This window comes from Cibotium barometz, chromosome 2 (genome assembly GCF_041138505.1).
Source record: "Cibotium barometz isolate CiBa-2024 chromosome 2, ASM4113850v1, whole genome shotgun sequence".
NCBI lineage: Eukaryota > Viridiplantae > Streptophyta > Polypodiopsida > Cyatheales > Cibotiaceae > Cibotium > Cibotium barometz.
The window spans coordinates 43,850,748-43,922,836 of NC_141047.1; the positions used below are offsets into that span (position 1 = coordinate 43,850,748).

General features: G+C 40.8%; 1 protein-coding gene across 1 annotated transcript; it reads right to left on the reverse strand.

The window, feature by feature from the left end:
- Nucleotides 1-43,259: 43,259 nt before the first annotated feature.
- On the reverse strand, nucleotides 43,260-45,349 carry LOC147641118 (7-deoxyloganetin glucosyltransferase-like). Its single transcript, XM_086809855.1, has 2 exons — nucleotides 44,714-45,349; nucleotides 43,260-44,484 (listed from the first exon to the last, which is right to left on the reverse strand). Exons 1-2 carry the CDS (start codon nucleotides 45,270-45,272, stop codon nucleotides 43,469-43,471), a joined length of 1,575 nt encoding a protein of 524 aa, XP_086665981.1. The 5' UTR covers nucleotides 45,273-45,349; the 3' UTR covers nucleotides 43,260-43,468.
- Nucleotides 45,350-72,089: the final 26,740 nt, after the last annotated feature.

The following is a 72,089-nucleotide window of genomic DNA, read 5'->3' on the forward strand; positions in this document are numbered from 1 at the left end:
TTACTGTCATTCAAATGGAGACTAGCAAAGCTAACAAAAAATTGATGTTATGCTATGCATTTGATTGCAAATGTTGAAGCATCTATGTCCACTGACACTGACCAAGGCTTTCTTAAGAGTATTATATATGTGTTGACACTACTCATCGATCCACTTAAAAAAGATAAATAGACAACACAAGGGTCTACATGCAAAAAAAAAGAGAACAAAAATGAAAGGCAATGCTTTTGTCCTTGTGACAACCCGATAGGAGTAGATTGAAAACCGGAAGCTGAATAGAGAGGAATACACAACATGCAATCTACATCAAGGGAGGAATACATAACATGCAGAAAATACATGTTGCAGAAAATACACAAGATATGGAGAGAGAGAGGAGCAAGACAAAAAAATACAGCATATTGCATAACATATGGAGACTAGCAAAGCTAACAAAAAATTGATGTTATGCTAATGATGTCCTAATTGGGTGCTTTGAGAATTGGTGCACTCAGACTTTCTTAAAAGTATCATACATGTGCTCACACTGACCAAGGCTTTCTTAAGAGTATTATACATGTGTTAATACTCATTGATCCACTTAAAGAAGATGAATAGACGACACAAGGGTCTATATGCAAAAAAAAAAAAAAGAGAACAGAAATGAAAGGCAATGCTTCTGTCCTTGTGACAACCCAATAGGAATAGATTGAAAACCGGAAGCTCAATAGAGAGGAATATAAAACATGCAATCTACATCAAGGGAGGAATACAGAACATGCAGAAAATACAGCATATTGCAAAAAATACACAAGATACGGAGAGAGAGGAGCAAGACAAAAAAATATAGAACATGCAGAAAATACATGTTGCAAACACTACAGAAGATACGGAGAGAGAGGAATATAGAACATGCAGAAAATACAGCATGTTGAAGAAAATACAGAAGATACAGAGAGAGAGGAGCAAGACAAAAGAAAAATGCAGGCTTACCTGGATGGAGATCGCTCTGCAAATCAGTCTACAGCAGCGATTTATCATTGCATTCTGGAGGAAAGCCTTGTAGCATGGTCCACCAACAACGCGCCAAGTTCTTGGATTGGTTGGAGATAGGTGCGCCCAAGTTTGGGCAGCCAAGCTCGGTTGCCCACACACAGGCAAAACAAGGGCCCTGCGTGGAGGCCAGCGTGGCCCAAAACCTTGCAAGGCTGTAGGCGGTGTGTAAAGCCTTGGTGCATGGCAGTGTAGATGATTGGCCCAACGCACCACGTTTAGGTGGGCGTGACTTGGTGTGTAAAGCACCTTACTCGTTTTATCTCTGCACAGCATTCATGGAGACCTTGAGCACTCCCACCATTCCTTACACGTAAATCGCCTTCCCTAGGAGCCTGTGGTAGTAGCCCTCCTGCTTCTGCTTCCAACAACTCCTCCCCGGGCAGTCTCACTTTGCAAACCATTCAGGCCTCTATGCCCTGCTCGAAGAATACCCTAAGAATATCCTTCGCCCCTTCAAAATGTTTGAGCCTCTAGCTTCTGCTTGAGGGAACTGTCACGTAGGCTGTAATGCCTGTGACCGACGGCAGACCGGATGGCTATATCCGGGGTTCAGTGGGAGAGGACGCCCATGCGGAGTCATGGGCGGCCAGGCTAGTGTGGACGGCAGGCCACACACTATATAGCCTGGGGGATGAGGGGCAATCCTCATTCTTCCTCTATGGCTGGGTGGTGAGCCAGAGGCCGTCCCCTCTTGTGGTAATGCCCGTAGCGGCGTTACGGGAATGTAACACTGGTATCAGAGCGTGGTTCGATGGGATTGTCAGAGCCTGCGCGTGACCGGGGGACCGGAGCCCACTCGATGGTTCTCGACCATTCGTCTCCTTATCCTTATCTCGAATGGAGGGTGTGGAGGGAGGCAGCCATGGAAGAATGGAGGGGAAGAACTCTCTCTCTCTCTCTCTCTCTCTCTCTCTCTCTCTCTCTCTCTCTCTCTCTCTCTCTCTCTCTCTCTCCCCATCACACACAGCAAGCGAATTGGAGCAAGCGAATTGGAGAGGTGGGGAGGGCGCAGACCACACCGTGTGTGGGTGTGGGGGGCGAAACCAGCCCCATTGTCAGCGAAGAGCAGCCCACCAGTGACAACGTTGAGTGGGTGGGGGCGTAGAACCCAGGTAGCGACTGGTGGGGGGGTAGAACCCACGGAGCCTGCTGTGTGTGAAGCAAATACACCCACGGCGAGCCTATGGCAACTTGCTGCCTCGTTTCAAGGGGGGGCGAAGAGAAGCCTGGGCCGGCTAGCCCAGTGGGCGGCCAGGCCAACCAGGCGCAGCAGACTCCTTCTGCACCGTTAAGACTGTGGCTCGTCGAGCAAAGAAGGGAACCTTGAATTGGAGGTCTGGAAAGCTCTGCAGGTAGATGCGAAAGCCTGTGCCTAGCCTCCGCCTTCGCCACCAGTCGTCAACCAGCCCAGCCTTACCCGGCGCTGCAGCCAGGCCAGCCCAGCGGCCAGCTAGGCGGCCAACTGAGGCGGCCGGCCAGCCGGCCAGGCCACCCTTAGGCGCCCAGCGGGCAGCCAGTCTTAGGCGCCCAGCGAGCGGCCAGCCAAAGGCCAGGCGGGCGGCCAGCAGAGCGGGCGGCCAGGCGGCCATCAACGACAGCAGCAGAAAAAAAAAAAGAAAAAAAAAGAAAAAAAGGGTTAAAAAATCTATATATTTTTTATAATATATTTTTATTGCTCATTTTTATGAAATTAAAAATGAGAAAATTTCAAACGAATCCTCTCTTGAATGGGGAGGAAAGATCTGGCAGGGCACAGCCTCTCAACCATTTTTATTCTTTTATGAAGACTCTGGGAGCGTAGCCGCGCCAAATTTCAATTTACACTTTTGCGAGCGTCGTCTTGCTAGAGTTAAAGTTTTGTTCGGACAAATTTGTGTTTGTTCTGTAGTGACAAACAAATGTGTTCTTCTGTAGACACACCCCACGAAACAAGCCCAACACGGCCGTCGTGCCGTGTGGCCGTAGTGCCCGTTTTCCACGAAAGAGACCCACCGCACACGGCCGTAGCACCGCGTGCTAAGAGAGAGACAAATCCCACGGCCGTAGTAGTGCCGAGTCCTTCGAGAGAAAGACGTTCTATGGCCGTTGTGCCTAGTGAACACATCTATGGCCGTAGCGCCTCGAGAATAACACATGTGGTGATCACACATTTGGTTCGGAGAGACTAAATGAAAGCGGAGCATACACTTAGTATTGACCATCAAAGTCATGTAGTTTAGCTATAGTGTAAATCTGAAACCGCGGTGTGTTTTACTTGGGCTAAGACCGGCATGGCGTCAGTTGTGCCCAAATTAGACGAAGTGCTTATCACGAAAAATCAAGGTAAGCCTAATTGAGCCGTAGTGCTCATAACCCTTCACAATCTTTTAACAGTTGCTAGAAGATTGTGATAAACCTTGGCAAATGAGAACCATGTACAAGCGTAGTCTTGATGTGGTTATGCCTTGTGTCCAAACAAGTTGCTTACTGTTTGTAGCAATAAAAGTTTCTTGGCCCATAGAGGCAAGCTGGCCCTTGTTAAAAGTAACAAAATAGTGTCACTACTTGGGCCTAGAGAGTAGTGACTAATTTAATTTAGTCACGTGATTGCCTGGTAAAAGTAATCCCTAAGGTGTGTATTACTTGGGATAAAGGGGCTAGTAGTGCTGCTAGCAGTGCTCAACTGAATGGTTTATCTAGAAGTACTAATCTGAAGGATTAGCGTACGCCTAGATAATAATAGCAGATTTAGGATTGATTTGTACAAAACAAAGGTAAATCTGAAGGGGTATAGTCTTGAGATGTAATGCTCAATGCCCTTATAGAAGTTGATCGAAGAGAACTATTCTTAAACTCACTAGCATGGTTTTCTCTTCTTTTTATTGCCATGCGTTGACATCCCACTGCTCGAAAGTTTGTGGTGATCTTTCGAGGGGGGAAAGAGCCTTTTTATATGTCACATCAATTGGTTTGGCGGTAATTTGATGGTATGGGACATCAAATTCTCACGGAATCGATTGTAGTCTTGGTGGAATGGGACGCCAAGGCTTGTGCATGTAAATTGACTCTTTGGCAGGTTGTATGTACACTTGTCTGTAGTGATAAAGTGTGTAAGATAAAATTTGAACTTTGACAATTACAAATATAGCCATGAGTTGGGATAAAACCCAGTTACAGAGTTCAGAGAAGCTCTAGGTAGCAAGACCATGATGGTGTACTAGTGCTAACAGAGTGATTTAGTTCCGGAGTGATCTAAATCTAGAGGTTAGCAGTAAGACTAGTTTGGTTGGACAGTTTCATGCATGGGGGACGCCCTATAGCATTTTGCAAGTGTAGTCTTGCCTATGTTCAACGTAAGTGTGCGATTGTGAGCACATTTTAGTTGCTACCATATGAATTTGGGAAATATATTACTTTCCTACATAAGCAATTGTAATATTGCATGACCGGCTATTTTGCTTACAAAGTTCATGTGCGTATAAACCTATAAGTCGTATGACCCCTGGGAAATGAGTGGAGCATTTCTAGGATTTAATAAGGTTTTACATGGCAATAGTGAGTAGTATCTCACTCCAGATGAGCCTGGTTGTTGTTAGTATCGGATCCGACATATGTAGTGTACATAAACTCGGGCTGAGTTAGGATAGAAGGCTAAGCCGGAGAGCTTAGTGGTAAATCCTACTGTATCTGGTGAGTTTTGACTTAACCGGAGTGTTAAGAAGTAAACTCAAAGTCTGGGGCTGAACTGAATGTTTGGAGGCAGACATATCTTTTGTTAAATCGGAGAATTTAGCAAAAGATGAGCTTGGGGTGAACCATGGTACCCAGGAAAAAAGCTCTTCACACTAAAATAGTGCACAATGATTTTAGGGTGATAAAAATCCATCTCGCAGGAATGTTTTACAACTTTCCATAAATGATAGATGAAGACCATGTACTTTACGGAGTTAAAGTACATAGGTGGTGACTTCGGCGCTACATTTTTTGTAGGAAGTCACCAGTGGTGTGGTTAGGTCAGCCGAGACTCCACAAGACCTATGCACTAGTTTTTAAGTTGACCTCTATGATAAGGACATCTAAAAATTCGTGTTGTAATACCAGAGATTGTACTGCAATGTGCAATGGAGGGGTCAATTTGTGTAGTCACTTCTTAGCAGCAAGTGACTTAAACATCTTGTTATAGATGGTTGTATATGGTACTCCCACTCGGGGGAGGTACGCCATTGGGTACGGAGTTACTCACAGACTAGTATGTCAATTTGTGTAGTCACTTCTTAGCAGCAAGTGACTTAACCATCTTGTTATAGATGGTTGTATATGGTACTCCCACTCGGGGGAGGTACGCCATTGGGTACGGAGATACTCACAGACTAGTATGGAGCTACTAGTGTGATGATAGTGGGTACGTAGTTACTCACTACTAATACATAGCTGCTAATAAAATTAAGATCCTCTAGTGAAAGATACTCTAGATCAACATTTTAAATTACCGAACCACAATCCATGAGTATCGAGGTACTCATAATTATGTTGACGTTGCTCAAATCGAGGGACCGATTTGTTAGATGGTATGGAATAAGCAAGAGAGTGGAGTAACTTAAAAGTTACACATCACTAGTCCTAGTGAGTTGTCGAGGTCATCTGTAGTTTGATGATCCCCTCTACCTATCAGATAACATTCAATGTTGCAAGCCCTGGCATTTAATCCGTAGTGATTATGAGTTGGGTGTGAGATATGGTTATGAAGTTCTTACAAGAGTACTCGTTTATTTGCTAGTCATTGGTTATAGCTTGGTAGAGATTGCCACCTGTGATGGGTGGGTAGGTAGCTTTGCCGCTATGATGAGGAGGCAGCAAATAATGTTCTTATAATTATACTTCATACCAACACCAAACAGGGATAGGATGAAATTCCTAAGTTCATCATCACGAAGTACTGTGATGTTTGCATTTATATTGAATGTATGATGTAATGAGACATTGGGCTTGTGTAATTACCATCAATTATCTAGCAACCTATGGCTTCGCAGCAAGCTTAGTCATTATCTGTGGAGTGATAATGTGGTTATTAGTAGTTTGGAATTTTCTTGATAGATGGTACAACCCACCCAAATGATTCATAAGTGTGTAACCGCTTATGAAGGGTAATAATATGCAACAATGAAACACTTTGTTACAAGTGTGAAACCACTGATCTGTTGCAAAGCATTTTATCAATAGTACCACCATATGTGCGTAGACACTATACCACATCTTCGTTGCAAGATGTTTAAAAGTTTCTTGGAAGGACTCAAGAATATAACATATGATATTAAACACGGTCTAGATTTGTTCTTGGACCTATGACACTAGCGCGTAGTCTGCTTGAGAGGAGAGTTTTTGAGGACAAAAACCTTTCTTGAGGGATATCCTCAAATATCACATAAACTGGAATAGTTGTGTGAGTCCAAAAAATACTTGAAAGGATGTGTCTGGTAATAGCAACAAAGAGTTGTAAGTGATTGGATGTAACTTCAGACACCCGTAGTGGTGCAAAATCTTTATCAAACATCTCCACATACTATATGGTCCCCGCATATATAGTATGGCATAAGAGATAGGAAGTTTGATTGTTATATTTGAAGGGAAATTTTCAAAACTTACATTTACTCTGAGTTAGAGTGGAGTTTAACCATCCGTAGATTGATGGTAGTTAGAAACTCAACAAAGTTCTAGAGCATATGCTTGTGCAAAGATGTTACTCTGAGAGAGAAGTATCTCTCAACTTTGGAACTAATCCTTGTGATGCATGATTAGATTGGCTCTAGTTTATTTCTCCTATGGCCGTAGAGCTTTCCAAGGAGAAGTTTTAACAAGTTGGTGATGCAACATGGTAGCGTAGTCTACAAATATCTAGTAGCATGGTCTGAGAAATTGCGCTACTAGAGTGCTCTCCAGTACATTAGCTTCTGTGCTAATGACATGATGCAAAATCAAGGCATGAAATTTGCCTTAAGGTTTTGGTTGAAATACCAAATCATGGCTTGTGTGAGCATGATCCTGTCTTTACAGAGGTCTAGCGTGCTGTACGCATACGCACTTTGTCACAGCCGCGCCCACCTTCCTCGCTGGCACGTAATGCTAGTCCGGAGAGACTGGCCGTAGGTGCGGCGGGTAGCGAGGCGAGAGTTAGTCCGGAGAGGCTAGCCGAGCCTTCGTGGTATAGTTTTGATAGTCCAAGTGCGGGTCATACTGGGATTCAGAAGACCTATGCACTAGTAAAAAGACAGTTTTATTGGCCTAGTTTGTTTAAGAACGTCCACACTTATGTGCTGAAATGCAGTAAGTGCCAAGTCAATAAACAGAATGTCTTAAAGTTGGAGGACTACTCCATCCGCTGGAGATTCCTCAAGGGAAATGGGAAAGCATTTCCATGGATTTCATTACCGGTTTACCCAAGACGAGTCGAGGGAATGACTCGGTGTGGGTAGTAGTGGACAACTAAACTGGCAAAGTTTATTACCACGAAGAAAACTGTAAAAACGCCAGAGTTGGCAAAACTCTTTATTGAACATCTCTACAAGATATATGGCCTGCCCGCAGATATAGTGTCAGATAGAGATAAAAAGTTCAACAGTCATTTTTGGAGGAAAATCTTCAAAAAGTTGGATACTACTCTGAATATGAGTATGGCAGATCATCCGGAGTCTGATGGTCAAACTGACAGAGTTAACCAAATTCTAAAGGATATGTTGCGTTCTTATGTTAGTAAGAAGCAATCTAATTGGGAAGAGTACTTGCCCTCATTGGAGTTTGCCTATAACAGCTCCAAACACTCAGCGAGACTGGATTTACACCATTCATGTTAATGTATGGATTCCAGCCGAGATCTCCGATGGTTGTAGGCCTAGAAAAGGAGAAGATTCAATCTGTCAAGGATTTCCTTGAAGATATGAATGATATGCTCAGAGCCACACGAGAGAGCATTCGTAGCGCTCAGGATCGTGCTAAAACTTATGCGGATAAAGGACGAAGAAAGGTGACCTTTGCAGAAGGTGACTTTGTATTCCTCAAGGTTCCTGCGCTTTCTCCGAGATATTGTGGTCCTTTTAAAATCCTTAAGAAGATTGGGGACGTAGCATATAAACTTGAGTTACCGGAGAGTTCTCAAGTCCATCCTGTCTTCCATGTCAGTAAACTAAAGAAATCAGTTCACGGGTTAGAGAACGCAGTTTCTCCAGAGATTTGGCGGACTTGATAGAGTCACCAAAGATACCACATGAATCTGAAAAGATTCTATAGTATCGAGACAGACAAACCCGACATAAAGTGTACCAAGAGGTACTTGTTAAATGGATAGATAGGGATGAGGAGGTAGCTACCTGGGAATGCCGTAGTGCAATTTCCAAAAGGTTTCCCCAGTTTGTTTTCGAGGACGAAAACTCTTCTTAAGGGGGGGGTAATGTCACGTAGGCTGTAATGCATGTGACCGACGGCAGACTGGATGGCTATATTTGGGGTTCAGTGGGAGAGGACGCCCATGCGGAGTCATGGGCGGCCAGGCTAGTGTGGACGGCAGGCCACACACTATATAGCCTGGGGGATGAGGGGCAATCCTCATTCTTCCTCTATGGCTGGGTGGTGAGCCAGAGGCCGTCCCCTCTTGTGGTAATGCCCGTAGCGGCGTTACGGGAATGTAACATGAACGATGGGGGGTCTTTGCCAATTCTTGCAGCCTACAGCCCTCCCGAACGATTGGAGCACTCTCTCCATCCCAGCCCACTACCCTGGGGCTTATCTCATGCCCAAAACTGATGGCCCTTATGCCTCACACTATTCATGTAGAAATCTCCACTTGTAAATCCTCCTTGCTCCTCTCCCAACACTAGATTCCCGATTCGTTGTGTGTTATATGGAGAGGTTATGGCTACTGGCTCTTGTTGTGTTAACGAAGGGGTAGATCTTGCTTGATTTGTCTCCCACTCACTCTCATACACACACACTGTCACACATAAGCTCTCTTTCTCTCTTGACTTGCAAGCTCTCTTCACTCTTGACCTTTAACCAGCTCTCTTGACTTGCAAGCTCTCAAGTCAAACTCTTTCGCCCTCATCCCTTTCTCAGAACCCTCTTCCCTTTGTTGAAATATACAAGTGAATAGGGTATGTGCGGGAACAAGCCCTTAGCAAGAGGCTGTAAAAGAGAATCTGTAAATGTGAGAGAAGCTGTGAAAAGGTGAGAAGTATCTACTGGGAGAGAATAAAGGGTAGCATGAGGAGATTTAGGAGGTGTGGAGATATTCTGGGAGAGGTGGAGAGAATCAAGCAAAAGAGGTGGAGTGAATCAAGAAGAAATCAGTTGGATTGGATGCTTGGATGTAAACTCTATAAATTGAGGCATTGACCTAATGAGAATTTGCTAGTTTTTTTATTATCCATGCCTACATTAAGCTACCACTTAATTGCTCACTAATCATGTGTTAATTATCATCTAATCTCTTTGTTGATGATGTTGATTCTAGCATTTGATCCACCATAGCTCATCACATTGCTGTAATTTTAACATGGTATCAGAGCCTAGTCTAGAATCCATCAAATTTATGACCCCATTATCTAACTAATTAGGATTAGTAGATGATTAAGAAATAATCACTTTTTTAGCCAGTGGAGGGGCTTGATCTCCCTCCAAGAGCAACATTAGGGCAAGTCCTTCTAGGCATGCATAGCCAACCTCCAGCCAAGCAAATTGGTGCAACTGCCCTCTACAGCTCACGAAATTCGTGATTCTGCAGACGCTTTTTTTTGAAGAAAATTTGATATTTCTGTTGCTCCAGATCAAATTGCTCTAATTCCTCTTGTCCCTATGGGTTTTCAAGGGTGCTCTACAAGCTGGTGAAGACAGAATTTGATTTGATCAAGTCTATAGTGAGATCCAAGCTCTTCATCAAATCTGCAAGTGACTTTTGTAAAACAGAGATTAAGCATTCAATGTTTGGTCAAATCTTGTGTTTCTTGGCTTAATCCTCTACTAGACTAATTTCTATTGATAGCCTTGAAAGTATTTGAGCTCATTTGAACTCTAAGGCCTCAGATCTGGACTCCCCGCATACTCTGTTTTTGCACACAAAACATAAGATTAATTTGCTAATCAGTGATTAATCAATGCTAATCACTATATTTTGGTACAATTGAGGGTTCAAATCAACCATTAAGTATCTGATACAGATCCCTATAACTTTAGATTGCAATTCAGAGGTGGTTTGATACTCCAACCATTCCGTACAAATTGGTTATCCTTGATTTAATGTAATTTCTAGTGATTTTATGTAATTTCTAGTGATTTAATGTAATTTCTATAGTGATTTTATGCTGATAAATCTGTTGTAATCATCTCCTAAACACTAGATTGAGTTGTAAAAGGATAGAAACTACCCTTGAATCTTGAAATTGGATCAAGAGGTAAGACCCCCTTCACATTATCATGAGTACGGTACAAGAGATAGCCAAATTTAATGGGGAGCAGTTTTACACATGGCAGACAAAAACCATGTATCTGCTCATGAGAAAAAATCTGTCAAGTAATGTTTGGAGCATGAAGAGCAGTGTGCACTGGAGCACCCTCGATTGGAGTAGTGTTTGGAGCATGAAAAGCAATGTGATGTAATTTGATTTGACATAGCTACTTGAGCGTGAGAAACATAAAGGTCAAGCATGAGGAGCACACAGGGGGTGCCATGTGGCAGGTAGACCAAGTTGCTTACTAAATTAAGGGGGAGCTAACACGTTGGGTAATGAGGACTTGCCACACGGCACTCTTTATCCTTCATTGCTAGATAGACTAGTATTGGACCCGCGCGTTGCTGCGGTAGGTAGGGTTCTAAAAAAAACCAGTTCGCTTCTTCAACATAAAACCATCTTCAAGAACCAGAGAAAAAATAGGCTCGGTTTCTCCAAGATTTAGGCCATGTTTTAAGTAAACACAATACATTATTTCAAGTGACCTCATATATACATATCTCAAAATAACATCCATGTCTAATAGATTTATAGCGAAAACAAAAATATCATAGTAATGTAGTCTACGAAGACGCAAAAAAGGACCAATATTACATATTCTCAAAATGCATCACAAAATTATCTAAGTCAACTATATAAATATCCATATAAGTCACTAATCTCAGTCAGTAATGTTAGAATCAACAAATTGAATTCTTCGCCTGTAAGAAGGATCATTCATATGTCTTGTCACAATACGCTCTCTATTGTAAAGCGGTGATCCATCCCGCACATGCTCTACTATAGAGGAATGCAAAGGACCTGCACAAATGACACAACGATAAATAAAATCTCAAAAGGACGTGCACATAATGACACATCAATAAATAAAATCTCCAAAAAATCATATAATAGAAAAACATAATCAAAATTACCTCGTACAATAAAACATCGAGTGGATGGTACATGAGAAGCTCTGGTATAAAACACATAAAACGAATACCAATGGTCATGATGGATGTAAACAACAACCAATCATCGGGTACTGAATACCCCTCAAATGATGCAAAGCATCTCTCCATCTCTCTCCAAAACAAATAGACACCCCACTCTTCATCTAGAACACTAATCCAGTACATCTCGACACCTTTCTTGACAACTCTTACCATAAACGTATCAATATCATGCAATATCCTAAAATCAAAGCATAACAAATAGGTTATACAATTATTTATATATAGTTTCACATAATATTTATACAATGCCTAACATTTACACTTATACTTACCCATCCCTATAGGCATCAATCATAATCCGTACTACGTGACCCACAGTAATAAGAGCTGACCATCACGGTGGCTCTGTACAGATAGACATCAGTATAGAATGTTATGTTCCATACTTTGTAATCAAGAAAAGTTATGCAAATATAGAGAATAACTCACCTACTATCCTCGAAAAAGGCATGTCCAATGTAAAGGTAATCTCAGATATGTCTGTCAAAACATAAACAACAAAAATAAGTACTTTTACCATGGACAAATATATATAAAAAAGAAATCACAACAAAATTAATCAAATCACAGAACTTAAATAAGAAACCTTACTTGTCACTCTGAAGTCATCAAGATCTCCTTATAAACAATGTTGTTTGTCGTAGGTGTATAACTTTGAAGATCATCAAATGAAGACTCTACATTAGCATTATCCTCAAGTAACAACTTCACAGCATGAGGAGACCGTGCTCGACAACGCAACAAACAATTGCCCATGAGTAAACACCGGAGTCACCAAATACAACCCCAAGGCATTTAGGCTTTGGCCTTGTGATTTTTTTATTGACATGCTAAATGAAAGCCGCACGGTAAACTATCTCCGTCGTCTCATGGTGAATGGTAGTTGGGTCTTGGTGCATATAAAGGTAATCCATGTGGAAGAAATACTCTTTCACCAACTTTAGTACCAGTGATGATTTCAGTCTCCAAGACTTTAGAGTGAAAGGCCTTACATATCATCCATGTACCATTGCAGAGTCCACGTCTTGGATCCAAGTTACAAAGCAAAATAACAAGAGCTTCTAACGTTAAAACCAAGAAATGAGGTGGATATCCACCCCGATTTTCCTCTGAAAAACATCTGTAATATTAAAATCATCTCTGAAGATAACATTATGACCCACATCTAAGTGTACCTACAACCGTTGCACATCAGGCTTCTCGTTGTGTAAATCATACTCAAAGAGTCTCCAACATGCCTTTGATGCATAGACATAATGTGCATCCAAATACCTCTGAATCTCATCGACTACACAAGCAGCATTAACATCACCACCTTGTACCGTGCTAAATCTTATATATATGACTGAAAGATAAGGGCTATATGGCACAACCCATCTATTATCAACATTACACGTTTTCAATGCCACAGTTCTTCCATCATTTCGACGCATATACACAGGGTAACCACTCTCATCCACAATAGTCTCTTGTGCAAAAGCTCATGGATAGTTCCTTGTGCATTTCCCTTTATCCATACAAACTGCACTTGGATTGAATGGCCCACAGGGCCCATGGATATTGCAATGCAACACGACATCATGCAGAGTAGGAAACATTTTCTTGTCAAGCAATTCAACACATACTAATCTATCATAATCTTGGACAGTCTTAGGTTTATGGGCACTATCCAAGATCAATAACGTGTGTGAATGAGGCAATCCTCTTTTTTGGAACTCAATCGCACTCACGTATCCAATCACCTTACCAAAGAGCTCCTTCTCACGATATTTTTCATCATATCTGAATGTTTTTGGTGAAATACTCTGGTAGTCAAATCAGGCTGGTCACATGCACTTTGCCCCGGGAGTAAAGCATCTAATACCTCTGGCCACTTTGGGTTATAGGTGAAAGTAATGAATAAATCGGGCTTTCCCTTTAAACGAACAATTGCCATGGCATCCTGATAAAGCTGATACATTTGTCGTGGCCCACTAGTAAAACTGGAAGGTAACACTATTCTACTTCCCACTGTCCTTCCTATAGTACCACTTCCACTTCCTTCTACATGAAGCATGTCTGCTAAACCACTATAAACCTCTGAACGCAAAATTTTTGATTATGGCGTAGCCAAGATAATCGTGACTCTTCAACACTGCAATAGGCATCAACCATAAACTGTTGCAAAACAACCTTCCACCACGTAACAAGCATGCATTTGTATCTGGACAAATTTACAATCGATAAGCATAGTATTGTCGTTGAGTCACACAATGACCATTTCTCAATGCACTCACTTGTGCATCAGCATAAGGGATTTTCAAGTGCCATCGGGTCCTCCCCTCGTGGAAATAACATAACATACAAAAGAGGCATATAGCACCTATGCACATTAGAGATGTGTTTGCATGTTCCTTCTCGAGTATGCAATAAAATATCATGACGACCAAGATTATGATCGTCACCTTGACCAATCATGATTCCAGCAATCTCGAAAGCCATTGGCATCGAGTACTGACTAGATGTGGATTTCGTCACATATAGTCATTTTCAATTCCAAACCCGGATTGTCACTTAATATTCCTCCCACATACTTAAAAGCTTGTGCAAATGGATTAGAAGTGTGCATCATGGATTGAAGTGCTTCCAAGGTCGTGGATTCCAATCCATTCATGACACCTACTCGATTTTGTAATTCGTGCTCAGTATCAAACACATACAACTGTGCAAACTGAGGCTTAGGATTGTACATATCATTGGGGACCAAGGACCCAATCCGATGATAAACACTCCAATGCACCTTGTAAGTATAGACACTACTATTGCGAAAGAGAGAGTCATCTATTTGTGCACCCAATGATGCAAAAGCCAACACACTATTATAAGCCCTGATGTTCACTCAGAAATTTTTACTTATAGTGTCACTACCAATCAAAAGAGACCTTAATGGCTGGTACATCAAGTGAAGGAAGAGACACACGCCCATGTTTACAACAATATTTGCCAAGAACTTGTCCACAACTCATCTTCGTTTCACTTGCCCATAACTGTGCTTCACAAAACCCACACTCATGTGTCATCCCTCCTAAAATGAGTGTAGTTGCATTATAAGAAGCCTTATTTCTAGCAATGAAGCACCAATACCTTCGTAAGTCTCAAACTTTCAACCAATGATATCCCGCAATAAAGTCCATTTGTCATTTCCCTGATTATTTCTTTCAGAAGAGTCCTATTTCTCTCATGGCAAACACTTCTAGCACTCTTGTTAGATATCCTTTTATCTCCACCCAGGGCAATTTGAGACCTCTAGATTGGGGTAAATACGTCAAAGTTTCTTTTGCTACTTGTTTTTGTGTAGAAAAGGTATCGTTTTCTACAAGAATCCTATGAGTCTCTTGCATCAATACATCATTGGTATTACAGGTAACATTATGCACCCTTACATCATAACAATGAGGTTCACTATCCCTTAACTCATGTGCACATTTTATTTTTTTGTTTCTTCTTCTTTTCCTTGGAGCATTTAAGGAAATGGTCTGAAGAGGACACCTCAAACTACCTGTCTCTACCATTCTTGCCAGAAACCAAATTCCATCAAGTATTCAATTAGAAGGAGTGGCACATTATGTATAAAGTCATTTTCTTCATTATAAAATAGTAAACACTCAATAAAAATAAATTTTTTTAATAATATTTGTGTATACACATAATATACAATCCCTCATGAGATTTTCTCCAACTTCACATAAATACTAAAAGATTATAAAGCTCTCCCTGTTTCTCTCCTCTCTCTCTCTCTCTATACACACACACACACACACACACATAGATACACACAACATATACACACACACACACGCACACACACGCACACACACACACACACACATACACACACACTAGAGCATTTAAGATCTAGAGAGAGTGCTGCTGCTAACTAGATCTCTATCTTGATAGTGACTAAAATCAGACTAGTTGGGTTAGCTTACTTACATTGTACTGAGATTTATTGGCACAATGACTAACCTCAGAATAGTTAGGGTAGCTCATTTTCATTATGCCTTGATCTATTGAGTTAGTGGCTAAACCTAGAGTAGATGGGCTAGCTCACATTCTGATGTACTTAGTTGATATTTATATCATTATGAGTTTTTTCATTATTGAGGATCATTGCATTTTAGTTGATGTTCATGGTTTTTGGATTAACATTTTGGCTATCATATTGTTTGTTGAAAATCCCCATGCCATCGTACTCAAACATGCTCAGATATGATGACTAAACTTTACGAGCATGTGGGGGGGAGACTTGCCCCCACATGCTCAAAAAGTTTGGTCACCATCGAAGCATGTTCGGATTAGCAATTAGCGCCCAATGCAGATTTTTCAAGTCTCTTAGTGCTTGAGAGGCCATGGAAAATCCCCCTCTTCCCCATGCCATCGTACCTAAACATGCTCCGATGGTGACCAAACTTTGCAAGCCTATGGGGGGGACCCACTTCCACATGCTCGCAAAGTTTGGTCACCATCAAAGAATTTTTAGATTAGCAATTAGCACCAAGTGTGAAGTTTTCAAGTCTCTTAGTGCTTGAGAGGCCATGAAAAATCCTGCTCTTTCCCATGCCATCACACCCAAACATGCTCCAATGGTGACCAAACTTTGGGAGCATATGGGGGGGACCCACCCCCACATGCTTGCAAATCTTGGTCAGCATCGGAGCATGTTTAGATTAGCAACTAGCACCCAGTGCAGATTTTTCAAGTCTCTTAGTGCTTGAGAGGCCATGGAAAATCCCGCTCTTCTCCATGCCATCATACCCAAACATGCTCTGATGGTGACCAAACTTTGCAAGCATGTGGGGGAAACCCGCCCCCACATGCTCACAAAGTTTAGTCACCATTGGAGCATGTTTGGATTACCAATTAGTGCCCAGAGAAGATTTTTTAAGTCTCTTAATGCTTGAGAGGCCATGGAAAATCCTGCTATTCCCCATGCCATTGTACCCAAACATGCTCCAATGGTGACCAAACTTTGCGAGTATTTGGGGGGGACCCACCTCCACATGCTCGCAAACTTTGGTTACCATCATGATTGGATTAGCAATTAGTGCCTAGTGCGAATTTTTCAAGTATCTTAGTGCTTCAGAGGCCATGGAAAATCTCACTCTTCCCCATGCCATCATACCCAAATATGCTCAGATGGTGACAAAACTTTGCAAGCATGTGGGAGGGACCCACCCCCACATGTTCACAAAGTTTGGTCAACATCAAAGCATGTTTGAATTAGTAATTAGCACCCAATGTGGATTTTTCAAGTCTCTTAGCGCTTGAGAGGCCATGAAAAATTCTGCTCTTCCCCATGCCATTGCACCCAACCATACTCCAATGGTGACCAAACTTTGCGAGCGTGTCGGGATGTAGCCTCCCCCACATGATTGCAAAGTTTGGTCACCATCAAAGCCTGTTTGGATTAGCAATTAGCGCCTAGTGGTGCAGATTTTTCAAGTCTCTTAGTGCTTTAGAGGCCATGGAAAATCCTGCTCTTCCCCATGCCATTGCAGATTTTTCAAGTCTCTTAGTGCTTTAGAGGCCATGGAAAGTTTGGTCACCATCGGAATGTTTGGGTGCGATAGCATGGGAAAGAGCAGGATTTTCCATGGCCTCTTAAGCACTAAGAGACTTGAAAAATCTGCACGGGGTGCTAATTGCTAATCTAAACATCCTCTGATGATAGCCAAACTTTAGGAGGATCATGTGGGGGTGGGTCCTCCCCCCATGCTTGCAACGTTTGGTCACCATTGAAGTATGTTTAGGTGTGATGGCATGGAGAAGAGTGGGATTTTCCATGGCCTCTCAAGCACTAAGAGACTTGAAAAATCCAAAGTGGGCGCTAATTGCTAATCCAAACATGATTCGATGCTAACCAAACTTTACAAACATGTGGGGGTGGGTCCCCCCCACATGTTCGCACAGTTTCATCGAAGCATGTTTGGGTGAGATGACATGGGGAAGAGCGAGATTTTCCATGGCCTCTGAAGTACTAAGAGACTTGAAAAATCCGCATGGGGTGCTAATTTCTAATCCAAATATGCTCCAATGGTGACCAATTTTTACGAGCATATGGAGGTGAGTTTGGGTGAGATGACATGGAAAAAAGCCAGATTTTCCATGGCCTCTCAAGCACTAAGAGACTTGAAAAATCCGCATGGGGTGCTAATTGCTAATACAAACATGCTCCGATGGTGACTAATTTTTGCGAGCATGTGGGAGTGAGTCCCCCCTACACGCTCACAAAGTTTGGTCACCATCAAAGCATGTTTGGGTGTGATTGCATGGGGAAGAGCGGGGTTTTCAATGGCCTCTCAAGCACTAAGAGACTTGAAAAATCCGCGCGGGGTACTAATTACTAATCCAAACATGCCCAATGGTGACCAAAATTTGCTAACATGTTGGGGTAAGTCCCCCCCATCTGCTCGCAAAGTTTGGTCACCATCGGAGCATTTTTGGGTGAGATGGCATGGGGAAGAGCGAAATTTTCCATGGTCTCTCAAGCACTAAGAGACTTGAAAAATCTGCACGGGGTGCTGATGAATAATCCAAATATGCTCCAATGGTGACCAAACTTTGCAAGCATGTGGGGGTGGGTACCCCCCGCATGCTCCCAAAGTTTGATCACCATCGGAGCGTGTTTGGGTGCGATGGCATGGGAAAGAGCAGGATTTTTCATGGCCTCTCAAGCACTAAGAGACTTGAAAAATCCACAGTGGGCGCTAATCCAAACATGCTCCGATGGTGGTGACCAAACTAGCATGTGGAGGTAGGTCCCGCCAACTAGCTCGCAAAGTTTGGTCACCATCGGAGCATGTTTAGGTACGATGCCATGGGGAAGAGCGGGATTTTCCATGGCCTCTCGAGCACTAGGAGACTTGAAAAATCCACACACGGCACTAATTACTAATCCAAATGTGCTCCGATTCTAATGAAACTTTGTGAGCATATGGGGGTGGGTCCCCCTCACATGCTCGCAAATTTTGGTTAGCATCGGAGCATGTTTGGGTATGATGGCATGGGGATTTTCAACAAACAATATGTTAGCCAAAGTGTTAAAATTCCAAAATTCATGAACATCAACTAAAATGCAATGATCCTCAATAATGAAAAAACTCATAATGATATAAACATCAACTAAGTACATCAAAATGTGAGCTAACCTAGCTCAATAGATCAAGGCATAATGAAAATTAGCTACCCCAGCTAGGTTAGTCACTGCCAAAAACTCTAAGTACAATGTAAGTGAGCTAACCCAACTAGTCTGAGTTTAGTCACTATCAACAAAAACCCAATCAAAATCATCATCTCTGACTACTGGTCGACGTGCACGTCAAGGCCGTTGTGCACACATCGAGGAGGCTATGCCGACGGGGGCCGTTGAATATCTGCGGGGAGATCTGCCTCAAAGGCAGGATCATAAGCTAGTGCTAATGTACTCGGGAGTTCACGAGTCTCATAAGCTGCTACAACCCTCTCCCTCTCTCTACGTCATGCTACTGCAAGACGGAGGCAAATGGAGAGACCACTAATTATGATGATTGCCCGCATGATTCGGAGCAAATCATCAGTACCACATGAGATTGTTCGAGCTGAACTGGGTGCCCCCAGTACTAACCGAGGCCCTATTCCAAGCAGTTACGTTTTTACAACGGCTATGGGAGCTCCCTCAGCAGAGGTACTCCCGATTCGCATTGACCTCATCCATACAGTTGGTAGAGGAGAGGATGGAGATACTCATTGTTGGTACGCTCATGATACTCTCATCTTAGTGTAACAAGTGGTGAGTGTATGTTGTGTTTGTGCCTATCAATGTTTCATATTGTGATTAATTTTTGTGGAGGTAGCAATTAATTGGAACAACTAATTTCTTTACGTTTATGAGATAGGTGATGAGCAATGCGCATGTCACATATAGAAGATCTTATCTATATCATCTCGTAATATTATTATTTTATTTGAGTTATTTTGTTGGCCATGTGCCAAATGATTGTATATATTATTTATGCACGCTTGTGCGTGGCGTTGCTACGTTAATAGTACATATATTAAAAGAGTTTTAGTTATTTTACACTTAGTGTGTGAACAAGCTCTAGTGCTTGAGTTATTTTTATAAAAGTGAAAAGGCTTGCCCTATTTTGTACGCACAGCTATCATTAGCTCCTTGGGATATATTTTGAATACAATTCTCAAAATACTCACATCGTGAAAGGAGGAGGTGCACGAATGAGGGGGAAGATTGCACCCAATAATGTGTTGATGGTAATGTTTACTCTATTTTTCTTGTTCTATGCTATGCTTTGATCTTATCAATTTGATTCAAATCTATAGTTTAATCCTTGATGTATATGTGAGTTTGCTTAATTCTTCAAGAAGTACATGAGGTCCCGTTGACAAGTGCACACTAAGCAAACCTTAAAAGCTTAATCATGGTGGATCAAAGGTTAGAGGAGACATGCTTAAGACATGGATTAGTGGTAATGATAATTGTTAGGATAGAACCAAGCTTAATCACGCACGACTTTAATTAGAGTGAAAGCATTGTATTAATCATGACAATGGGTGCCTCTTATATAGGCAAAGTACAATGCATAAGGAGCCAAAAGCATCTCTTCAAATTTCTCGCAGATTCTCTGCCTTGAATATCTCCTAGCCCCACTATTCTATCCCCGTGATTCTAGCATCCCTAAATGCAAGGTGGGCTGATTGACATCTACCTAGCCACTTGCAAAAGTATAGATTCCTCAATAATAAGTAAGTTTCTTTTACAATGATAAGGTGAAAATTGGGTTTTTGGAGACACTTACCACCTGCAAAACACATGTAGACCACCTGTTAGTCCCAAACAGGTGTGCACATACGTGTCCATAGGGTGCCCAAGCATCCCCGGCCCATGGACAACACAGGCAGTAATCTCAGGCATTGTCCAAGCAAACAAAACAGGTCATCCAAATATAAAATCAAAGTCATGCACACACACGAGTGCAACTAGACCGAAAGAAACACCCATATGCTTAGTTGTATCAGATAAAATGTCCAGGATTCATGATCCTTCCGAAACCTTTCCAGAACATAAATACAGAAACTCACCAAGATAGCCAGTCCCAAGAAATCACATCATGTTAGGCTCCATAAGCCATACATGAACTTTCATGTCAGGCTCCATATGCCATACAAACACACCATGTCAGGTTCCACCAGCCATACATGTATGTCATGTCAGGCTCCATATGCCACACATGAATAGTAGAAAACATAAGCTGTGAGGAATTTTGTGACACGCATTGTGTATGCAAAAAGGGGGCATCCACAGTCTCCTCCCGATCAACAGGATCACGCTGAGTCCACTCTCCCGGGTCCCACTAAAGGCACGTGAGTGATCAACTCTCCCATATCCATAACTGCTAGGATCTCTCCCTAGCCACCTTGGCCGGTGGGGGGTCTATGTGCCACTCACGTGCCTGAAATCCAATCACCCTCACCCTCTGTAAGGTGCAGCCACCAAAATCCTCCAAGGGGGGCTCGAATCTCTCTAATCTGCCATGGGGATCAATAGAAAAAGTGAGCAAACCACAAACCTCATCCGCTCCATGGATTGCCAATAGAATATCATGCCTAGTAAGCACACCTACCACAATGGGGGTTGCGGCTCAGGTTTGGGATAGGTGTCAGCCACTCCTAAGGAATAGAAGAGTCGATGTCGATGCTTAGCCTATCTCTATCCCAGATCCCTGCTAGGCCTAACCTGAACCTCCGCCGGGGGTAGCTATCTATGTGCAAGCCAATCTCCAAGGGACCTTGCAGGTCCTACGCTCCAACACGCTTCATGATACATGAGGTCCTATGCTCCAACACGCTTCATGATACATGAGGTCGGATCCCCAACATATGGCCACTGGGTAAACAGATCAGGGGATTCCAGATCAGTGGTGGCTACCGAAGACCCTCCTCTGAGGCTACCGAAGCTAGCGGCCTAAGGACCGACCTAAGGTGATCTCAAGCTCGGAGTAAGTTGGCTACAAATCTATCCTCCAAAGCTAGGCTAAATCCACGGGCCCACATCTCTGTGAAGATCCATCTGGTACTCTACCGTACCAGGGGCACCCTAGACTCAAGGTGCGGGCTGAAATCCGGGCCAAGAGGAAGCCTTTCCAAGGTCACCACCAGGAAGGAGTCCTCTAACAATCAGCTTGCCCAGTAAGATGCGGCTCTGAATAGTAGGGTCAATGATGCCTAGGCTCTCTGTGTCGTGGCTTAATGATCACCCTACCCTCCATGCCACCTTGGCCCGGGCAGGCCTCCCGTCACTACCAGCCCACAAGAAGTTCCGAATCAACCGATGTACATGACCAATACATGCTCGGGAGAAGGCCCAACAAGAAGTAATGTACCACATGGTGGCAAGGACCTGGTTTGCCACCACCACTTGACCAGCTAGGGAGAGCCTCACAAAACTCCAGTACAAAGCCGAATGCTCAGAAGAAGAGGGGTGAGCTGTTGCTCCGGAGAGAGATTGATGCCCACCTGACATCCAAGATAGCTAACTGGAGTGCCCCTTGGGATCCACTGGGGAAAGCCTCAACTGGACGCTAAGTTGGGCGGGTGAAGAGCCTACCCAAAAACCACACGACTTGTGCTAGTTAATTTGCGCTCCAAATACACGACAAAAGATCTCAATCGCCTCAGCGAATCTCTGGAGATTCCCCACATCTCCTGAAAGGTAAGCTGCTGTGTCATCTGCAAACTCTGAGTCCACCAGCTCCTCTTGAGCACCTCTTGAGCACAGAGAAGGAGACGCAATCCTTGGAGTCTCATCTCCTAAGCTCTAAGAAAACTACTCATGGCCTCATCAACAAATAGGAAAAGGTAAAGTGCCAGAGGACAGCCCTACTGGACCAAGCGAAAAAGGAGGAATCTGCTGCCCGCGGGCTCCCTGAATGAGAACCTGACTGTGAGAGGCTAAGTAAAGTCCTGAAACACCACGTATCCACTCCCCAGGGAACCCCATCCTGTCCTCCAAAAAGCTCCAATCAACCCTATCATAGGATTTCTCAAAGTCGAGGAGTAGCACTATAAGGTTCTGTTGCCGCATCCTGGCCAAAGCTATCGCCTCCCAAAAGGTGAAAATGTTGTCCACAATGCTCCGATTCTGAACAAAACCTATCTGAGTATCATGGATCAAGTCAGGGAGGAAAGGTTGAAGTCTCGGCTAATGGCCTGCCAAGATCTTGTAGGTTGTCCCAAGAAGGGTGATGGGTCTCCCCAAGAAGGGTGATGGGTCTCCACTCCCGGATTACCGATCTGTTACCACCCTCCTTAGGAATCAAGTATATCAGACCCTCTGAGGGCCTCTCTGGCATAGTACCTATGGTCATTATCTCATTGAAGGCAGCTCGAAGGCCGCCTTACATGAGGTCCCAGTGGCGATGAAAGAAAGAAACTAGAAGCCCGTCCGCCCCCCCCCCCCCCCCCCCCCCGGGCATTTGCCCCTCATAAAACCTATCAAGTCAAGAGAGGTTGGTGCTAGTGCTCCTCCTATCAGACCGCAAGAAGCACAGGCTGTCAAGCTCCCAAAGGCTGGACCCAAACTCCGGAAGATGCCAAGGATCATGTCCCCTGAGTGCCAGGATCAACTCCTCCCATGCAAAGTACTCTGCCCTAAGACTGTGGCCGTGCCTCCTCCGCGTCTGTCCTCTGCTGCCTCAATCATGTTAAAGTCTCCACCCATGTACCAAAAGTCAACCTGAGTAAGGGCCTGACGGATTGTGCTCCAGAAGATGGCTCTACCTGCTGCAACATTCGGAGCATAAACATTCAGGAAGCCCACGCACTCCTCTCCAACCATAATGGTAACCCGCTGTGCTCACCCAAAGATTGATATACCTGAGCCTGTCTCACTGCCGACAAGAGCTACTCACTAACAGAAATACAAACTCCTCCCTACGTCCCCAAGGGGCCAAAAGAGGGAGACCATAAAGTGTGGCTCCTACCTAGTAAAATCTTCCCGCAACGATAGGTACGCCCCTCATAAAGGTGGTGCTCCTGGAGGAAAAGAATGTTGATGGGTCTCCCAAATGTAGCTCTGTGAAGCTCTCCTCTGAGAACGTCTCGCCTCTAAAAACACTGAGGGCTCTCTAAACCCTAAATGTTCCATGAGACCAAGACAATGCACACCTGACCTTAGACAAATGGAGTGGAACCTTGACTGACTTGTCCCGGACTGGGCTCACATGGAACCAATTTACCACCCCAGGTCCTGCACCTTCTTGTTTAGATATGTCTATGTGGCATCCAAGTGCGGGATGCATGTGACACCTTCGTACTGAGTTTCTATCAAACCTCCAGAGATGAAAGGCAGACTCAGCCATAATGAAACCTAGCACTAAGGGAAGTAGCAAATAGAAATAATTAGTATAGCAAATAAGTAGTTGATACGGCAAATGCACCACTAAAGATAGAAAGAATAAGCACAATATCAACTAGCCGCAACTCAGACGAAAACTTCACAATGTGAAATCTGCATGTTCGCTAATACGGCTGAATTATATACCTAGATGAATCCAGGAACATGCCCAAATTCACCTTTGAGGAACGTGCATGTTATATACTCATGGTAGTCAACCCACAATACTATATAACTATCCACTTCATTATGCATAGTATGGACTAGATACTACGACATTCCCACTAACATCATCAATGCCCAATAGTGGGTGTAGAACTCTCTATCAAGATATGCTCTCACACACACATAAGAGCATATATTCACACAAAGCCCTTCGTACTGAGTTTCTATCAAACCTCCACAGATGCAAGGCAGACTCAGCCATAATGAAGCCTAGCACTAAGGGAAGTAGCAAATAGAAAGAATTAGTATAGCAAATAAGTAGTTGATAGGACAAATGCACTGCTAAAGATAGAAAGAATAAGCACAATATCAACTGGCCGCAACTCGGACGAAAACTTCACAATGTGAAATCTGCATGTCCGCTAATACTAGTTGATTATATACCTCGATGAATCCAGGAATATGCCCAAATTCACCTTTTAGGAACGTGCATGTTATATACTCATGGTAGTCAACCCACAAGACTACATAACTATCAACTCCATTATGCATAGTATGGACTAGATACTACGACATCCCCACTAACGTCATCAAACCTCCGGAGATGCAGGGCAGACTCAACCATAATGAAGCCTAGCACTAAGGGAAGTAGCTAATAGAAAGAATTAGGACAACAAATAAGTAGTTGATAGGACAAATGCACCACTAAAGATGGAAAGAATAAGCACAATATCAACTAGCCGCAACTCGGATGAGAACTTCACAATGTGAAATCAACATGTCCGCTAATACGGCTGAATTATATACCTAAATGAATCCAGGAACATGCCCAAATTCACCTTTTAGGAACGTGCATGTTATATACGCATGGTAGTCAACCCACAAGACTATATAACTACCAACTCCATTATGCATAGTATGGACTAGATACTACGACATCCCCACTAACGTCATCAATGCCCAATAGTGGGTGTAGAACTGTGTATCAAGATATGCTCTCACACATGAACTCCATACACACATAAGAGCATATATTCACACAAAGCCTTTCGTCCTGAGTTTCTATCAAACCTCCGAAGATGCAGGGCACTGCCAGACTTAGCCATAATGAAGCCTAGCACTAAGGGAAGTAGCAAATAGAAAGAATTAGTACAGCAAATAAGTAGCAAATGCACCGCTAAAGATAGAAAGAATAAGCACAATATCAACTAGCCGCAACTCGGACGAAAACTTCACAATGTGAAATCTGCATGTTCACTAATACGGCTGAATTATATACCTAGATGAATCCAGGAACATGCCCAAATTCACCTTTTAGGAACGTGCATGTTATATACTCATGGTAGTCAACCCACAAGACTATATAAGTATCCACTCCATTATGCATAGTATGGACTAGATACTATGACATCCCCACTAATGTCATCAGTGCCTAATAGTGGGTGTAGAACTCTGTATCAAGATATGCTCTCACACACGAACTCCACACACATTGGTCAAGATTCCTCTAGGCACGTCCTTTTGGTCCACATAAGCATGCCCAAAAGTGATAAATCCGGCCACACTTTAATGATGCGGAAACATGTTACCTTAAAAATCAAACCAATAAATAAAATCCCTTGTTGCTCATGTTCTGTTGCCATCTTTCAAGCCAAAATATGCCAATATATGCTTTAGCTTTCTTCTGTGGAAAATCCCCGTTCACACCTTGACTCTGCTCAGTGTGTGAAACATTGATCAAGACTAGTGGGTGCCGCTGTCGGTGAGAAGGGTTCCCAGAAAGGGAAGAACTATGGGAAGAGGAAGTCAACGAGCTGCTGCTCTACTGGAAGAACTGTCAAGAGGGCTGGGAGCCAGGCTAAACAGCCGCTTCCCCAGAGAGCACGAACGACGCTGCCCTGCCAAAAAAGGAGTCGTCGGGTCCCAATGCCAACGCCAATCGGGCACGCGAGTCGCCCTAGACGAGGGCAAGGACACAATAGCAGATGGGGTACCAGAAGTCCGATCCATCGTCGGAATGTTGGGAACCGGGGACCGCTATCCGGACTCCAATGGCGCCATACGCGTTGTAAGGTCCGCCATAGCCGTCTACATGGCACACAAGCCTACCAAAACTCCGCCATTTCCTCTAGAGAAGCCATGGTACCAATCAAAGTCAAAGAAGACATTGAAGATTCCTCCGCCAGGATTGCTAACTGCACCCAAGAGAAGCGAAATCCAAGGCACTGATTGTCCTCAACAAGCTCGGGTGTCGCCACATCCAAATGCTTGGCTTGCCGGGTCAAAGTGGGTGCCAATGCGCGAAGCGATGAAGACGGGAGCGCGCTCAATACGCGATGAAGTAAGGGTTTTGGGTGTGGCTCTTGGTTGATGAATCAACCACGAGTCTGGGGATGAAACGACCCAACAATGCACCACCCGAAAACGCTGTAGAAAAGATAAGTTCTGAAGTGAATTCCACCTACCCAAACCTATAGGCGCCTTGGAAAAAAAAAAGGCCGGTTCTCTAAGCTTTGATACCAACTGTAAAGCTTTGTGCCCTCAAGTATCTGTAAATGAGAGAAATGCATAGCGGAGAACAAAGATACAAACACAAGCTTTATTACAACACACCTTACAAGAGGTGGCCCCGAAAGCCCAGGCTCACCAGTGACCACCAAAGGATGACCAAGTTACACACGTACACGGACACACGCATAAAGGTGAACACACTCGCTCGCACTCTGGAAACGCAGAAGAGAGAGTGATTCGCAATGATTAAAACCCTCCCCCAAGGGTGGGGTCCCTACTACCTAGGCAGGTCGTCGGGTGGCACTTCCACGTCTACGTCGCCATCGCCGTTGCCACTGCTGGAATGGTGGTTGCCCGGCGGACCACCTGCAGTGTACCACAGTTATGCACTGTAAACTGCTGCCTAATCATGAATTAGCTATGGGATTAACCATGACCACGTCTGTGCACGTGACAGGAAGAATGTAAACTTGTAGTAACAAGAGTGGCGGGCTGTACACTGACCACTACACCGGGGTAGATTCGGGCTTTGTTGTAAATTAATGAAGGAACTCCTGAGGGCAGAATCAGCCAATCCTAGTTGTGTGATACATGCACACTATCTTTACTATTTGCATGTGTTAAGAATGAATTGTTGGTTGTGCTTCTGTGTTGAGCAAATTAGGCAGATTGACTAGATATCTTAAGGTGCTGCCTTTCACACAAGCAGCTTCCATGGGTCCAGGGTGTTTGAATGTGTCCAACATGGTTTCTCAAGCAAACAAAGGACCTCCACTCACTGACACATGATCTCAAAATAAGAATCGCATGAGGCAAAAGATCGTGGATGGTGTACTATAGCCGAGAATGACCAGTTGGAAGCCGGCCTTCAAGCCTGATCTGGGTTCAGCTGCCACCATAAAAGCTGAAGCTCAAAAATGCACTCAAGCAGCTACATTAAAGCGGGCAATTTTCTTTGACTATTGCTCAAAGTTCCATTAATGCACAAATGCATACAATGCCATATCATTTTTCAACTAGTTGCCAGGAGAATTACGACATGAGCCTGCCAGGGTGAGATGAACAAGCCCAATTTGTGAGCTCTGAGAACAAGGAGAAAAGATGGCCATTGAGTTGGCAGCAAGCCCATAAGCACTTTAGACTGTTGCCAAGGATGGAGATGTACCATCCTGGGGAGACCAATAAGCAACATTTCTAGCTCTTCTATCTTTGTTGTCGTGAGAGTTCCCTACTATTACTACACTCCCGTGCGCAGGCCCTCCCCCTGCTCCCTTACGCAAATTTGGTATATGCTAACATATTACCTCACAAAAAATCTCTACTTTTAGGGTCCAAACAAATCAAAGTGCATGCATAGAGCTGCTTACATTGGGATCATGGCTGCTTTTTCCCTCATTCTCTGAATGAAACGACCATTGTGAAAGCTACGGCCAGCCACATCATCACCATGACCCTCTAAAGGATAGCCAACTTTTGTATCCTTGCCTTCTCTGAATAGCGCATAACCAAACAGTCGTTGCGCATCAATGTCTTCTACGCAATCTGAAGACATGTTGTTAGAAATTAAGATACAGTTCTTTTTAATACTACGAATTTAAGGAAAAGTTAGAATGAGCATACCATCAAGCCCCAACTCCACAAGCTTTAGATATCCTCCCGGTTGCAAGAGCTCCCCTACGATGCGGTCTGGCTCACTTAGATCTCTTTCAATCACAAGGACTTTCCTTCCATCCTATTCCATCATCGTGTAGCAGATGAATTCAAAAACTGCATATATACTTTATCATCTAATTTTTTGTATTTGAAAAAGACGTAAATTGTGTATCGTAGCTCCATGCACCAAAGCGACCAGGTGGGCTGAGCATGGGTGATAGATGGGCTTCCTCGCCCATCCGATGGGGGGCAAGATTTCTGTAAATAGCGTCATCAATCCCGGCCGCTGCGAGGGGAGAGAGAGAGAGAGAGAGGAGCGCAACTAGAATCTGGATCTTCTCCGTCTCTCTTCTTGAGGACTGCAACATGCTAGCATGTATTGGCATCCAGGTTGCTGAAGAATCCACCTCTACATACTAGTAGATGCTTCGAGGGTGCCACACGTATGCAATTTCTATATAAAGCGATATAATATATTGTTAGGATTTATGGTGTTTAGCGTTGAACACCTTTTAATACATTAATAATGGTGTTTTTAAATGCATTTTAAAAACTAATGTTGTCTTGATTTTCTTTTTAAATATATAAAGTTCAAATGTTTTAATGTTTTATTGATTTTATTTGTTAAGCCAATATTTATAGTTGGTTGTTAACATGTTTTATTATATTAATTTTAATTTAAAATTTCTTTGCATGTTACTAACATTTGAATATTGGTTTTGTTTTTAAAAGAATTTGTAAAGTTGACATTTAAAGTGTGCATACACGTTTATTATGCACGTGTGCTAAGAGTTGAAGAAAGGAATGATATAAAGAAACAAAAAGTTATTTTCGTCATGTTAGTTGTCAAGTATTTTTTTCTTCTTCCTTGCTAAACAGGTGCTCTTGCTCTCTTTTCTGTTCATGCTATCTTACATAATTGCTAGCACCCAAGTCTGCATTTCCTAGTGGATTGTAGTCATTGTCTTAGTTCTTCAGGTCTTAGGCTAAACCTTCTAGCTATTCTTATCTATGGAACCTCTAAAGCCTCAAAATGTTAAGTTCCATGTTGATGAAGGAGTCCAGCCTATGGACCTTGTTTATGGTAATTTGAATTAGTGAAGGAAACTTATTTTGTTGAATCTTTTATGATAAACACTTATATGAAGGCTAGAATCTTATACCTTAGCTTTATGTCTTAGATTTCCATAAATTGGACTCTAAGTCACCTTCTTCTCCTCTTGCCCCTCGAAAGAGCTCTTTGAAACGTACTAGTCCAAAGAAAGCTTCTAGATTCTTTGGATTTAAAAGGGCTATGAATTTGGCTGTTGCATACAAGGAAAGAGTGGCCAGAGTGAATGAAGGTTAAATAAATGTGTTCTTTCCTTCATTACATTAGATGTCCATAAATGTAGTAAATCTTTAAAGAATTTAGGGCTTTGCAGGGTTTGAAAAATGTGTGTTCACAAAGACAACAATCCCCATGAATAGAGATCTTGAGGAGTCAACACATTTATTAAGCAAAACAACAGATAATCGATGCAACTATGATATTAAGCTAGACATAGAACAACACAAAAGCTAGCCAAACAACGATCATTCGATGCATGGAACTTACAAATTCATGCCAAACTTAGAATACCACAGTGGAATTAAAACATTGAACGATGAATAATGACTAGTCCACGATGACATAATGCTTCGAAAAAGATTGAAACTTGACAAAGCCATTCACCTCTTTTTAACTGGCGGTACAGGCACAGGGAAAACATTCACACTTTGCCTCATAGTCCAAGGACTCCTCGGATACTATGCACAAACAATCGACAATGATATTGACTTGCCACCAATAGTGCTTCTCATGGCCTACATAGGCAAAGCTGCATTCAACATATGAGGCACAATAATTCACTCAGCATTGCATCTTCCATTGATAACACACACCAACCACTCTAATAGATGAGAAACTTGACAGCCTTAGTGCATTGTATAAGAACCTAAGACTAGTTGTTTTTGATGAAGCATCGCTAATTGGACAAAACATGCTAAATATCATTGATACTCGTCTACGTTCAATCAAACAAAACCATGCAAAAGCATTTGGTGGATTGGATATCATATTTTGTGGTGACCTTTGCCAAGCTAGTCTAGTGAAAGATTGGATCTTTAAAAAATCAACATCTTCAACAAGTCTCATCAAACAATTGTATTGGCAAAACATGATTCAATGTTACGAGTTGAAGACAACAATGCGGTCAAGAGACATGAAATTCATAGACATCCTAAATAAAATAAGAATTGGGGAACAAACCGACGAAGAGCTAGCCTATCTAAACAACACATTCCATAGGAAACCAAACCCAAACACTGACATTGCACACCTTTTCTTCATCAATGCCCAAAAAGAGAACCATAATCAATACATCTTCAACAAGCTCCTAGGAACACCTTACATTCTACAAGCAATTAACACAAAGCATAAGACATGCAATAGACAAATCAAGATTCCAAGAAACATACAAGCAACATCTAGACTACATACAACATTAGCATTGAATAAAGGCATGATAGTTGAGATATGTGCAGGTAATATAGATATTCTTAATGGATTAGTCAATGGTGCCGATGGTATATTTCAACATGCAAACACATCAGAACCACGCCCAATACTTTAGATTGATTTTCACACTAGCAACATAGGTTCAAAATGTCGGTATGAGAATCAGCATTTGTATGACCAAACAATATCACCGACATGGACACCATTGCACCAAATCACAAAGGAATTTCAAATAGGGAAGAATTCTCTAAACATAGTCACACGAAAATAATTTCCAATACAGCCAACCAATGCAAGAATAATGCACCGACGTCAAGGGCTAACAATGGCAAGTGTAGCATTCGATCCACAAGATTCGAACTCATGGTCTCATCTACACAGCTCTTTCTTGAATCGCATGCACACACAATCTATTCTTGCTCGATAGAGTGCAAAAAGGACACATCAAAGTTGATAGCATTGTGCTCAGAGAAACAACACGTTTGCAAACCATAGCAAAATGGGAATGCAAGCAGAGCACAATGCCAACATACATGCAATCCCGTATAATCATTGAGTCTTTGAACACTCTCACTCAATGCACACAAAGAAGACATATTAGGAGACAATAATCTCATTGGCTGTTGATATCTTGTGTCTCCAAGAGACAAGGAATAAAAGATCAAGAGAAGCTATACTTCTCGGTTACGACAACCTTTCTTGTTTTGATGGCTATGGCCTATCACTTCTATACAAAGAAACACAATATATGATATCAAGTAGAAGAATAGCAAAACAAGGAATAGAATTGATACATGCCACCTTCAAGAATGAAAGATTTGACACAATGAATATAATTGGAACATACAAATCCCCTAGAACTAACATCAACACCTTTACAACCCTTCTACAAGACCTTCTGGTAGAATTACAAAGCAACAACCCAATCATCATCGTCGGTGACTTCAACATCAACTGGAAAGGCACAACACAATCTTCTTGCATTCTTGGCAAGACTCTTCACTCAATGTCATACATTTAAGTGATCAATCAACCAAAAACAATCCACAGATCAACATTAGACCACATTTGGACAAACACCAACATAGAAACAACCATCTTAGGAACAAACTATTGCTATTGGTCTGACCACTCATCAACATACATTCTCATTCCAAAGGACTAGAATCACTATCCTTAATAATCAAACTCCTCTTCAAAATCACCAAAGAGAAATAAACGGAGAGATGTAAATAGGCAAAGAGCCAGAAATAGAGAAATCTGAAAAGACCAACAAACTACTTTTCAAAGTCCTTCAAGGTTTTTAAATTTTTGATAATACTTTTTTACTTTTGTGACGTATGCTATGGATATGGACTTAGACATCATGTAGGTATTCTCTAGGTTTACACATGCATGAATGGACTTGGATATCAAAAGCTTGAGCTAAATTTTTTTGCCTTTCCTCATTATGGTTTTCATTATCGATGTGCATATGGGTAGGCATTATGGGCTTGAGGGGATTTTTTTTGGTGAGCATTTTCAAGCGAGCGCTTTTTGGGAATTGGATGAGCGGATTCCAAAAAGATGCCCCCTCCCCAAAGACAAAGAGGGCCGAAGTAATTTGGAGAGAGTAACATGACATAATTATTTGACACATCCTACAACTGAGGTTGTTGGTTTGAGCTTAGAATAAAACCAAGTTTTTTCACATACATCTTCCAATTACAGAAATTCAAAGCCCCCCTCCATGAGGAGAGAGGGGCAAAGCAAGTTGGAGAGAGCAACATGATATAATTACTTTGGCGGGAGTGAACACATAAACACATGTCAACATCACATCCTCTACATTAGGGTTATTGGTTCAAATTGAAAATAAAACCAAGTTCATTCACGTACACCTTCCAAATATAGAAATGCGAAAACCATAATCTTTACTACCATGGGCCTCGCTTGTTCTCCAGGGTGTAGGCACAAAGTAAGCAAATAGTGTTCGTACCCTTCCGTACTTCCTCTAGCAAGACACACTCATACAATTCATTAATAAAACCATGGACTCGCCAAATTTCAATTAAGCCCACCACTTTGTCCTTAACTTGAGAAATAGCATCATCATTTCCAAGAAGTGGAAAGGATGTGAGACCTTTCCATGCTTGTGCACCATCTATGGTCTTCTGCTTGATCTCCACATTGGTGGCCTCCCTCTAGATACGCGTAGTAACAACTTCAATGCTAACATTTGATGAGGCCATCATCACAAACAAGAAGAAGGAGGGTTTAGGTTATTTTACTCTACTAACAAGGCTTAGTGGCAATGGTGTATAACAAACTGCTTTGGAGCTTGCCTCTATATTTATAGTAGTGGGAGAGGTTCAACACTCAAAATAAAAAACTATATTTGTCTTTTTTAATATTATTAATAAATGTATCTTTTCTCAAATTTCGGCACCACAATAAAAAATGCATCTTTTGAACTTGTTTGGGAAAGAGAGAGTATGTATTTGAAGGAGATAGGCATTGCACAATAGAACCCTCTACAATGAGGTGACATCCACAAAGGTTATCCTAAAATATGGAAGGTCAACTGATTATCCTTGCATTCAAATGTCTGAATTAGGGTATGTTCTCCTATGAGATAAGGCATTGTAAAGCTCAAGGTCAGATAGGATAGGTTGGTGGATGAACATATTCTCGCTCTGGCTTAAGCCTAGCACACGTAAATAACAAAGTACAAGTGCTTGCATGCAAGGTACGGCTTCTTCTTCGCGTCTTTATATGCAAAATCTGGACATGTACAAGATAGTTTGTCTTTTACATGCACACATCATATTTTCCCACGTGTGCATCATCCTCGTGCAATTCAATCTTGAAAACTTCATACTTGTGCTCCACTCTTTGCACTTCTTCTACCAGCATAGCTTTGAGTTTCAAAGCGGCCTTTATTTTCTTGCCTGCTTCCGTTTATATTGACGTGCGGTACTTGACTCTTATGCCATTTTGCATGCTTGACCCACCAGCCTCTCTGTTAGTAGTGGACCGATATGGCAGATCTTTTGAAGTTACAGTTGTAAAGAACCTTGAAGCCCCACTGCTACGCGATGGGGTGGGCACAACACCTTTTACATTCTTGCTCTCCACCTCGTATCCACCTTCCCACAATGAATATACGTCCTTGTTTGTAAGGTTCGTTCCTATAGCAACTGGTCATATCTTGGGTGGTGGACTGGGCTTTGGATCTATGTTGTTGTCCACAATATAGCAATGAAGCACGTGGTTAGGGCAGAACCACATCCATTGTCTAATGAGACCATTAGGGTGCTTGCGATAGCCTTCAAAGGAAGGTGCAAGCACACCCTTAGCAGATCCGACTATGTGTTGCCCACACCTCTTATCCCCACGAGATGTTCCGCTGCATGTGACCTTGCTACCAATGCATGTCCTTCGGATTCCCACATTGCTTCATTCACCTTCCGCTCAATGGCGTTGCCCTCTGTGACTTCTGCAGTTCTTTCCAGAGTTTTACTTGTATCATGTTCTTTGAAATTGATCTTTCGTGGTCTCCTAGAATACTTGCGGTCTCTTACATGTGTGTTGTACTTTGGTTGATGCGTGGCTACGAAGGGACGAAAGCATCGCCTCCAAGTCTGCCACGATATGTAATGTAGACGGTGTGTCTCTAGCACTCCTACGGATAGCCGCTAACTCGCGGTCTATCTCCGCGAAGATGAGGTCCACAATAGACGAGCGGCCCTCCTCACATGTGACTCCATGCTAAAACCTAATCCTAACACAAAGGTCCAATGTGAAGGGTCCAATGCTTAGTGCTAAGTAGCACTAATGAAGCTATAAAACAATGCTAATCCAAATCAAGAGAGCAAGGAGAGTGAAAACGACTTCTGACAATGAGGCAAAAAAAAAAGTTTTCCGGTTTTATAACCTCGATCGAGGTTCGGTGGCATCATGCAATTTAGGGTTTGCAAGATGTACGAGCCCGGCGCTCTGGATTTTAGGGTTAGTGAAACATACGGCCAAGATACACAATTTTAGGGTTGGTGAAGGATAGACGGCTAAGATTTGATATTAGTATCTCGTTCAAGGTACATGGATGGCTTTGATTTTAAGTCATTACCACGACCAAGGTATGTCGACAGTCGAGATTCATTATATACCTCGATGGAGATATTTAAACGGCTGAGATCGCATCTTCCAACGTGCCTAAATGGACGGTGGAGATTGCGTCTCTGTATCTCGAACGAGATATTTGGACGGTGGAGATTGCGTCTCTGTATCTCGAACGAGATATTTAGACGGTGGAGATTGCATCTCTGTATCTCGAACGAGATATTTGGACGGTGGAGATTGTATCTCTGTATCTCGAACGAGCTATTTGGACGGTGGAGATTTGATCTGGTTGGTTGAGGTGGTACAGATGGAGAAATCTTGGGAACCTATTTCAAGATAGATTTGGATTGCCACTTTTTAGCCCATCATATCTGTTGGTCCTTTTGACATGGAGGTGCTTGCCATGTGGAGGAAAAAGAATCAAGTGTCCTTTAAATAGTGGACGATGAAGTGGAGGGGATTTCTTTAGATTTGGTTGATGTTGAAGCTTCCTCCTCATTTGCGACTTCCGGCAAGAGTGAGAGGTGGTAGGGGATTATGAGTAGAATGTTCAGCCGTGGCTTCACCCATAGAGACATGCCTTGTTGAACAATCAAAATCATACATCCTGCAGCCTTCATCCATGTGTGACCAAGTATTATTGGTTTAGGTAATGTTCTTGGCATAACCAAGATGTCTCCCACCAGGTGCTTGCTATCGCAATAAATTTCAATTTGTAGTAGTCCAAGAACCTTGGTGTTCCTACCATTGATACCTTTCACCTTCAAAGAGGTGTGTACGATTTGAGGTTTTCCCAACTGGTTTCATGCATTGAAGGAAACTAAAGTGTGACTAGCCTTCATGTCCAGCAATATATTATAGAGCACTTTACCATAAGGACTAGGCAAGTGAGATCATAAAATCCAACAATTTAGGGATGATGGCAAACTCATGACCTATTTTCTATAAAAAGGTGTTAGTGAGACTTGAAAATCCATCTTCAAGATGGGATCAGGGTTTCCATATAGTAATTTTCCCTTGACCCAATCACGGATCAAACTATAAGTGATGGAGGCCTCAGTCTCCTCCATGATGACACCGGGCACATCTAGGGATTTGCCCGAGTAGTAGTCATTAAAGCACTAGGGTGTAGAGTATCTGAGACTCTCACTTGATTGGGCTTTGATTCCAACTCCTCTTGTGTTTTCGTAAGTAAATCACTAAATTCTTGGACTCGCTCAATCTCCTTATGAGGGTCAGGATGATAAGATCCAATTTTCATCACGTGTGATTTAATGTAAGGAATTACAGGTTTTCTCGTGGTTCTACTCTTTCTCATGTTCTTAGTTTAGGCTCATATCTCCCTATTAAGTTCAGAATCGGCCCTTGTGTCCAAAGAGTCTGTGTCCTCATCTAGTCCCTAATGAAGGCTTGACCTTGAGGCATTCCAAATTCATCTTTTTGGTCTCTTTTGTTTTCCCATTCTTAATTGACTTTTTTCTCCTATGCCTTTCTTCTTCTTAGACTCTTCTACTGAGGCCGCAGATCGTTTCTCAAGAACATGTTGGTTTTGGGATTGCAATCGGGTGATCATAGCATTCAAAGATGTGGGATTTAGATTCTTCAAGATTTGTAATTGGGTTTGATTACTTACCCCAGTCATGCTAAGGGGTGTGATGATGGGTCCCGTCTGTGGACTTGTCACCACATACTTGTTGGGGCAGTCTTTAATCTAATGATCAAAACTTGATGGGGACCTTGACAATGGTAACATTGAAGAGGCATTCTCCTTCCCGTTGCATTGATGTATTGGCCCCTTTCAATAGTGGCAAGTTGGTAAACTGGCTTGACTCCCTCTCTCCCATCCACTACATAATAGTTGGGATGAAGCTTTGTGGGCTTAAAGAAGTGTGGAACGGGTTCGACATCCACCTCATAATCTTAATAATTAGTAGGCTCCTCAAAGCTTACTTGATTAAGAGGTGTCACCCTTGGTGGAGGTGGTTTGCGGCCCTAAGATTGGTGGAGGTAATGGCACATTGGATGAATTATGCATGCCCTTTGATATACGAGTTTTTATGCGGGATACTCAACCATTGCTTGATTTGTTACTACAGGAGCGAGGGATAGTGTTTGTGGTGGTGCCGACAAGGCTAGCTATGTTGGCAATAGCCTATCAGGTGTGTTCACCAATCTCGGGCTTCATGACCATAGTACCCCCACAAAAGCCATAGTTACCATTGTAACAAACTCTCAAGCTTGGACATTTGGTGGTATATCCTTGATGAAAAATGGAACATCAATGAAGCTCTGTTCTTGGGTATATGTGCAAATTGTTCAGAGCTTTGCTATGTTCAAAAATGTGGTGCCATTGAGCACATCAATTGGTAGAAGTGAGTATGAGTAGTCCAAATGAATTAAAAGCCTAGAAAGAAGCCACATGAGCAAAGGTGGAATTATCCCACATGAGCTAGCAAAGCCAATGTTGTACCCACCCATATAAAAAGGGGTCATTTCAAGCAATGAAAAATGAAGCAAGCTCTCAAAGGCCTCTTTATGAGTACAAGTCTCAATTTTGTACCTAATTGTGCTTGATTCTAAGCTTAATTAGTTTAGCAGATAATCATCATATGCTTAGGTGTCACCTACCTTAGATTAGCTTAATCACTAGAGTAATGTAGAATTAGTACTAATCACCATAGCCATTCACATGCACATGGTATCCATGTTTGTCAACATGGAATTAGAGCCTCCCTCTCTCCTTTGAGATTCTCCTAATCACTTCATTTAGTTAATCTCATCTCATTAATGCGTTTAAGTAACTAATCACCCACTAATCACAAGCTTATCTACTTCTCCTTCTTGTGGCCCTAACTTACTAAGCTCCATTCTCTCAATCCTTTCCACCATTAGCCAAACCATTTTAGGAGAGCATTTCTCAACCTTAGGCACCTCCACTACTCGAAGGAATCAATGAATCTCCCAGTGACAACTGTCGATTTTTTGCCAATTTGTACTGACTGGTTTTTTTCTCCATTCTCCTTGACCACATTGAATTGAGAGAAACCCTCTTTGGAGCTTGTTAATAACCATTGAAGGAACCCATAGTTCAAATCTTAGCTCAAACCATCCACTGGTTACTCCATACTTAATAAAAAATGAGTCACCTCATCTGAATCTTATCTGAGCTTTTAGGGCTAGTTTGAGCTGGGGATCTTTAGTGTGCCACTTGTTCTCATCAAGGGAAAGAAAATTATGCAAAAAGCCTATCATAATTGTAGCTTTCCACAAGCTCAATTAAAGTCTCCAATCACCAATTTTTTACTTAACCCTAGTGTGGTAATAGGACAAAAAAAGTGTCCATGGACATATTTATGTCCTATTTATTAACCAAATTTATGGAGTTATTTAGGACACATGGATAGTGAAAATCAAAGGTTTCCTTTTTTCATATCATCAAGTATATAGTGATGGAAAATTGGGTTTTTTGGAATCACATTGGTTACCTCTACGCTTTTCAATTTCATAAGAGTTCATAGGCTAAATTACAATCGTAATGTACAGCTATTTGGACTATATTTGGATCAAAGGCTTTACTTAGCCAATTTGTCATTGCTTTCCAAAGATTTTGGACATGCATTTCTTCACAAACATATATATGGTGTAATGCAATCCATCATAGGCTTAAAAATCAATTAGAACTCCAAAATTTAGGTCTTAATGAAAATTCTAAGGTAATTAGTTTTCAACAAAAAAACTTTGATGATTTTTATAGCTAATAAAAAAATCATAGACTAGGACAAAATATTGCAGACATGATCTGTATAATATTATGCTTTACTAATGCATTTTGTGAGAGCAAATCACATATACACCTATCCTTTTAGACACTTTGTTTTAGATGAAAGTGTATAGATTTTGAACCATATTTATTACTATAGAATAAGAGACTGCTTCACATATTTTTAAACATCTCATAAGGCTTTAAGTGGAATATCTAGTCATTTTATATATTAATAAACACTACTTTTATAAGTTTCTCACTAGATAATCCAAATATAAGCAAGGGTTCAAATATGATGTTTTATTATCAATGCAGTTTTGAAAGTTGAGACCATCGCCTTGTCTAATTCTAACTAAATTGAAATATTTAAATATGTGTTTTTGACTGATTACTTTAGTGGAGACATTGATTTATTAGTATAACTAAAGTACATCACCATATAAACTCACACTATTGTTGTATTTTGGGTGTCAAAGACTTAACGACTAAAAGGAGATTCTAAGAAGTAAATTTACTTGAATTAATTATTAATGCAATACTTTTTTAAATCATGAAAAATCTATCTCTCATCTCTTAAATACTATGTAAGATTTAGCATAAATTTATAATGAGTTGAGATCAATTTTTTCTTGCATGTAGGAACCTACTTTGTAAATTCATAGCCTGTTTGGATTATAGTGCTGGATATACCTCTACTTATGGTGATTTATCAATTAATTGAAGGTTATTTTTATGATTGTAACAATTTTCTAATGTTTGCCACATTCATGGAAGACATGCCTTATTATAAGAGAAATCCTAAAATATCTCTCCCATTCACAAGATATAAATTTTTTAGCACATCCCTGAAAAGACATATTTATGTCTTGCTAAGCTACCAAACTAGTCTTAATCACTATAATTAAGATGTGATTAGTTAAAATTAAGCCCAAAGAGAGTTATAATTAAGATGTGATTAGTTAAAATTGAGCCCAAAGAGAGTTAAAATCATAAAATTAGGGTTTATTACCTTTGGAAAATCATCATTTACATTTGAAATCACACTCACCCTCTTGCATTTGAAATCACACTCACCCTCTTGCATTGCATAATTTTCATCACTCTCAGTTTTTTTGCACTATATTTTTCACTATTTTGACATTTTATGAATCAAAATAAAAAACTCTTTGCATTATTCATCATCCACATTGCATCCTAATTCTTCCTTTGCATCATATCACCAAGATTTGTAAGAGAGTATGGACACTGCCATAGAGACATATCATAAGCTCATGGTAAGACCCTCCCACATGGCATGGTAAGACCCTCTCACAAGAGAGTATAGACAGTGCCATAGAGACTTGTCACAAGATCATGGTAAGAACGTCTCAGAAGAGAGTAAAGAAATTGCCATAGCGACTTGTCACAAGCTCATGGTAAGACCCTCTCACACGGCATGGTAAGACCCTCTCATAAGAGAGTGCAGACAGTGCCATAGAGACTTGTACAAACTCATGGTAAGACCCTCTCACAAGAGAGTACAGACATTGCCATAGAGACTTGTCAGAAGCTCATGCTAAGACCCTCTCACATGGAATGATAAGACCCTCTCACAAGCTCATGGTAAGTCCCTCTCACATGGCATTCAGCATCATCGGGGAAGGTACACACACCTAGGCACCTCATAAATCATAGCATGGTTACACAAAACATTATCATAAGCATGTCTAAAGCACAAGTGCATTAGATGATCGCATTCCAAAGCATGGCATCCACACATAATGCATCAAAGGCACATAAGGAGATCAAGTACAAAACATTATGCAACAAGAAGCATCAGGTCCACACTAAAGGAGCTGTCAAAGAGCCAAGAGTCAAGTCAAAGAGCAAACTAACCCAAGAGACAAGAAGCATCTAATCAATACTTGGAAATCATAAAGAGTTTTTGTGATCTTTCTATCATGCACTTCATGCACCTCACTCAGGTATTACCATTTGCAAATGGATTATTACATATTTCAATTAATACATGCTCTTTAATTCATGATATGTCTGCAAATTAAGTAATTAGTATAAGAACTTCATCTTATTTAGGGAGAAGAACATACCGCCACTTTGGCAGTATAAGAACTCCATCTTTTTTAGGGAGAGCATATGTATCACTTTGGTCTATTCATATCCTTATGGAGTCAATTTGCAAAGAAACTACTTGCATCCTTCTTAATAGTGGTCGGAAACACTTCACACCATGTGTCCTTTACATTGTATCTCAAGAACCACCACTTAACACTATATTTCCGTTGCATTGTATCTCAAGAACCACCACTTAACACTGTATTTCCTTTGCATTATATCTTGAACCCTTGGGGGGTTCACTTAAAAATATGTAAGTCTATTACATGCGATCGTTAGGAGGGGTTTTTTAAACCAAGACTTTCAGAAAAATTTACAGGAATCTACTTACATAAAGGATTTTTTATGACAATTTGGAAAAAATAAGGGTATTTTTTAATACCCTTTGAACACACGTTGTATGTATGTCTTCCTAAAAGTACACCCCCGAAGCTTGCACCACTTGAGTGCATCAAATAAAAATACCATAAATTCCATGAAAATCAGCTCAATGATATCTTGTACTATTCCATAATACTCTTGAGGAGGTCGCTCCAGAAAACCCAGATAGCACATGTGTGTAGAAATGTATTTAAAATACCCCTATTTTTAAAATTTTACATTTTAACACAATTGTTCACCACCATTTTGTAACTATTGGTAGCAAATAATATACATGGTTTTGATGTTGTGACTCCCCAAGTGCATGCATGTGCATGTGTGTGCTATGTGTGTGTATACATTCATACATATATACATAAATACAAGAAAAACTACATCTACATTCACACACACGTGCATGTGTACACACATATACAATAGAAAAAGTACATAGCTTCTAGTCCTATGTATGTGTGCATGTGCATGCACCCACATAAATGTACATAGCTTCTAGTCCTATGTACATGTGCACATGCACGCGCATACATACACACACAAAAAAAGTCCATAGCTTCTAGTCCTATGTACGTGTGCATGTACACACATAGAGAAAAAGTACATAGCTTCTAGTCCTATGTGCATGTGCATGTGCACGTGCACACATACACACATGGAAAAAGTACATAGTTTCTAGTCCTATGGGCTTTACATAGGTTTACCAAGTTAAACATTCCAAATATCAAGGCTCTACACTTAAGAAAACGTACATAGTTTCGAGTCCTATGGGTTATTACACCAGGTTTACCAAGTTAAACATTCTATATAACAAGGATATACACTTAAGAAAAAGTACATAGTTTCCAATCCTATGGGCTACTACACAGGTTAACAAGTTAAGCATTCTAAATAACAAGGCTCTACACTCAAGGAAAAGTACATAGTTTCGAGTCCTATGGGTTATTACACAGGTTACCAAGTCAAACTTGCCAACCAGGCTCTATACTTAACACAATTATGGATCAAATGAATAATAGTACTCAAGAATGCTTGAAGGGCCTTAAATGGACTAACTAAGCAAAATTAGTATAAAAGGTCTAGAAATAGCTTCTTAAGGATATTTGGGTGGGAATGGTACTCTCATGAATGCTTGGAATGACTTGTTCTAATTCCTCAATTAAAGCAACTAGTCACCTTAGTATTGGGACATGGGAAATAGCTTCTTGAAGATGTCTTGAGGTGTACGTTGGGGTGGAGAATGTGTCTACCCACTACGCGGCCAATATGTGTCTTAGGTAGACTTGTGCTCACTCATAGATTGTCAAATGTGTATCCTCAACAATGTAAGATAAGTTCAAAACTTTTTTGGGATCTAGATAGTCCTTGAGGTTAGAAAAGTATTCATAATCATTTTGCATTAATAAAACTTAGGTGGACCTTTGAGCAAGAATAAAACTTAGATGGACCAATCCTTGCTCAAAGTGAGTCAAACAGGCATTGTGGCCTAGGAAATAGCTTCTTTAGGGTACATGGGGTGTAGGTAGATCTAATTGAGATGAGAAAAGTACTCATGAGCATTTAAAGGCCCAAGCTTACCTTAGAGTGAAATTGACTTGAATAACTTTATTGTTTACTAGATTTTGTTTTGAATGCCTGTTTATAGAATCATAGCTATGCTAACAATCTGCCCCTTCTTTATAACCTTGGGAACATTCTTCTTTTGTTTGGAAGGAGGAGAGATGGGACCAAATCTATAACTTGCTAACTAGTGATTGGAAATAGGTTGGGTGTGACATATGTAAAAGGAGGTTTTTTGTAAATGGCTATTTTTATGCTGTAAATATGATTTATCTTATGTTCCAAAAAAAGGAATCCTAGTTATGCCAAAAAAAAGTGATGCAAATGGGCCTAATTGTCATAGTGACCCAACTAAATTCAAAGGCCTAGACTTTGGGATAAGTACTAGACATTTACAAGCCAACGCCAACGCGGAGTAACTTAAAAACACGCAATAACACTTATGACACATGTTATTTTGTGCACATTAAGCTGTGTTCTTTTTGAGAAGCCCTAGTTTGATATTTATTTTTAAATAAAAGATATTTATATTTATAAGATAAAAGCTACCAGTTACAAAGGATCTCTTTTAGCACCTGCCACAACCATCTTACTCCCTAATCACATCACACTGCATTGATAATTGGGAGCCCTAGGTCGGTATTCTAGCATTAAAATCTTATTTTGAGGCACCGAGTATTGATCGAAAGACTTTCAAAGCATTCAAACTAGAAAGGAACCAAAGAGGCTATGATATTCTCAAAGGCTGAAGGCTATGAGCTACAAAATATTAGGATGTTGAGAGAAGTGGATATGCTTTGAAGCCGTGCAAATGTCATCCACAAAAGACTGCAGGTTCCAACTGGCACTCTTGACCACAGCATTTCTGGCTGAATCTCTGAGCTTGATTGCCCGTCCTCTCATCTCTTTGGCGTTGGGTCCTTCCATCAGCTCCCTCACGCCACTCTCAATATCTCCTCGCTTCGCTTTGTTATCTGCATCCCGTTGAAGTTGAAGCCCCACCTTCCATTCGTTACACACCAGCCAGCAGTTGGTGACTTGGTCCATCAGCCATGGCCACCCCAAAATGGGCACCCCAGCGCATATGCTTTCGAGCGTGGAGTTCCACCCACAGTGCGAGAAGAAACCCCCAACAGCACCATGCGATAATACGAGCGCTTGCGGTGCCCAACGGATGACTTTGCCTCTCTCCTTGGTTTCCTCTAAGAACCCTTCGGGCAGTATTGCCTCCAGCTCTGCGTTTTCAACTTGATCTGCAACTGCACCTTTTCGGATAACCCAAAGAAAGCGTTGATGGCTTGCAGCGAGGCCCAATGCAAGCTCATGCACTTGCTCAAGAGAGGATTTGGTCACGCTACCAAATGCAACGTAGATAACAGATGTTGGTGGCTGCATGTCTAGCCATTGCATGCTCTCCTCTTCTTCTTCTTCCCATAAGCTTGCTCCTCCGGATGCAATTAAACTCTTGTTGCCTTGAGTTAATTCAGCCGATTTATCTCCAAGGAAAGCTAGGGGTAACAGAGGGCCGACCACTCTTAGCTGGTGAGCCAAGGCCTTGCAAACCTCTGGCTCCAAGTCTTCGAAGGAGTTGCCGATCACACCAGCAGCCTCTCGAATGTGGCTGAAGCGGTAGTTCATCACTTCTGTGATCCAGTCGAGGGCTGGTTTGCCAAACGGACACTCGAAAGGCAAGTCTGCAGGGTGGAGGTGTATGTGGGACAAACCTGGTATACCTGTCACAAAGTCCATGGAAGGCCTTGGCCCCGATGCTTTTACTGCACAGTGCACACACACACACGCAAGAGAAGCTTAGCTACTTACAAGTTACTACAGTACAGCCACATGAAACACTACTATGTATGAATTATTTACACACTGCTCTGCCTATATATATATGTACTGTAACTGTACTCTTATAGACTGTCTAGCACACATTGATCCAAGAGCTTCAAGTATGAGTACAGAGCGGCATTAAAGCAAGCGTACCATAACCAAAATACATACCGTTGGCCTCGAAAGGGTTGTAGCCAGATGAAATGATGGCGTCTATATGGGAGTATATGGAGAAGACGGAAGCGCACTGCGGAAAAAAGACAAACTCCGGGAGATGGGCTTTGAGCGACAGGTTACGCGGCCAGCGCAGGAAGAAATCGCCCACTATGCAGGTCACTGGGTGCCCTTCCAGAGCCAGCGTGCCAAGGAGTTTTAACGCGGGTTCTACTAGGTTGTTGTCAATAGCATGCGAGAGCTCCTTGGTCCAGACCCGCCGGTTGAAGTCCAGTGGCAAGCCGTCTGGGATGTCCACCAGGCGCAGGTTGACGTCGCTCGCAAAGCGACCCTGCTGGGCTCTCAGTATCCGCGAGTGAATATGGTCGATGTTGAGGAGGGTCACGCGCACGCCGAGGACGGCTAGCCTCTTGCCAAGCTGCATGAGAGGGTTGATGTGCCCTTGAGCTGGGTAAGGCAGAAGCAATGCATGTGGATGCAGGGTTACACTACTTGGAGAAGTCTTAGAATCGGTTTTCCTCTGGTTTGTTGAGTACGCAGAGAAAGTGGGTGCCATTGGGCGGGGGAGGACAAGAGAGAGAGAGGGAGAGATGGCTTGCAGCTTCTTCACAGAGAGAGAGAGAGAGGGGGGCCGTGTTCATCAGAACCCATGAAATGATTCCTATGCAGCGACGTAATATATATATCGCTCTCGGTCGTTTACTTGGCAGGCACGCCTTCTTCTTACCAATCGTGTACTCAAGCAAAAGAGAATATATATATATATATATATATGTATGTATATATATATATATATAGATAGAGAGAGAGAGAGAGAGAAATGTTGATATATATATATATCGTCATTCGCTACCGCACGATTCCTTGCATAGTAATCATTTCATGGGTTCTGATTGACTATACTGTAGTTTGAGATGGTGCATGCTCATCTGAATGAAACACAAATTAGACTCTTGATTGGCGACAAACAATATAATAATATGCAGGACCTAAAGTGTGATCGTGAAACATAATTGGCGTCGAGACATTACAGAACCTTGGCTAAAACTTTTCAATGTAAATAAGAGTTAGAGAGCGTTTAATACTCAAAAGGCCCAAAATAATTAGCTGCTTAATTGGTGGACGCCCTGTTTAAGTTGGAAGGGTCTTCTTTTTGAATAAGATCACGTGGTTCAAACTATGAACTTGTTGGACCCAATCCTTTTCACCACATGACTTTAGAAAAACACATCACCAATTAAATATGTGCCACTGTTTGTTTGACCATGGGATATTAAAATGATTCTTAACGTGAAGGTTATATCACTCAGAGAAAAATCACATGCATTATTTTGTATGGTGATTATGATCAATGAAATATCTAAATTTAAAAACCTTATTTTATGTGATAGTTCCACATGTTACAATGACAGTTGTCACCAGAGCAGAATTCCACGTTGATTAATTCAACATTGTTCATTATGGCTTTGATCTTGTCTAGTTTGTATATTGGCATATCTTTTATGGGCTTAAGTGTTGAAAAAAAACTTTAACGAGCAAATTCTAATGTATTTAATCCCAAAGTGCTAGTTTTACACATAGATTTAACCAAGTCACATGGTGGTTTAGTATTTTTGCATCTAGTGACCTTTTACATTTTTTAATTTATTTAGAAAATAGTCCACCAAACCCCTAGCAACCCTACACTAGAGAAGCTAATTCTTTAACTTTCTCTTTGGCAATGATGCTTACTATTTTCTTAGCAAGGTTACTTTTGGAGTGATGGATCACTTGAATTTCTTATGGAGTGATGGATCACTTGAATTTCTTATTTAAAATTGCTAAAGATCTTTTTTGCTTTCTTGTATATACATATATTAGTATTTGATGGCTCACATTATCAATTTATTGTTGTGATTTAGAGAAGTCCTATGCAAAGGTTTTGCCGGGTCCGTAAGGTCCTATGCATAACACTTTACGCATTATGCATAAGGCATTCAAACATGCACTACCATGGTTATAAGTGAATTTCAAGGTTGTCTTAATTTATTTTCCTTGAATTTGGATGTGGCTTTGGACGACGTATTTAGTGGCCAAAAAAACTTAATGATCTAGTGAAGTCTCCCTCTATTGCAAATTTTAAAATAATTACAAAAAATGCAAGATAATATTAAGTTCAAAATGTGTTTCAAATAAGTATAATTTTGACCCATATTCATGTTTGCACATAAGGGCCCTAGAAGTCATTGCAAGCTATTGTTGTTTTCCCCTTTTGAGTATTGCTTTTCCATCTACCATAAAATTAAAATCACCTCATAAATAAAATTACAAAACTAGACAATATCTTTGGTTTGAGAGGTTATACTTTTTATACACAGTAATATGATAAAGCTTGCCTTCATGTATCACCATTCACTTACTATGATTAGAAGTTTCACTTCTTGTTTAGGAGTTTCCACTTCCACATCCAGAAGAACCATAGTGAGATTTCGTCGATTTGGTAATGATTTTCTCCTTAACCACAAAATATTTAAGCAAATCATAGTATTTGAGCAAGTCGTCCTCTTAATGTTCATCTTGCTTGCTATCCCAATCCTATAGAAGAAACATATTAAGAGCTTTGCTCAAACTTTGTTTAAGGCCATTTTCTCTTGAAATTTATAGATTTTAAAAAAAATGCGAACCATACAAAATTGGCTTGCAAAAATAAACTTCTTAAAAAAAGAAGAAGTTGTATGTATATCATCCAAGTAATCATTACAACTAGAACCTCCCCACATGTTAACCCATTTCAGACTTAATAGGAATTGCCATTATAATTCTACATCAAATAGCAAAGACAAAGACACCAAAAGCATATATGATCCATCTATGAAGCAACGGTGTCCAAATCTACAACTTGGATGGGTTCCCAATGGAATACTTATGGTGATATCGCTCCAATAGCATGCAAAAGCAAGATAGAATGAATTCCTTATGAATGTACTTCATGAATGTATTATAAGATTAAGAATTGCGTAAGTAATATGTCACTTATGAGCCTTGGATGCCCGACCAGCCATAGTTTAAGTGTGTAAACACTTATGGCCTTGTGTAATATGCCACTTTCTCTCATAATGCAATATACTCTCCCAGAGCCCTCCAATTGTGTAATATAGTATTGCTCTTGCTAATTATCTTCTCTAATGCATGCTAGTGAGTGTGTGTGAGTGATTTGAGGTGAGAGAAGAGACAAGGATCCACAGTTCAATGTGATGGTGTGACAATGCTCAAGGGAGATATGATGATGAACATTGCTACCCACAGAGGTGTGGCGCTTTTAAAGTGGTGTGCTTGAGCTTGATCATTGGAAAGATTCCCATAATGGTTGTAGCTCGCGAAGGTAAGCTCTTGTGAATGTATTTCTAGAAGTGATTGAAACATGCCATACCATTTTTAGCATCATTGTGTGTATGCATGCTTGCTTACTTAATTGTATACGACACTACAATAGAATGAGGGTGTAGCAGCAAAAATAGCAGTATTTTTATAACTAGAAGGGTAGGCAAATGTCGGGCTATTTTTGCTGCTAGAAATGCTACTATTTTGGTTGCAATGATTTCGCTGCTGAGCAGGGAAAGCACTGCGTAGTAAAAAAAGAGCTGGGGTAGACTAGGGGGTCTGCATAGAACTCCCCAGTTTGCTCCAGCTCTTTTTTTTAAATTAAAACACAATCACAGTTTTAGTTTTATGACACAAACATAAATATAAGAAACACATAGATTGTGAAGAATGCAATTGAGCCCAAAATTTATTTTATTTCATGAAGTGTCGGGCCTTTGGTCATATATACGAAAAAATGTCTACAATGAAGAGGTGGCTAACTGGAATCCTCATCGGATTTCGAGTGATCAACATCATCATCTTCATCGTCCTTTTCACTTCCTTCCATTGTTTCATGCTCATAATCAGGATTCTCCTCTTGCTCTTCCACTTCATCCTACATACATGCCATCAAGCGCAAGGTAAGAAAGGGAGAAGGGTTTAGGCCCACTTACCTCATCTACTTGAGTCCCCAAAACGGACTCATCCAAGTGTACACCTTGTGTATGCATCCATGCCCACAATTGTGGACGGGGGGCTTTGTATCCATAGTCGTACTCCTCCTTTGTTGGGTCACACCCAACAACCTCACTCTACAAAAAAAGAAAAAGAAAATATACAATTAGTTAAAGAAAACAATATAGTACAAAACAAAATGAAAGAGGAGAAGAAATGATTACCAAAATAGGTACTTACGAAAATGAGTAATGAAGGAGGACTTTCCTCCTGAGCCGAAGTGTGAAGCCCCTCTCTTCCGTAGTAGTCGAGAAGCACTCACCACCACTTGTTGAAAAGCACGGGGGCGCTTTCTCACGAAGCTACATGTGTGCCTCCACACTTCGGGCGTACAAACGCTTGGCTTCTCCAAATTATTCTTTGCTGCTCTCTTGATATTTGTTCTCCTATTAGAGAGAAAAATCTTGATTTATCTCTTCATCCACTCCTCGGAGAGGCAAAGATCCGCATGTGGAATAGGGAACTACGACTTAAGCACATTAATGACGTATTGCTTTGTGAAAGTTCATCTTGTGCTTTCCACTTTTTGAAGGAGTTCCTGAACTCCAAGTTTGCAAGTACATGAGATAAAATTCATTGTGTGTGCATTGAGCTTTTTTGTATAGTGAACAATGTGATCTCTCATGTTATAGTACTCTCATCATGGACAACATGGTGAATGACTTCTTTGGACCATGGAAGGTCATAGATGATAGCGAGCAAGCTCTAATGTCACAATACGAGGAAACCTTGCATAGAGAGGCAAGCATCCCTTTGTATGAGGGATGTTCGTACTCCACATAGCGAGCAAACTTGGAGCTATTAAACTTGTAAAAAACTTATGGTGATGCAAGTGTTACCAGTCTTATTCAGTAAGACCTCCTCATTTCTATTCTTTTAAATAGAAAATTGGTCATGTTCTATATACTCTTCTTGCTAATATTTTGACATATGATTTCTTATGTTATGTTGTAGGCTCTTAAGAAGATTCTTCCCCCTCAAAATCTATTACCAAACTCACGAGATGGGTGTCGTAAAATGCTCTCTATGCTAGGTATAGATTACACAAAAATACACGCATGTCCCAATGATTGCATGCTATTTAGAGGGGTTAATAAAGATGCAACAGGGATGATTTGAAAGGAGATAAAGTTCCCTAAAAGGTTGTAAGGGGACTTCAGAACTCATGACATGGCATGCTACTCATCGCTCAACCGATGGCATCATGAGGATCGTACCGGCATAGCAACATGTGGAGCATCAATGGCCATAGTTTAAAGATGAGCCCCATCATGGTCTACTTGGCCTATTGTATTGGTGAACTACAACCTCCCTCCGTGGTGGGTGGCAATCAAGAAAGGTCATATCATGCTTGCTCTCCTTGTACCAGGCAAGTATAAGGTGGAAAACATGGATGTGTACCTCGAGCCTTTGATTGAGGATCTTGAGACATTATGGTGAGGTATCAAAGTACATGACGTTTCAAGGCCAATAAATAGGCATGAGGCGGAGGTGAAAGGAGTTTCGATTTGGACGATGCATGACTATCTCGAGTTTTTAGTGTGCTCAGGTACCTACTTGAACCGGATAACTTTAAGCTTTAACCTTTAAACTTTAAGTTTATATCTCTATCTCAATCATCTCAATTTTAAAATAGGTTTGGCAACCTCTGGACATCATGCATGTCTGATTTGTGGACCTTCACTTGTTTCGGAAAGACCCTCTACACTTAAGAAGGTGGGGTATGACAAACATCACCGATTTCTCTCTCCTTCACATCCCAAGTATGTGTCACATGAGGTCTCACCACTTGTGATGAGAGGTAGAGATTGGTTTGAGGCAGGGAGAAGAACTCTCAATCCAACACCAAATGGAATGTCTAGACACTCAATCTTCTTTTGACTTCCATATTGGTGTGACATGAAGATCAATCATCTTTTATAATGAGAGGTAGAGATTGGTTTAAGGCATGGAGAAGCACTCCCAATCCATCACCAAATGGAATCTCTAGACACTCAATCTTCTTTTGACTTCCATATTGGTGTGACATGAAGATCAATCATCTCTTAGATCTCATGCATATCTTCAAGAATGTGGCAACAAATATTTGGGACCATTTAATTGGTAGAAGAGATACAAAGGGTGCAAGGGATGACTTACAAAACATTGGACGGCTTGAAAGTGCATGGCCAATTGAAAGTGAGAGTGGCAACATGGTCCTACCAAAGGCACCATGGGCATTAACCAAGAAGGAGCACAATAAGGTGAAAAGTGTGATTGCCTCTTTTTGTACACCAATGGGAGTAATGCATTCATTGAAGGGTTCCTTCACAAATACCAAAAAGAAACGAGAGGTACAATTACATGGCCTCAAGATATTATAGGTATATAAATATTCACTTATTCATTTTCTCTTTGTGGTACATAATTTGTAGGCTCATATACTAGCTTCCATTTTTTTCTATGCAAGTTTATTCTTCCAATTGCTATAGTTGGTTGTGGAGACAAGAAGATGAGAGAGGCTATTTACAAAATGGGAAGCTTGGCGAGGTATGAATCTTCTCTTCAATTCACTAGCTAAGTTATATTGTGTATTTGGTATTCTCATGCGCTCACAAGTTATGTATCGGTAAATAGTACACATGATTGTTATGTATGTAAGTACATATCCTTAAAGGAGATAGATCCTACATCCATTGAGATGCCTCATCTCAATGCTATTGAGGCAATGTGTATGATCAAGCAAAACTTTCCTAGAACAATTCTCACTAGCCAATTGCATCTTGTGGTGCATTTGGTTGATGAAGTGGTGTTGTGTGGTGTTGTTCATGTTTAATGGATGTTTTTCCTTGAAAGGTTCATGAAAAACTTAAAGGACTTTGTGAGAAAAAGAGCAAGGCTAGAAGTAAGCATGGTAGAGGGATGGTTGATGCAAGAGTCTCTCGTGTATATCTCAAAACATCTATCATAGATCCTTACATGCCACGATTGTGGAGGAATGAGGAGGATGACTGACTAATCACTAATGTGCCTCAAGGAAAAAGAAGGCAAGAAAGACTCGATGAATCATTACACCACAAGGTGAATAAATTCTACATTCTAAATAGTCCCATCATGGAGAAGTGGATTGGGAGATACAAGGATGGAATCAATACACACAAGGATGAGAGAAGAGCTTTCAAAAGAGCAAATAGATGCTTGCCATTCTTGTCCAGATTGGAACCTCTACCAAATGTGATCAATATATGATGGCTTCATATGGCAATATTGATGGCATCAAAAAACGGAGAGATGATCACAAGAGAAGGGCATGAGTATGCAAGAGAATGTGACCCTCAAGTAAGTACATTCTTCATCTCTGTCTCATGTATATACCTTGTTTAATGCACTATACTAAATGTCATGCTTTTGTTTAATGTTAGTACAAACTATATAATGCAATATATTATATGATCCGAGGGAAGGAAATTTTACACAGAGCATGTGGATTTTAAAAGAAAAAAATTTGATTGTGGTGTGATGGTGGTTGAGATATCAAGCTCGTCTAGTGAGGCGGTAGACACTGATGACCCGCCTGAGGGATAGGCCCCACACTTACACTACTGGCATGGTTGGTGAGATCTTGGGTGATATGCGGCCAGTGGGATGACAGGCTGTGTGACAGCCATTCTAGAGACTGGCATAGTTATAGCGCCAGCTCATTTAGTCGGGTTCACACTATAGATAACCCTTGTATGTATTTGGTTGAGTACCTTTCATATTGTCTTTCATATTGTGTGTACTCTTATCTTTGTATATGGTGTGTTGAGTGTTGAGTGTTGAGTGTTGAGTGTTGAGTGAAGAAGAAGAAGATTTTCAGCCTCTCACCTTGTGTGTTCTCTATTAGGGTTTTGTGAGAGTGTGTGTGTGCTTGCAAGAGCTCAAGCTCTCTTCCCCCCTGCATCTTTTCATGGTATCAGAGCCTGGTTCCTCGTGCTAAGGGCTGAGCTGCAAGCAAGAGAACCACAGGAAGCGGTACGAGGGTAAGAGCTTCAACTACTCTTCCCTATTTGTGTTAGTGACTACACCCTTGTCGGGAGCTCTACGGGAGGCACTGGCAAACGATCTCTGATTGAGGAGCTTTCTTCGCGGGAGTAAAGCTATAGGGCAACTATTGTTCCTATCGAACAAAATTTTTTGGGCCGAATAAGCGTTTCGGGCACGTCTGGACCTCCGTTTTTCAGAAAGCAGGCGATTTTGAGCACTACAGGGGTAAGTCATCGATTCTCTACAGAACTCTGTTTTAAGAACTGCAAGAAGATAGATTGATTGTGCAGACACTGTGGGTGTTGCAAAGAGGTCAACAGTTGCCATTAGGTGTATGTATGCATATTAAAGTCATTGGTTGTGACATTTGAGAGTGCTACAGTACCACTGCAGAAATATAATAGTTTGTGCAGGACAAACCAGAGTACTGTTTCTGGTAAAATTGTGTGTCTGGCAAGATGTCAAATAATGGCATAACATAGATTGTGGCTGAGAAGCTTGATAAGAATAACTTCCATGCTTGGAGGTTCAGGTTGACGAATTTCCTGATGGGAAAGGGCTATTGGGACTACATAGAAGGTGAGCATGAAGAGGCACAGGAGAAACCGGACATAAATCCGACTGCTGCAGATGTGAAAGAGTTTAAAGACTGGAACCAAGGAGCCAGGAAAGTAATGTATTGGCTCTCCATTAGTATACAGGACACCATGATTGGGCATATTCAGGATGCCAAGTCCCCCAAGGAGGCGTGGGACACCTTGGTAAAACTCTATGAAACAAATACCAAGGCACGTAAGATACAGTTGAAGAATGAACTTCATACTGTGGAGAAAAAGAGCATGTCTATAAATGACTATGCATTGAAGATAAAGGGTATTGTGGAGTCCCTTGCATCTATTGGTGTGTCAGTAGATGATGATGATAAGGTGGAAGTCTTTCTACGTGGTCTCGGGCCACAATACAAGGCGTTCAAGACGTCTATTCAGACTCGGGAAAATATTCCCAACTTTACAGATTTGGTGTCTATGCTGATTATAGAAGAGAAGAGCTTGGGTGAAGACCAACATTATTCACAAAACAAAAATAGTTCAGAGCAATAGGCCTTCTACACAAGTTCAGGTAGAGGACAAGGTAGAGGAGGCCGTGGACGCGGTCAAGGAGGTGGCCGAACAGGTAATCAGAATTATGGCCAGTAGTAGTAGCAGCAACAACAACAGTCCCAGAATACACAACAACAACAACAACAACACGCAGGTGGAAGAGGCAAATTTAGAGGCAGGGGGAGTCAAAGAGGATGTGGAAATTGGCAAAGTCAGTATAATGATGCACGTGAATGCTATTATTGTGGTAAGCCTGGACATGTGCAGGCAGAATGTTATAAGAAGCAGGCTAACATGCAAAATGGGAAAGACTTGTAGCAAAACAACTATGCATCCTCAAGCAGAAACAATGAGGATAATGAAAGGTTGTTTATTATGCATGTCATGAATGCCGTGTCTGAAAATGTTGAAGCAGCACAAAAAGATGATGTATGGTATGTGGATTCAGGTGCTTCGAACCACATGACAAGTCATGGAGAGTGGTTCAAGGAGATGAAAAACCTTGAAAGACCAGGTTTTGTGGAAACAGGGGATGACACTGCTCATCCAATTGCCCATGTTAGAGATGTGCCATTGTGCAGGATGGCAAAGTGAAGTACCTTGCAGATGTACTTCACGTTCCAAACATAACAAAAAATCTGGTTTTAGTTGGCCAAATGATTGAGCAGGGTTTGCAGGTTCGGTTTAACCCTAATGGTTGTTATGTTGAAGACTTTAAAAACAAGTGCAGGTTGGTTGCAAAAGGCAACAAAGTGGGCAGAATGTTTACGTTGAATGTAGACATGCCTGAAATGAGTGCTCCGATGTTTGCAAATGGTTCAAGAATTGTTGCACACACAGACATTTGGCATAAAAGGATTGGACATGTGAATGTGCAGAGATTGAAGTCTATGCAGACTAAAGGAATTGTGGCAGGGCTACCAAAATTTAAAGTGGAAGGTATGCAGAGAATATGTGAAGCATGCCAATTTGGGAAGCAAACAAAGCATGTATTTCCACGTAACAGATATGTGAGCAGAAATGCACTAGATGTTGTGCATTCAGATGTATGGGGTCCTACGAAGACCATGTCTATGGGAGGCTACAGGTATTATGTGACATTCATTGATGACCACACAAGGAAAGTGTGGGTATATTTCATGAAGGAGAAGAGTGAGGTGTTCACTCACTTTCAGAATTTCAGAGTTTTGGTTGAAAAGCAAACAAGAAAATATATAAAGTGCCTAAGGTCAGATGGAGGGGGAGAGTACTTCTCCAATGAGTTCTCTGAATTTTTGAAGAAGAATGGTATTCGGAGACAGTTTACATGCAGATACACTCCGCAACAAAATGGAGTTGCTAAGCGGAAAAACAGGCACATTGCTGAGATTGCGCGAGCATTGATGGAAGAGAAAAATATGCCGCATAGCTATTGGGCTGAGGCTGTTTCTACAGCAGTATACATCATGAACAGGACTCTAACTGCAGCCATACATGATGTAACTCCAGAGAGGTTTACTGGCAGAAAACCAAATTTGTCTCATCTGAAAGTTTTTGGATGCATTGCATATGTGCATGTGCCAGATGAGTTGAGAACTAAGCTGGATCCGAAAGCTGAAAAATGTGTGTTTCTTGGATATTCCCTTGAGCAAAAGGGATACAGGTGTTATAATCCTGCTACACGTGAGTTGAGGGTAAGCAGGGATGTCTTTGATGAGATGAGCAGCTGGTATGCTACTGAAAAAGAAACTGTTGGGGCTGATGTGAGTGGAAGTGTGGTTGCACAGAATGCAGGTCAGCAATCACAGTCTTTGAGTGGACCAGGAGAGTCCTCATCTAGTGGGTCTGTTGATAGACCATGGAGTGGCAGGCTGCGTCATAATACCAGTCCTGCAAATGTGATTAGTACATCATGTAAAGGAAAAGAGAAAGTGGTTGAGCCCCTTAGTATGCCTGACATTTCTGCAGGGCATTCTCATGTTGATGGAGAGTCTAGTGGCTCAGATATGAGCCTTAATGAGGAGCTTGGGATCCCAGTTATGAGAACACCTGGTGTAAAGAAGGCTATGGAAGCCATGAATGAAAAGCTGCGAAGATCTGGGAGAGTGAAAAATCTTGTGTAGAGATTTACCTATGATGGTTATGTGGCACATCACTATGCATATATGGCAAAGGTTGTGCAGGTTGTTGAGCCCACATGCATTGATGAGGCTGTTGGAAATGTGTGTTGGGAGAAAGCTATGGATGAGGAGATGGATGCACTATATGGAAATGGATGAGGAGATGGATGCACTATATGGAAATGAAACTTGGGATTTAGTGCAATTACCTGAAGGCAAGAAAGCCATTAGATGCAAGTGGGTGTACAAAGTAAAACATAACAGTGATGGAAGCATAAATAGGTACAAGGCTAGATTGGTAGCCAAAGGATATGCACAGACATATGGCACTGATTATGAGGAAACTTTCAGCCCAGTTGCCAAGATGGCAACAGTGAGAGTTGTGATAGCAGTGGCTACGTCAAAGCAATGATCTTTACATCAGATGGATGTAAAGAATGCATTCTTGCATGGGGATTTGCAAGAAGAGGTGTATATGTTGCAGCCACCTGGTTATGAGGATGTGAGTCACCCCGAGCATGTTTGCAGGTTGAAGAAAGCCTTGTATGGCTTAAAACAAGCACCAAGAGCATGGTCTGACAAGATTTTTGAATATCTTGTCACTATTGGCTTTCATGTAGCCAATGCAGATTTCTCGCTGTATGTGAGACATGGTGATAGAGGAGTTGTGCTTGTTGTCATCTATGTAGATGACTTGATCATTACAAGGGACCATGATGCAGAGATCTTTGATGTAAAGATCTTGCGTAGACAGAAGTTTGAGATGAAGGATCTGGGGGAGCTCAGATATTTCTTAGGCATTGAGGTGATTAGGTCACCACATGGTATTGGATTACTGCAGAGACAGTATGGCTTGGACATGTTGTCCAAGTATGGTATGACAGGCTATAAGCCTATTTCTGTGCCATTGGATCAGAATGGCAAGTTGAGTGCAGATTCAAGAGAGATCTTGGAGGATCCTACTATGTATAGGGACATAGTAGGAAGCTTGATCTACATGACGATCACCAGACCAGATTTGAGCTATGCTGTTGGGTTAGTGAGTCAGTTTATCCAGGTTCCATGGAAACCGCATTTGGATGCATTGAGATGCATACTGAGGTATGTGAGGTCTACTTTGCATTGTGGACTATCTATGAGACTAGGACACAGATATGTGTACATGGGTACACAGATGCTGATTGGGCTGGTAGTATCTCAGACAGAAGATCTACCAGTGGCTTCATGTTTTCTTTGGGGAGTGTTGTTGTGACTTGGAGCAACAAGAAGCAGCCTATGGTTGCTCTATCGAGTACAGAGGCCGAGTATAGGAGGAGCTGCTATGGCAGCATCTTGCAGATTTGGGTCTATCAGTGGATAGACAAGTTGTCATTTTCTGTGACAACATTAGCAGTATACAGTTGGCCAGGAACCCAGTATTTCATGCTCGCACAAAGCATATAGAGGTCCACTACCACTTCGTCAAAGAGAAGGTCTTGGCAGGAGACCTTGACCTTGTTTATGTCAGCACAGAGGATCAGGTAGCTGACATCTTCACCAAAGCATTGGGTACAAAGAAGCTCTGTAGATTCAGGGCTTCGCTTGGTGTACATGAGATGGAGTTGAGCGCGAGGGGGAGTGTTGAGATATCGAGCTCGTCTAGTGAGGCAGTGGACACTGATGATGACCCGCCTGGGGGATAGGCCCCACACTTACACCACTGGCATGGTTGGAACTATTTAAGAAATCCTTGAGGTTGGATTTAGAGAATTTAGTGTATTCATATTTGATGTCAAATGGTTTAAGGTGATATATACAGAGGTGCTCAAAAAATTTTGATTGTGGTGTGATGGTAACTTTTAAGCAAGAAAGTCGAGCTAGTAGACATGATACCAATATCATAGAGGACAATCTTGAGTATTATGGAACTATTTAAGAAATCTTTGAGGTTGGATTTAGAGAATTTAGTGTATTCATATTTGATGTCAAATGGTTTAAGGTGATATATACAGAGGTGCTCAAACAACCATGAAGAAACATCCAAAAGGGTTCTTTCAAGTTAATTCCACCAAGTTTTGGAATGATGAGAAAGATACTTTCATACTACCTCAACACTATTAACAGGTTAGTAACCCAACCAATCTCAAATTAAATCTTGATGTGTAAACCATTTGCTTTGTGGTATTAGGTTGTGTTTTACACTAATCGAATTCCAAAGTGGTGGTATGTTATACAAGTTTCCCCTCGTTCAAAACATCTCTTTCAAGATCAAGATGTGGAGGTCGAATCTCTGCATGAGGTGTAAGTACTACCTCAAATTGACTCATTGGAAGAAGACGATGAAGAAAACATTTTGGAGGGGGGCGATCAAGAACATGAGGAACATCAATCTGAAGAAGATGTTAAGTCACCTATCAATCTTGACAATGCTTCCTTGGATCATGATAGTGATATTGATATGGAACCCCATCTTTTCATTGAGCTTCCATTAGATATAGACATTGATGAAGAAACACATATGGATTTATTACAAGATGGGATAGATTCATGATCTTGACATTGTTTCGCTTCTCAAAAGTTTTCAACTATCTTTTTTGTTGCTTGAAACATGGCTCCAAGGGTTCTAATGGATGTTTTTCAAAAACCATAAATCATTTTCTATGTGTGTGTGACATGTATAACTTAAATTCAGCATCAAAAAACTCTCTGGAATTTTATGCAACAAAAATAGCAGTGTAATCTCGCTACTATTTTTGTTGCACAATAGCAAAATCACAGTATAGCAACGAAGTTTTGCTACTATAGGCATTGTCAGCGAAAAAGCATTGCTATGAGCGCTATTGACAACGTAAATTTACTGCTATAGGTGCTGTAGCAAAACGAAATTTTGATGTTGGACAATGCTATTTTGCTATGAGGAAGCGAGAGGAATTCCCGACATCCCGACAAAATAAACACAGTTGAAACGTTGCTATGCCCCCGCCGATGTGTTGTAGTGTGTGTGCTTGTAGTAGGCGATGCTTCCTTTGCTTGCCTCTTATCCTTATTCTTAATCTCTATCTCTCTTTCACTTTTTCTTGTCTCTTCTCCTTTTTCTCTCTCTCTCTCTCTCTCTCTCTCTCTCTCTCTCTCTCTCTCACACACACACACACACACACTTTTGCACAAACCAAGGCAAGAGGTAGAAGCCCTAATCCAAGTGGTTAGGGTGAAAGATAAAGAGACCTTCGTCAAGCCCAACAACGATTAGTAGCGCAACATGCATCGATTGTGTAAGCCACCACAGTTGACCATGTGGCTGAGACAACATAGAGGGTGCTACATGTGGCTGATAGTATAAAGGATACCAAACCATATGAATTCATATCCAAGGTAGATATAGGTGTTAGATTCTTAGACAAATTACTATAAATTGAGAGCAGGGAATTCGATGCAACCCAAGAAACCTTGGTGGACCTAGCTATGAACCTCATTTATGCTATTAGGTAGGAGGAAATTAAGCAAGCTATCTCTACTTCCATAGATGAGGAAGAGAGACTTCTTATGGTCATGGAATATATTTAGTCTATTGTAGAGAAACAGAGGCTTAGATAGGGAATTACCATGTCCATGCGACTTCCTGTGGGTTGGGACAAATAGTGCGCAAGTCCCTACCTTGAGTGAGATGAAGATACAATAAATAAACACCATCAATAAGCCCTATTGATCCCACATATGTGGTGACACCTGGCTCTACACGATGGATCAGGCCCCAATTGCTTTTGTTCCTCAAGATTACATAAGATTCCAAGAATCTATTAGCATAAGCTTCACATTCTGAGACCGTAGAGAGGTACCCACTCAAAATGCTATTAGCATAAGCTTCACATTCTGAGACCGTAGAGAGGTACCCACTCAAAATGCTATTAGCATAACTCTAGACTATGGTATTGGGTACTACACCTCTCATAAACGACACCACCTGCTATGACCAACCATACAACATTGCCCATTAGTTTTATGCCCTTGATCACAACTATGGAAATGGTTGCATCAGTCCCTATGGCAATGGTTGCATCAGTTTGTATAACAATGACTTCAAGCCTAGTTAACACATCCATATCATCTTCTAGGGCCACAGAAGGAGGAATCTTCACCCAAAATCCTCGATTCCTTGCATCTCCCTCTACTTTTCCAATGCAACCTGGAGAAAGGGAAACATCCTCACAAATGTCTAGACAAGTGGTACCCTTGGCTCATATGTCATCATGCCTATGGGAATTTTTGTATGATCCTCCACCTATTAGACTCATATTACTCCCCTAGCATTCATGCCATTATGCCCGCAGGTAGTGCCGTGTGTACCACATGCTTCCCCTACTCTACCAATATGTCTAGCAAGGTAGCAATCCTCTCAACTGATCTAGTAGCCTTTACACAAGCATTGGGGAGAGTAGTGGCCGAAAGTATAGGGTGAGTCATGAGAGATAACGGATGAATTAGCTCTATAAGGGCTGCATAAATCATGAAGCTCATGCACAAGTTCAATGGAGAGGGCGATCCTAGAAGACATATTAAGGTCTTCGATCAAAAGTTTGTGAGGCCTTAGTGAAAGGAATGAGCTTGCAAAGACTAATGCCTTTAGCCTTACACTAGATAGCAAGACTAGGGATTGGTATCAAACCCTGAGAGTTGAAAAACATCTAAACTTTACCAATCTCTTTGACAGTTAATCCTAAAGCAGTTTGTGCATGAGAGAGATTTGTGGAGTGTGGCTTCATAGTTACACAAAGCTGAGAGAGAAGACGAGTCCGCGAGATATTTTATTAGTCATCTCAAGCTTTTAAACTCTCATTGTGCTCTACATGAGAACTTTTTATCCAATAATCAATGCTTGATCAATTCATCCATAGGATTAAACATGAAGATATCTATAATGGTTTGGTCATTAGAGGTATCACCACCTAGGAGAACATCATAGCTAATGCCATCACACTTGAGGATAACCTGATGATTAGAGATTCAGATTCTAAGTTTGTTATGTCAGCACAGCCAACAGTCGTAGCACCATGAATACAAAACCTATAGAGGTAATACCTCAGTGGAAATGACTCAGATTGACTTCTCAAAAGCTCTCCAAGAGGAAATGAAGACTAGCGAATCTCCCAACAATGTGCACATGTATCCAAGGAGAGAGCTTCATTGGTGTTCCATTTGTCATCAAGGACATACTACCAATAAATTTCCAATCTTAAGGGCTTGTTATAATGGTAATTGTGGATTTTATGAGCGCTATGGTCATGAAGGCCAAGATTGATGCAAACACGCCTATTCAGGCTATTGCCAACATAATGAGACCATAGTTAGCCTTACTGGCACTGCCACAAACATTAGCCCTCATTATTGCAACCAATCAAGCAATGGTTGAGCATTCCACCATGCAACAACTCCTATCAAAGGGCATGCACAATGCACCCAATGTACCATTACCTCCACGAGCCGCCACCACCACCTCCACCAAGGGTGACACCTCTTAATCAAGTAATCTTTGAGGAGCCTAGTGACTATCAAGAATATGAGGTGGATGTCAAACCCATTCCACACTTCTTTGAGGAGCCTAGTGACTACCAAGAATATGAGGTGGATGTCAAACCCATTCCACACTTCTTTGAGGACCCCACAGAGCTTCATCTTGACTATTATGTAGTGGAAGGGAGAGGGGCAGTCAAGCTAGTTTACCAACTTGCCAGTATGGGGGAAAGGGTGGGGACATCAATGCAATGGGAAGGACAATGCCTCTTCAATATTTGCACATTATTAAGGTCCCCATTAAATTTCATAATGCTCTATAAATTTTCCTTAACTCAACCAAGATTTACCCTCAAACATGCCACCAACTACTTGTAACCATTTTTTGCAGAATGGATCATTGGATTAAAGACTACCCCTACTACAAATCTGTGGTGATAAGTCCACACATGAGACCCATCATCACACCCCTAAAATGACTGGGGTAAGTAATTAAACCCAAAGGAAGATCTTGAAAAATCTAGATCCCACACCTTTAAATGCTATCACTTGGCTACAAGCCTAGAACCAACCTGTTCTTGAGCAATGATCTATGTTTGCTAGTAGAATCTTAGAAGAAAAAGGACCATAGGAGAAAAAAGTCAATTAAGAATGGGAAAACAAAAGAGACCTACAAGCCTACAACAAACTTGGGAATGCCTCAAGAGCTAGTCTTCGTCCTACTACAAATCTCTGGTGATAAGTCAACAAATGAGACCCATCATCACACCCCTAAAATGACTGGGGTAAGTAATTAAACCCAAAGGAAGATCTTGAAAAATCTAGATCCCACACCTTTAAATGCTATCACTTGGCTACACTTGGCTACAAGCCTAGAACCAACCTATTCTTGAGCAATGATCTGTGGCCTTGTTAGTAGAGTCTTAGAAGAAAAAGGACCATAGGAGAAAAAGTCAATTAAGAATGGGAAAACAAAAGAGACCAAAACAACAAATTTGGGAATGCCTCAAGAGCTAGTCTTCATTAGGGACATGGATGAGGACTCGGACTCCTTAGACATAAGGCCGGGAGATAGTGCTGCCCAAAACCAAGAACATGGGAAAGGAGACCCCACGAGACCCAATAATTCTTGAAATTAAATCACACACATGACAAAACTTGGCTCTTATCTTGACCCTCAAAAGGAGATTGAGTAAGTCCAAGAATTTAGGGATTTATTTATGAGAACACAAGAGGAGTTGGAATCAAAGCCCAAGCAAGTGAGAGTCTTAGATACTATACACCCTACTACCTTAACAACTACTACTGACATTCACAAACCCTTCAATGTCATCATGGAAGAGACTAAGGCCTCCACCACTCATAGTTTTATCCTTGATTGGTTCAAGGGACAATTACCGTATGGAAACCATGAGCCCATCTTGGAGATGGATTTTCTAGTCTCACACCGACACCTTTTTATGTCAAGGAGGTCATGAGTTTTCCACTCAACATTCCCAAATTGTTGGATTTTACGGCCTCACAAACAAGTACAATGATAACTGCCTAATTGAGTGGAGATCCTAAATCTTTTGAAGCGTTGAGAGATATCCTTAATGGAGAACTCAACATAAGATTACCACCATTTGATAACCTGCATAAGGCACATCCCAACTATGCAATGGAGACACCTTGAGTTGTGCCCGAATCAAAGTCCCAGTGGAAGAACAAAATGCCAAATCTATGGTTAAAATTCCTCTTAATAAACTGGGACCATACTTTGAAGGTGATAAGTTGCGAATGCATTACTATCTGTCTCACCACCAAGGGCACCATAGTAATGGGAGTCCTAGATGGTGGTGCGGGAGTGAGCATAATCACCAAGAAATTCAGGGAGAAGATGTCTAAGATACATCTGGAAGTCTTAGATATTATTGTCAAGATGGCTATGATGGGACTGTCACCAAACCTATCTGGATGTTACAAGTTTTAAATATCAAGGTTCTTAAACATTGGGTTAAATATACCTTCATTGTTATGGACTTTCCCAAAGAACCTAAATCATATGAAATGATCTTAGGATGCCCCTTCATGAGAGAGGTAAATATTGTCCATGACTAGTCTAAGAACCATGTCTACCTCCAATTCGATGATTTCATCCTCAGAGTTGATCTTGTGGCCACGTACATTCTATGGGTAGTGGAGGATTTTTTGAAAATTATTCGGATGCCATCATGCATTTAGCCCCATTGCAATACTACTATACTTGTAGAGAAAAGACTGATGTAGGGAAGGATCCACCCTACAAGGATGCTGCAAAACAAGCTCTTAAGCCTGAAGATGACCTACCTGGATATATATGATGTCTATCATCAATAGCTGGGCGACTAGAGGATATACGTGGGTTACACCTAATGGCGATGAGCTCCCCAATGTTGTGTTATTGAGACGAATATTGAGACGAATGATTCGTGATCTACCTTCTTATGTCAAAGGGATTGCTTATAGAAGGGGGGGTTCTTGAGAAGGAGGAAGGGCTAGTTCATGTGGATTATCTAAACTAAGGAATAGTGGTCTCTTTCCCTCATGAGCTACCTTTTTCCTATTCTCCTCTTGGTGGACAGGGGGAAGTCTAGTCCTATCACGTTTTCGACCCCTGCAACTTTGAGAAGCCATTGTCAATGAAGCTAAGAGAGAGAGAGAGAAAAGAAGGCTCAATGATGGGATAGTACTAGAGATATGTATTTATATAGGAAAATTAGCTTATCCACTTCACATGTCCTTGAATTTCCTATCTATATAGTACATGATTGATTGGATAATTAAGATAAACATAAAGATAAAAAGAAATCTATTATCCAATAAAAATTTCTATTATTATTAATAAATATAATTATATAATATATCATTACTATATATATATATTTAAATTATATTTTCATTGATAATATAACTATATTTTCTTCCATTATGTGTTTTTTCAAATTTTATTCAAAGGTTTTTCTTACACAATAATATTTCTAAGAAATATACTAAATTTAAAAATTAAAATTTTAAAATGAAATAACATGGACTTTAAAAAATTTACTAATATACAAATTTAAAAAAATATAATCCTTTGAAATTAGTGAATTTAAATTCTTTTATATTTATAAATTATATATTTCATTCTTAAAATTTTCATATTTTTTTTCTCATGTATGATGTTATCTTCAAAAGATTAACATATATTAATTTAATTTTAAGAAATTAAAATCTAAAAAAATAAAACATTAATGGGAATGTGGGATGTGGCATGCGTGCATGCCACATGGCACTTACTTGACATGTGGCACCATTATGGTTGATGTTGCTATACTCCCCATGTCTACATGGGTTGACATATGGAGGGATGATGTGGAATGATGCATGACATGGCATTCCATGATGTGGCATGCCATGTCACCAAGTGCGAGGTGGCATCCATGCAAAGGTGACAAGAAGATGTTGCATTAATGATGAGGTGGAAAGTCAACTAGGTTGATCATGTTGAAATGGAGGGTTGAGGTGGCATTGTGCTTATGTGGATCCTCACTAAGATGATGTGGACATAAAGTGGCATGTAAATATAAGATTTGTGCCCACCCGTCGAGGCTTACACACGATATGATCTGTAGGCTTTAAAGATTACCAAGCCTAGATTTCCAAACTTAACTAGGATTCGTTTTAGACTTGAAAAGGGGAGAGTGGACACAATATGGGAATTGGTTTTAGACTTGAAAAGGGGAGAGTGGACACAATATGGGAATTTTCACTTGGGATGATTGAAAATGGACCTTCCTATACTTAAATTAAGCCAAATTCTTTTTAAATAAATTCATGGTAGCAAGTATAGTAATCCCTAGAGTTTTTAGATAAAAATATTCAATATTTGATTTTCTAGAGTTAAATTACAATTGATTTAATGGACCTCTAATAGTTAGAATAATTTCTACAATTTACGTCTACAAAAATCCAACCTTAATTTTACCTTAGATTCACATTCCATTAATATTTCCAATCCAATCACCACTAGATCCATAAAAATTGAGCATTTTTAATGGTATATGCGGTGAGAGGCCAAAATAGTACGTTTTCTAACAATTCTAATGCCTTTTAAATAATATAGAAAATTAAAAAAAACAAATTAAAAATTACTCGATAAATCAAGTTAAGCTCTATGTTATGTGAATTTGTGATATGTAAAGTGGGAACATCATATGAGTAATAATGTAAAAATTTATGCAATTTACTCATATTTAGTGTACTTGTCCAAACTTGGGATAGGGCCTGTACATAATTTTTGTGCCCAAATAAAAGGGGACTTGCAATTTTTGGATATTCAATCGGATTCTAGTTTTAGTTGCCCAACTTTGCATGTGATGTTTCTTTAAAAGAACTTGAAGTGGAACTCCTTGCTAACTAGGAGAGATTAGCCATTCTTCTTAAACAATTGCGTGTTTTCAGGCTAAACCTAATGGTACACTAAACAAAATTGGATACCCTCATCTTGTAACCACCCCTTGTTATTTGTGTTGTTCTAACTCTTGGAGGAGTGTTTTTGAGAGGAGCACATGGGCTTTTATTCTACAAAAAAAAAAAACAAGAACAAAGTGTAAAAGAAAACTTGAATCCAGGGACCTAAAATAAAGTTAATTTAGTGAATATAACAAAACAAAAGAACAAAGTTGTTTAGTAAAATTTAGTACATGTCTACTTAAGAAAAAGAAAGACTTGAGAAAATAGATTGAAGAAGTAAGTTACAAACACTCCAATAGTCTAAAGAAAATGATTAAAATAGAAAAAAATCATATGTGGAACTTGATGAAAAGTTCAAGTTAGCTTGATTAACCTTTGTGACAATGGTATGTCTGTACTTTAGCCCAATCTTTGCAATTGAGCTTCTTAATCATGATTTTTTACATGTGTAGAAAAGTTTTTTGCCTAAGAAAAAGTAATGTGAAATGAGAATGCAAGAAAAAGTAATGTGAAATGAGCATGCAAGAAATAAAAAAACTTCACTTACGATAGTAAAAATAAAAAAGGATAAACTTACTTATCAAACTCCTTTCCCATTTAGTCCAAAGAGAGACTCCCACCTTTGACACAAGAAAGAACAGTGGTGATTATGTTCTTCTCACACGAATGCTATTATCTTCATTTCCTACTACAGAATGTTCTTAAGAGCATCTTCATTGCTACTACCTTTCCCTCTTTAACTTGGAGATGGAAGCTTTACTTTTTGACCTTTGATTTTTCCCTCATTTTTCCTTCTTCCCATAACTTAAATATTTCCTCTTGAAGGTCCCAAATCTCACCATCATGGAAGGCAAGGTGGAAGACGTTGTCGTATCCTTTAGAATTGGCTGTACTCAATCTCTCAACCCTCTTCTAGGTTTCTTGGTGATAAGTCCAACTTGTTCACAAAGCTTGATCTTGAAATCCTTGTCGGCTTTCCTTCCTTATTTGATATGATTGACCCATTTGTTATGAAAGATATTGTTTTTTTTTGAAGAAACAACATGGAAAACATCATCTCTAAATCAAGGTTTTCTTCCAAAAGCTAAAAACCTTGCTTCATATCAATAAAATCCATGTATACCCAACGCAAAACACGTTTATAACTTTCAACATGAAGATACTCTGCATACAACTCTTTTCTTACAAGCAAAGAATGAGTTCCACCAAAACAAAGTACATGTACTAATCAACCTTTGAGTTTTGGAAGCTCCTCCTATCAACACAAGTTTCCTTATCCACAAGCACAAGTGGTAGGACATTTGTAGTGGGCTTGTGTTTCATTACAAGTTTGAGGTTGCGAACGTGGCTATCAGCAATGCTAAAAACCTCAAGTATTCTTTGATTTGTAGAAGGAGCAATTGGAGGACGCTTAATGTTCTCCATAGGAAGAAACAATGTCCCCTTGTCTACCATGTTTTTTTGCTTAGCCTTTTCTTTCACAAGGTTCCACTAATTGCGATCTAGATCAGCTCCAAGTGGGGCTCCTAAACTTGATGGGACAATCTCTGCCTTAGAAAGCTTAGTAGTTTATGTTCCCTTGCCGCTTCTTGGGCGCTTGCTTCCTACACCACTTGTGAAAGCTTCATAAGTATTGGATTATTTGTATTGATTTTGACTTTTAGGATCGTGTTTTCTATGAAAACTTTTCTATTTCTTAGTACTCCTCATCATCCTTTGAGGTTTTGTCAAGGTTAAACATGCTATCCATAAATTCATGCAAAGCATCATGAAAGCTCTTGAAACATAAACAAGAAGAAGACATTAAGGTAATGTAGCAAAAAAAAACCATCAAGACAACTAAGAAAGATATTGCAAGAGCAGCAATGAAAACAACCTTAATAGGTACTTGTGTTCTAGAATACAAACAAGTGTTGATGTGTCCTATTAAGTGTATTCTAGAATACATAAAAGTTAAAATTGTCTAAAAATTTATATTATAGAATACAATTGTAATGAAAAAAGTGAGAATGAAGAGTAAAAATGTAGAGATGCACAAACTTCAAAGAGTATTCAAGAATACACCTTGAGATGATTCTTTACAAAAGCCCTTAGAAGAGAGGCACACAAAGAAAAATACTCAACACCTGTATTCCAGAATACTGTTAACTCAAAGAAGTTGCAAAGAGACTTACGTAACTGTATTCTAGAATTCTTCTCTAAGAAAAAAAAACAAAGAACTTGATTCAAACAAAAAAAGTGCATATAAATGAAGGATTTCATGAACAAACAGAAAAGGAGACATCAAAGATGAAAAGGGTAGTTCTAGTCCACATGTTTGCATGGCATCTTGGATGGAAAACCTTGTTTGTTGTGGGTTAATAAAAGTGCTTTTGAAATCTTTTGAACTAAGGGAAAATGTGTTCTTCTTGTTTTCTTGTCCTTCCACACAAGAAGAGAAATCTTATTTGTGATTCTTCTCTCTTTAATTTCTCTAATGCATTCACATAAATGAAATCCTATGGTTTCACCACTGGAACCCTTCTTCTTTGCTACCTACGGAAGAAATGGGGTAGTGTTTTTTGAAAAGATGCAGGGGAGAAGAGAGCTTGAGCTCTGCAAGCACACACACACACTCACAAAACTCTAAAAAAGAACACACAAGGTGAGAGGCTGAAAATCTTGTTCTTCTTCACACAACACTCAACACACCATATACAAAGATAAGAGTACACACAATATGAAAAGGTACTCAACCAAATACATACTAGGGTTCTCTATAGTGTGAACCCAACTAAATGAGCTGGCGCTATAACTAGTCTCTAGAATGGCTGTCACACAGCCTGTCATCCCACTGGCCGTATATCACCCATGATCTCACCAACCATGCCAGTGGTGTAAGTGTGGGGCCTATCCCCCAGGCGGGTCATCGGTGTCCACCGCCTCACTAGATGAGCTCGATATCTCAACATTTTCCACAATCAATCAATTCTAACCAAGTGTACCCATTTTGAAAGTCTAGACATCGCCCATTCTCTCCTTTGCATAGGCATTACTCAAAGCCCCTTTCATGGACTTCACCTCTTGAGATGGAAGCTCCCTACTTTCTTGTGCCTCTCTTCTTATAGTATCTCCTAGAAATTGGTGAGCTGTAAGTAATTGTCTCCTTGGTTCTTGACCTAGTGTCAATTTTATTCTTGGACTTTGAAAGTGCAGACTCATAAGAGCCCTTGAAGAATACAACAATGTCTAGTCCCCAGAGACGTACACTTTATTGTGCTCCTCTTGAAGAATTGGGTCACTGGGAGGTCTTTTTCTTCTTCCTAAGGTGGGCAGAACTTCTGAGAGTAGACATTGTGTCTAAAGGCTAAAAAAGAAACACACAAAAGATTTGAGCAAGATGAGAAACAATCACTTATCTTAAAGAAAATTTTATATTTGATTGTCCAAAAGGTGACTATTGAAGAAAAATTGAATGTTTCCAACGATTCTAACCATTGAAAAATATTGAACAAAACCAAATCACTCTAAAGCTTCCATGCATTTAAAAAAAGAAAAATACCAATAATTTTTAAAAACCTAAACATCAAAAACTTTTTTTTAGCAAAAACTCATAGAAATTCCAAATAATTCAGCATTTTTCTAACTTTGGCTTAGTGTCATGCTTTACCTGTTTATTGTTTGAGCTCATGGTGGATTAAAGAAAATGAGGGACATGATTAAGCAGTCATTAAGATAATACACAAAGTGAGATTAATCTAATAAAAAGATAATGGATAACAATTATCTAAAAACCCACATAAATCTCTTGCATTAGAATGATCCAAGTACATCATTATATAGCTCTTCGTGGATCCTCAATCCATGCTTTGTGTGCATCTTTGTGCCTTTTGCACTTTCCGTGTGCTAACTTTTTGACATTTGACTTTGAACCTTTTACAAATGACCATACAAGTCAACCTTTGACGTTAGATCCTTAGCCTATTTCTTTTTCTAATGTGCATGATCCTCCCCTTGCTCCACATACATTGCACCCTCACACATTGTTTTTCACTCACAACACCTCTTCAAGGTTCTAACACCTAACATGCATTGTCATGACCTACACTCCATGCTCATATTGTTGGAGTGGTCCATCTACTAGGATGCTCAATGTGCTACAATGTTGGCTTTGTCTTGAAACTTTACACACTGGGAGAGTGGGGTTACAACTAAGGGTTGGAAGCCATGATCCTCATATCATCTAGAAAAGTTGCTTCTTGTTGCTTCCATCTTGGGAGGTCTTATCCAATGTGTTCCTTATTTGTCATTACATTGGTTTGTTTGGCTCTTATACTAGTAGTCCTTTTGCATGTGACAAAGTTTGCCACAATAATGGTAGGCCATCTTTGTCCTTGGTCCTTCTCTAGTTCTTGGTCTTTGTCCTCCCAAGAAGAGTGTTTGGCAGAGTTTTGGGATGCATGATAAATCTAGATCAACGAACATCAAAAATTCTTTCTACATGGCATACGTGGATCATTCATGATTATCCTAGATTTTTGTTGAAATTTGAGCATAATGATGAGCTATGGTGGATCAAACACTAGAATCAACATCATTAACAAAGTGATTAGCAAATGATTAAGATATAATTAGTGAATAATTAGCAAATAGATTAATGTAGGCATGGATACTCAAAAACCAGCAAATTCTCATTAGGGCTATGCCTCAATTTATAGAGTTTACATCAAGCATCAAATCCCATTGATTTCTCCATGATTCACTCCCAGAATATCTCCACCTTTTTGCCTGATTCTCTCCACCTCTTCTCTTTTCCCTGAATATCTCCCAGAATATCTCCACACTCCTAAATTCTCTCATGCTACCCTTTATTCTCTCCTAGTAGATTCTTCTCACCTTTTCACAGGTTCTTTCACATTTACTCATCTTCTTTTACAGCCTCTATCCAAGGGCTTGTTCCCACACACACCCTATTCACTTGTATATTTCAACACCTCCCCTCAAGTGAATACTCCTAGTACACCTAGACCCTATACCAAGTTTGCCTCCCCTTACTTGGAAGTCCGCGACCAGTGTCTACTCCTCCCCTCAAGTTATCTCAGCACACCTGGACCCTGTATCAAGTTTCTTTCTTACTTGACAGTCCGCGACAACCAGTGCCTCAAGTCCCTAAACTCCATAGTCCTTGACACTCTCTCTCTCTATGTGTCCATGGCTACTATAAGTGCCCGCGACCTTGACTAAAGTGCTCACACATACATCTACCACGTAGCCTACATCATCGGTGGCTCAGAGGTGGTTTTACTTTATTGGGGCAGGTTACATTGGGTTGTGGGGTCTCTCTCTCTCTCTCTCTCTCTCTCTCTCTCTCTCTCTCTCTCTCTCTCTCTCTCTCTCTCTCTCTCTCTCTCTCTCTCTGAGATTTTTACATGGCTCCTCACTCTTTGGAGCCTCACATCTTCTCTTGTCTTCAGTCTTCTTCTCGTGGCAGCATCTCTCCACGTGTCCGTCTCTTCTTTCAGTCTTCTCGGGGTAGCTTCTCTTCTTGTGGCAGCTTCTCTTCTCGTGTCCATGTCTTCCTTCAGATCTTCTTCTCGGTGTGGATCCTCTTCTTGGAAAGAGATATTCTTCTTCTTTCATGGCTGGGGCCATGAGCTCGTCCGTCAAGTCATTTTGCTCCATGTGAGCAACATATTCAAATGATTTACTGACAGTTCCTTTGGGTTTTTTATGTTTATTTTGTATCTTTATGCAATGCAAACCCAAATTTATGCGGGAGGTCTTACCTCTTGCCTTATTCTGGACAAGGGCAGTGTCTGTTCCCATTTTTACACTAATGTAATGTGCCCAATACATAATGCGTAAAGCATTCATTCTCATGCACATTCCAAATACAACTCTGGCTGTGAATAATCTTGTATTTGAGTGAGATTTACAGGCATTAACCAAAGGTTAAATGCAAAATGATGATTTTCACAAATTTATCAGCATAATTTTACCAGAAATAACATTAAATCAAGGGTAACCAATTTGTACGGGATGGTTGGGATATCAAACCAACTCCGATTTGCAATCTGAAGTTATAGGGATCTGTATCAGATACCTAATGGTTAATTTGAACCCTCAATTACACCAAAATACAGTGATTAG

Bases quoted from the DNA above. Each gene is read 5' to 3' on its own strand.
- LOC147641118 (XM_086809855.1), bottom strand. From the start codon at position 45,272: ATGGCACCCACTTTCTCTGCGTACTCAACAAACCAGAGGAAAACCGAT. The intron at 44,485-44,713 runs GTATGTATTTTG...TGCACTGTGCAG, and splicing joins CAACCCTTTCGAGGCCAACG to TAAAAGCATCGGGGCCAAGG.